This window comes from Aquarana catesbeiana, linkage group LG08, assembly GCF_042186555.1.
Source record: "Aquarana catesbeiana isolate 2022-GZ linkage group LG08, ASM4218655v1, whole genome shotgun sequence".
Taxonomy (NCBI): domain Eukaryota; kingdom Metazoa; phylum Chordata; class Amphibia; order Anura; family Ranidae; genus Aquarana; species Aquarana catesbeiana.
In genome coordinates this window covers 3,529,801-3,582,056 of record NC_133331.1, presented here as the reverse complement: position 1 = coordinate 3,582,056, position 52,256 = coordinate 3,529,801, and the positions used below count along the sequence as shown (strand labels likewise).

Genomic DNA, 52,256 nt, shown 5'->3' with positions numbered 1-52,256 from the left:
TCCATCCATCCATCCATGTCCCCATCCATCCATCCATCCATGTCCATGTCTCAATCTATCCATCCATCCATCCATGTCTCCATCCATCCATCCATGTCCATGTCTCAATCTATCCATCCATGTCTCCATCCATCCATCCATCCATCCATGTCTCCATCCATCCATCCATCTATCCATGTCTCCATCCATCCTTCCATCTATCCATGTCTCCATCCATCCATGTCTCCATCCATGTCTCCATCCATCCATCCATCCATCCATCCATCCATCCATCCATCTATCCATGTCTCCATCCGTCCATGTGTCCATCCATCCATGTCTCCATCCATGTCTCCATCCATCCATGTCCATGTCTCAATCTATCCATCCATCCATGTCTCCATCCATCCATCCATGTCTCCATCCATCCATCCATCCATCCATGTCTCCATCCATCCATCCATCCATCCATGTCTCCATCCATCCATCCATCCATGTCTCCATCCATCCATCCATCCATCCATCCATGTCTCCATCCATCCATCCATCCATCCATGTCTCCATCTATCTATCCATCCATCCATGTCTCCATCCATCTATCCATGTCTCCATCCATCCTTCCATCTATCCATGTCTCCATCCATCCATCCATCCATCTATCCATGTCTCCATCCGTCCATGTGTCCATCCATCCATGTCTCCATCCATGTCTCCATCCATCCTTCCATCCATCCATTTCTCCACCAATCCATCCATGTCTCCATCCATCCATGTCCATGTCTCAATCTATCCATCCATCCATCCATCCATCCATGTCTCCATCCATCCATCCATGTCTCCATCCATCCATCCATGTCTCCACCAATTCATCCATGTCTCCATCCATTAATTTCTCCACCAATCCATCCATGTCTTCATCCATCCATCCATGGCTCCGTCCATGTCTCCATCCATCCATCCATCCATCCATGGCTCCGCCCATGTCTCCATCTATCCATTCATCCATCCATGTCTCCATCTATCCAACCATCTATCCAACCATCCATCCATCCATCCATGTCTCCATCTATCCAACCATCCATCCATGTCTCCATCCATCCATCCATCCATGTCTCCATCTATCCATCCATCCATCCATGTCTCCATCTATCCATCCATCCATCCATGTCTCCATCTATCCATCCATCCATCCATGTCTCCATCTATCCATCCATCCATCCATGTCTCCATCTATCCATCCATCCATCCATGTCTCCATCCATCCATCCATCTATCCATGTCTCCATCCATCCTTCTGTAATGGAAATTTGTACGTTCTGTATATAATTGTATTGTATTTTGTATGTATTGCACACTGCCCTCACTGTGCACGGCACTAATAATGTTTTCAGTAAATGTTTACATTCTTTCGAGTCCTGATTAGAATTAGCCTGCCTATGTAACGCCCCTTGTTACCATAAATGTACAATTGTAATATTAATGTGATACCTACGTAATCATGTGCATAAAAACCTTCAATTGCGTCATAATAAAGCAGAACAGTAATTCGGAAAGATGCTGAGCGTATCTTTTGTGTCTGTTCCCTACTGCAGTAGTTATTATTAATTTGGAACCACTAATCAATATGAGGATAGGAGTTGCCTATCATCAATTTAACCGAGTCATGCATGGCGAGCCAGCCAGGAGGGGATTCCAGGTGACCCTGAGTATCCGAAACGAGGAGCTTGAGACGATCCGGGAATTTCTGATAATCAGCCGGCTGAGGTAAGCCTTTTGCTTACATTTGAGTTATCAGACTTCCTTGATCGGTAAGGCATTTTCGGGACAAAGGGTACCTATTTTACTCCCCTTAATCGAACTGTATTGATTGGTGGTTATATGTTATGTTGTCACTGTCTACTGTCCATCGGAGTGTTATAAATAAGAAAGGGAAGAATAGTACTGTTCACAGGTATATGTAGTACATCTGCTAGATAAAGTAGTTTAGAGGCAAGAGGGTATAGGCACAAGTAGAGAAGAGAGAAGACTGGCCAGTCATTATGGGCATTGAATTAAGTAAGGGAATGAAGGGTAAGAGACCCTCAAAAATGCCCAGCGCAAGAGGAGCGCTATATATGAACCAAAGGTGCGGTTCCGCCTATACTGAGCCCCTAGATTAATGGTTAGAGTGGACATGGATCCACATTGGGTAACTGGGTTACCAAAGTCCACAGGGACTAAGAATCACACAGAGTAAACAGCTAGAGAAACAGCTATCTATGTGAGCAGGATGGATCAAGGGTGACATTAACACTAGACAGAAAGGGACATTTTCATGTTAAGTTGTGGGATGAATTTGGGGTCAGGCACTACTAGTAAAAGTCAGAAACAGAGAAATGAGAGGTAAAACAGAATACTTTATACGTTGTCAGAGAGAGAAGATGGGATGAGCACTGTGGCTCCCCATCTGATCATAGAATCATAGAAGCTAGATATAAAAGTTATTTAAACAAAATAAGGAAAGCAGAATTTAGGCAGGGAAATATTAATGAGAGTTAAAAGAAAGTGAGAGAGATATTGGTGTATGTGTGTGCGAATGCTGGGACCTTTAGTTCTATTGCTTGTGTGTGTCATGTACGCAGATGTGACCCCCTCCTTTGTGCTCTCCTGAAAGAAATGTGGCTGGGATGAGAGGTCAGTGATAAGCTGGAAGGACATCATGCCAATTCCAGTTTTTTAGACAAAACATTTATAACAAAATGTGCCGGGTTAACGAATCTAATGGTAAACAATGTGATCACAATTATTTTGAATCTGTTTTCCAAACATGGTAAAATGAAGGTTACATTTAACCGTGTATTACACAAATTGAATATCCTTTGATAATGGAAACAGTGCATTTAAAAAAGGGAAATTAAGTAAAATTAAGTAATAATGAGTATTAATTTCTAATATGAGTTTAACAATTATATAGATATATTGAAACTGGTTTAGACAACCTTTGGTTGGAAATGAAATCCAGGTTATTGGGGAAATTTGTAAAAATGGGATTAGTTTAGATTAAGATAACAATTTTGTAATTTTACATTTATTCAATAAGCCCTTATTGAGAGAAAAAAAAGATTAAGATGAGGTTGTTATTTGGAATAAAGCTGCCATAATATTTAACAAAGCCAAGATGGATGGGATACATAAGAAGTTCTTCTACAAAAATGATATTGTAAGGTTTTTGATAATAACTTGATGTGCGGTCCATGATGTAAGAGTAATAATAAATAAAATTTAAATATAACAGTCCCATCACATCAAGTCCACACACCCTGTTAGGATAGATGCCACCTGCAGCCAGTTGTGTTATAGTTTTTGATGCTTTCTGGTCCATCATACAGATTATTGATCCTTTTGTTTTTATTTATTTTTATTTTTGAAATCCAAAGCAGAATGTGTGGATTATGAAATGATGTGCCCCTTTTTCTTGTAAAGTACAGTGGTATAAGCAGAAGAATATTTTGGATTTATGGGCATCTCTCCATGACCGCAGGGTATTGTTATCATTTATTATAATATTGCCAGGAAGAAGTTGTCTTTTGAAACATGAAACTGGAAGTTCTTACACAAATAGCATGATAGAAAACAAGCCATTGTAATATATTTATGCAAGCTGGACCCAGTAATGAAGGGTTCATCCTGATATATCAGAGCTGTAGCTTTTATGCAAAGGTGCTATTAGACAAAGTTAGATATTGTTTTGGTCAATGGTCCGACATTCTGCGCAGCAAATATACAGATAACTAAATGTTTGTCTAATGAAAGGTTTAAAATATGAGTTTATTTATGTACAAATCTAACAATGAAAAATGTGGACATTTATTCAAAAGAAAGGAAAAACCACATGTGTTAAATTGATGGTGTAGGAATCATCTGCTGTGAGCCCAGTGCGGGACACACTCCCTGAAGACCCAGATATTAAATTTTTTTGTAGATTTGAGTATGCAGTTTATCACCCAGAAAGATACTCTGTATTCAAAGTCATTGGATCCTTTTTGCCCAGCTCAAGAAGCAGAGCTCCATGTTTTAGCAAAGCCTGTGAGCTATAAAAAGAGTGTATATTTATATAGATAGTCGAGATATAGAGAGCTTTTGGTTCCATTTGAAGGGCCAGAAGTTTGTTTTTACTTCGGCAGGTAAACCAACCAAGCATGCCAAGTTAATTTGATTGGCTGTTTTCAGCCTTCCAGCTTCTTGCTGAGGTAGCCATATTAACTTTCACACATGGAAGCAGACCAGGTGACTCTAAGGATGCTGCATTTACAGCCCCGGACACTTGCCTGGTCTGTGCAACTCACAGATTCCACCCTAGTTCTGGCCCAGTATAGCTGGGATTAATAATTCAACTTTAAGGACCCCAGAACGAGAAGAACAAGTGGTCCACAGGGGGCAACTTCTTATGAAACAGGACTTTGGAAAAAGTGATCATTTATGTCTGCCAACCACTCTTTTCCCTTCAGCTTGACACATGGACCGTGTCATCAGTCACAAGCAGTTATGGCTGCCTTAGTAAATGAGCGTGGGATAGAGCCAGGGTTCTCCACAGTTGTTTTTATAACATACCACTTCTTGTTTTACCTGTTACCAAAGGTGTTACCAAAAGCTGAACATCCCTCCCAGAGATTACAAAAAAGATATATCCAGATGCCCAAGTCAGGATCTTACAAATATGCATTTTGTCTGTATGGACATGTTTTTTGGATGTCCAGTGGCAAATGCTACTGCAAAGGCCACAGTAAAAAGTGTTATCAGAAGTAGTTTGTAAGTACAGAGTGCCAGAAAGTACAGAGAGTAACAGAGGAAATCATTTTTTATAGGAGAGTCCTTACTAGAAGTTTTGCGGTTTTATTTTTACACCCCCTACTGTCTACAATGTAGCGGACAAAGTAGAGTAAGAAACTAGAAAACTTTTGCCTGAATGTTTTCTTATATTTTATGAAGCCCCTAGGGGGGGTGGTGGACTCTCTCCCTATGGGATTTGGTTTGGGAGTGTGTTACTCACTTGCTAATATTTTGTCTCAGCAGCTGAAGTCCTCCATTCGGATCTCACAGAGAATGTTGCTGATCTTTTAAGGTTTTTTGACAAACTCATTTATGTGTTTTCTCCCCAATTCCAGATCCTAAAAGTTTGGAAGGATCTAAAACTAAAGCCAGGTGACTTGTGGATTGTTAAGAGACATTTATATATATAAGGAAAAGTTTGGAGACTCAATACAGCATCTATTTCATGTACAGTTTTTGCAAAACTTGAAGGAAAAGTCACCTGGATCCACACCAGACACTGCAAAAATGACTAAATTAAAGAAATCTCTGTGTTTGATTTGTTTCCCTCTTGTGATCACAGTCTAGGGTACTTTTTGATTCAATTACTTTAATTGTAAGGGATATATATATTTGAAAAGTAGTTGAAGTCATATTTAGCCATGTTGAAGTCATATTTGTCTTTTGTATGTCTTCCATTATATGTAGAATTGTCTGTGTTTACATATGCTGATAAGTCAGCATGTCCACAATTCAGCTAGAAGGCCATTCTGGCCACAGGAGTGTACAGCCAGTACTCTGTAAATATGTCTTATCAATCATTTGTTTTTCACAATGAAAAGTCATTTTGTAATGAAAAAGTTGCTCAGCTATTATTTTCTCCACAATGGAGTTTTTTTTTGCCTCTTTGGCCAGGACTACCTCCACCTAAGCGTGTGGAGGTTCCAGGTTAAAGGTGATAGCAGGTATGGTTAGTGATCAAAATATTGATCAAAAGAGGGGAGACTGTAATGGAAATTTGTACGTTCTGTATATAATTGTATTGTATTTTGTATGTATTGCACACTGCCCTCACTGTGCACGGCACTAATAATGTTTTCAGTAAATGTTTACATTCTTTCGAGTCCTGATTAGAATTAGCCTGCCTATGTAACGCCCCTTGTTACCATAAATGTACAATTGTAATATTAATGTGATACCTACGTAATCATGTGCATAAAAACCTTCAATTGCGTCATAATAAAGCAGAACAGTAATTCGGAAAGATGCTGAGCGTATCTTTTGTGTCTGTTCCCTACTGCAGTAGTTATTATTAATTTGGAACCACTAATCAATATGAGGATAGGAGTTGCCTATCATCAATTTAACCGAGTCACTTCCATCCATCCATTTCTCCACCAATCCATCCATGTCCATGTCTCAATCTATCCATCCATCCATCCATGTCTCCATCCATCCATCCATCCATGTCTCCATCCATCCATCCATCCATGTCTTCATCCATCCATCCATCCATCCATGTCTCAATCTATCCATCCATCCATCCATCCATGTCTCCATCCATCCATCCATCCATGTCTCCATTAATCCATCCATCCATCCATCTATCCATGTCTCCATCCGTCCATGTGTCCATCCATCTATCCATGTCTCCATCCGTCCATGTGTCCATCCATCTATCCATGTCTCCATCCATCCATCCATCCATCCATCCATCCATCCATCCATCCATCCATCTATCCATCCATCTATCCATGTCTCCATCTATCCATGTTTCCATCCATCCATGTCTCCATCCATCCATCCATGTCTCCATCTATCTATCTATCCATCCATCCATCCATCTATCTATGTCTCCATCCGTCCATGTGTCCATCCATCCATGTCTCCATCCATGTCTCCATCCATCCATCTATCCATGTCTCCATCTATCCATGTGTCCATCCATCCATCCATCCATCCATGTCTCCATCCATCCATGTCTCCATCTATCTATCCATCCATCCATCCATCCATGTCTCCATCCATCTATCCATGTCTCCATCCATCCTTCCATCTATCCATGTCTCCATCCATCCATCTATCCATGTCTCCATCCATCCTTCCATCCATCCATTTCTCCACCAATCCATCCATGTCCATGTCTCAATCTATCCATCCATCCATCCATGTCTCCATCCATCCATCCATCCATGTCTCCATCCATCCATCCATGTCTTCATCCATCCATCCATCCATGTCTCAATCTATCCATCCATCCATGTCTCCATCCATCCATCCATCCATCCATGTCTCCATTAATCCATCCATCCATCCATCCATCCATCTATCCATGTCTCCATCCGTCCATGTGTCCATCCATCTATCCATGTCTCCATCCGTCCATCCGTCCATGTGTCCATCCATCTATTCATGTCTCCATCCATCCATCCATCCATCCATCTATCCATGTCTCCATCTATCCATGTTTCCATCCATCCATGTCTCCATCTATCTATCTATCTATCTATCTATCCATCCATCCATCCATCTATCCATGTCTCCATCTATCCATGTTTCCATCCATCCATGTCTCCATCCATCCATCCATGTCTCCATCTATCTATCTATCTATCTATCTATCTATCTATCTATCTATCTATCTATCCATCCATCCATCCATCTATCCATGTCTCCATCCATCCATGTCTCCATCCATGTCTCCATCCATCCATCTATCCATGTCTCCATCCATCCATCCATCCATGTCTCCATCCATGTCTCCATCCATCCATCCATCCATCCATGTCTCCATCCATCCATGTCTCCATCTATCTATCCATCCATGTCTCCATCCATCTATCCATCCATGTCTCCATCTCCATCCATCCATGTCTCCATCCATCCTTCCATCTATCCATGTCTCCATCCATCCATCTATCCATGTCTCCATCCGTCCATGTGTCCATCCATCTATCCATGTCTCCATCCATCCATCCATCCATCCATCCATCCATCCATCTATCCATGTCTCCATCTATCCATGTGTCCATCCATCCATGTCTCCATCCATCCATCCATGTCTCCATCCATCCATCTATCCATCCATTTCTCCACCAATCCATCCATGTCTTCATCCATCCATGTCCATGTCTCAATCTATCCATCCATCCATCCATCCATGTCTCCATCCATCCATGTATCCATCCATCCATCCATCCATCCATGTCTCCATCCATCCATGTCTCCACCAATTCATCCATGTCTCCATCCATCCATCCATGTCTCCATCCATCCATGTCTCCACCAATTCATCCATGTCTCCATCCATCCATCCATGTCTCCACCAATTCATCCATGTCTCCATCCATCCATCCATCCATCCATGTCTCCATCCATTCATCCATGGCTCCGCCCATGTCTCCATCTATCCATCCATCCATCCATCCATGTCTCCATCTATCCATCCATCCATCCATGTCTCCATCCATCCATATCTCCATCCATCCACGTCTCCATGCTTTATTTTGCTGAGAAATCACTTAGAAATACACCCCCCTCGCATTTCTATCTGTGGCCATCTTGAGTAAGGGCAGATGATTCATGTAGCATTTACTCCCTGGAATCCATCTGCCCTTATCTCAGGCATGCAGGTAGGAGGGTGTGCTTAGCTGAGAAAGCCCCTCCTCCACATGTAAAAAAAAACAATGCCCATGAAGACCCCTGGGATGTATGACATCATTTTGGCCTAGGCCAGAAACCAGGAAGTAACTAAAGAAATATCTTAAAAAATAGTTTAAGTAAATCTAATCTCCCTTCCTCCCTATTTACTAAAGTGAGCAGCAGAAGAATGAAATGTTCGTTGGTGAGAGAGTTTAGTTCCACTTTAAGATTTCCCTTAAGAGGGTGAAGGCGTAATGTAAAGAAATGTCCACTAGATGTCACCAAAGGTATACGAAAAATTCTACTAGACATTGGAAATAGTTACATTGATTGTTTATCAAAAGTGTTTTTACATGCTGTATATATATATATAATATGTATCTAATCAGACTGTTACATTTATTAAGGGTTCGTCTCCATAAACACGTGTGTCTACAAAAGTGTGATTTTTGTTACAAAAACGCATGTACAGTACATTTTTAACGTGTTGCAGTTAAAATTGAATGCGGCCCAATACACGTTTATATGCGCTTTACATGCATTTCTCCTCCATTTTTTCCCCAATTTCCCCCCTTCAAACACACATGACGGGTGAAAAAGCATCGATTAAACCAGAACTTTAAGACGACCTGCGTGTGCCTGGCTCCGCCCCCTCCCTCTCCACCTACCGCAATTCCATATTCTTTTTTTATATTTTTTTTGCTTTTACATTTTTTTGTTTCGGAGGGCAGCATTTCCTTTTTATTCTCTAGACAAGAATGATGGTGTGCACACACGCACAGACGTGCTGAACGGCTCGGCCGGGCTTCAGGACCCAGCAGAGACCTTTGGAACAGCTGCGCATGCGCGGGGCACCCACGCACGCGCGCAACGAGGTCAGCGCAGTCGAGGAGCTCTATAAACCCGCGCCTGCGTACACGCCGCACGCAGCTTGGTGGCCTTGGTGGCGCATCGGCACATGTGCCGGACGATCAAAAATGTTGCGCATTTTTTTGGGGGGGGCCGAGCCGCAATCAAGGGGGATCGAAAGTTCCTCTTTAAAAAAGCGTATTATGTTTTTTAGTATGTTTTCTGCATTTACAATTCGTTACCACTCATTACAATGTATCATGGTTTTTTTTTTAATAGCTGCACTAAAGTCGCAGCAGCAGGATTTTTCTTTTTTTGGGGGGGGGCGGGGTTCTACCCTGGGTTCACAGCTATGGTTTCCTATGGTAGACATTCACATCTGTGCGTTTTTTTAATCCGGTGCATTTTTTGGAAAGGGTCAGGAAGTTTTTTTTCCTGCAGCAGATCGGGTTTTGCCTGTAATAGACTTCAATGGACCCGCAACAAAAACATGTTTTTTCTTGCTTTTTTGCATTTTTGTTTGTTTTTCAAAAACAAACTGTGAATAGCTGGTTGTTAAGGAGCGGGGTCGGGAAGCCGGCCGCCACGTCCTTAGCAACCGATGAGTCCTCAGCTGTCAGCGGGATGTCCCACTGACAGCTGACTGTAAGGATTTGCCGGCAATAAAAAAAACCTGGGAAAAAAACGGAGTGGGGTCCCCTCCCCCCCCTAATCCATACCAGGCCCTTCAGGTCTGGTTTTTGATTTTGAGGGGAACCCCACTCCAGAATTTAAAAAAATGGCGTGCCCCCCAAAATCCATACCAGATCCTTATCCGAGCATGCAGCCCAGCAGGTCAGGAAAGGGGGGGGATGAGCGAACGCTCCACCCCCTCCTGAACCTTACCAGGTCACATGTCCTCAAAATGGGGGGGTGCTTTGAGGTGGGGGTGGGGCTCAGCATCCCTTCCAAAGATCCTTGTTAATGGGGACATGGGCCTCTTCCCCACAACCCTGGGCTGTGGTTGTGGGGGTCTGGGGGTGAATGAGTGTGGGGTGCAAAGTACCACTACCCATTCACCAAAAAAAAAGATCTACTGTAAAAATGACAGTAGGCAGTTTTTGACAATTCCTTAGAAAAAAAATTTAAAATAATGCCCCCGCCCCCGGTTAAGATCGATCGTCAATCACGATGCCCGCCGCCAAATCGGAAAATAGAACCCCGCCGCCAGCTGATGGCTCATTGGTTGTTAGGCACGCAGGCGCCATTTTTAAAACCCCACCAAACCAACCGGCACGTTACTGCGGGATCATTCATTTTGGTGGCCGTAAACGCCCCCCCACGTTTCCTAGACCTAATGGCATCCGTGGGCGTCCGCAAAAAGGCAGAGCGCGTTTCTGTGCGGTCTGGGGAAAATTCGCACTTTCACAGTGCCTTCCCGTACCCCGAGCGGTGTGAGCGAGCGCCAGGACGTAGCCTCCACCGGCGCGCAGCCAATCAGCTTGAAGAAGTTTTTGGGCTGCATTCACATCTGAGTGGAGAAGGAAACGGGAGGCAGAAACGCGTAAAAAGGGGCGCGTCGCTCTTGCGGCGCCGATATTTCTTAATAGCGGCAGCGACTGAGCGTGAAAATGGAGCCTTCATTTTCTAGGCTAGAAGCTGATTGGTTGCTACGGGCAACGTCACCATTTGGGCAGAACGTGTCTGAGATGCCCCCCCCCTCCGTATGTCAGGGAAGGGGAATTCTGGGAGTACTATAATGGTAAACTATTGATGGAAATCCACTGCCCCATGTGTGGCATATTGATGAAATGGGTTATTGGTTATAGATCGGTTATTCCTATCGGATCAGAAAAGAAATTGATCATTTATTGATGGGTGTATGTGTACAGGGGGGATTGTACAGTGACGATGACGATAAAGATGACGATAATGATGAGGATGATGGGGGTGACAGGTTCTCTTTGTGGAAAAAGCTGTGACTGTGCTGCTATGGTAACCAGTAATAATGGCTGCTGCTGGGGAGGGCGAGGCCTGAGGGGGGCGGGGATTTTTTCCTGCCAGACTTGTCTGTTTACACTTCCAGCAGTTTCTACGGCAACCGGTGACACTTTCTGAGATTTCCTGCAGTGACAACGTCTGGAGAGAGCTGAAGAGAGAGAAAGAAGAGCGAGCGAGAGGTGACACAAGGGAGACTTTATCCCCTACACTGTCCTCCATACTGCCTGCTCTGTCATCTCTGTCCTCTATACTGCCCGCTCTGTCATCTCTGTCCTCCATACTGCCTGCTCTGTCATCTCTGTCCTCTATACTGCCTGCTCTGTCATCTCCATCCTCTATACTGCCTGCTCTGTCATCTCTGTCCTCTATACTGCCTACTCTGTCATCTCTGTCCTCCATACTGCCTGCTCTGTCATCTCTGTCCTCCATACTGCCTGCTCTGTCATCTCTGTCCTCTATACTGCCCGCTCTGTCATCTCTGTCCTCCATACTGCCTACTCTGTCATCTCTGTCCTCCATACTGCCTGCTCTGTCATCTCTGTCCTCTATACTGCCTGCTCTGTCATCTCCATCCTCTATACTGCCTGCTCTGTCATCTCTGTCCTCTATACTGCCTACTCTGTCATCTCTGTCCTCCATACTGCCTGCTCTGTCATCTCTGTCCTCCATACTGCCTACTCTGTCATCTCTGTCCTCTATACTGCCCGCTCTGTCATCTCTGTCCTCCATACTGCCTACTCTGTCATCTCTGTCCTTCATACTGCCTGCTCTGTCATCTCTGTCCTCTATACTGCCTGCTCTGTCATCTCTGTCCTCTATACTGCCTACTCTGTCATCTCTGTCCTCCATACTGCCTACTCTGTCATCTCTGTCCTTCATACTGCCTGCTCTGTCATCTCTGTCCTCTATACTGCCTACTCTTTCATCTCTGTCCTTCATACTGCCTGCTCTGTCATCTCTGTCCTCTATACTGCCCGCTCTGTCATCTCTGTCCTCCATACTGCCTACTCTGTCATCTCTGTCCTTCATACTGCCTGCTCTGTCATCTCTGTCCTCTATACTGCCTACTCTGCCATCTCTGTCCTTCATACTGCCTACTCTGTCATCTCTGTCCTCTATACTGCCTGCTCTGTCATCTCTGTCCTCTATACTGTCTGCTCTGTCATCTCTGTCCTCTATACTGCCTGCTCTGTCATCTCTGTCCTCCATACTGCCTGCTCTGCCATCTCCATCCTCTATACTGCCTGCTCTGTCATCTCCGTCCTCTATACTGCCTGCTCTGTCATCTCTGTCCTCCATACTGCCTACTCTGTCATCTCTGTCCTCCATACTGCCTACTCTGTCATCTCTGTCCTCTATACTGCCCGCTCTGTCATCTCTGTCCTCCATACTTGCCTGCTCTGTCATCTCTGTCCTCCATACTGGCCGCTCTGTCATCTCTGTCCTCCATACTGCCTGCTCTGTCATCTCTGTCCTCCATACTGCCTGCTCTGTCATCTCCGTCCTCTATACTGCCTGCTCTGTCATCTCTGTCCTCTATACTGCCTGCTCTGTCATCTCTGTCCTCCGTACTGCCTGCTCTGTCATCTCTGTCCTCCGTACTGCCTGCTCTGTTATCTCTGTCCTCCGTACTGCCTGCTCTGCCATCTCCATCCTCTATACTGCCTGCTCTGTCATCTCTATCCTCTATACTGCCTGCTCTGTCATCTCTGTCCTCTATACTGCCTGCTCTGTCATCTCCATCCTCCATACTGCCTGCTCTGTCATCTCTGTCCTCTGTACTGCCTGCTCTGTCATCTCTGTCCTCTATACTGTCTGCTCTGTCATCTCTGTCCTCTGTACTGCCTGCTCTGTCATCTCTGTCCTCCGTACTGCCTGCTCTGTCCTGCCTGCTCTGTCATCTCCATCCTCTATACTGCCTGCTCTGTCATCTCCGTCCTCCATACTGCCTGCTCTGTAGTCTCTGTCCTCCATACTGCCTGCTCTGTCATCTCTGTCCTCCATACTGCCCGCTCTGTCATCTCTTTCCTCTATACTGCCTGCTCTGTCATCTCTGTCCTCCATACTGCCTGCTCTGTCATCTCTGTCCTCTATACTGCCTGCTCTGTCATCTCTGTCCTCCATACTGCCTGCTCTGTCATCTCTGTCCTCTATACTGCCTGCTCTGTCATCTCTGTCCTCCATACTGCCTGCTCTGCCATCTCTGTCCTCCATACTGCCTGCTCTGTCATCTCTGTCCTCTATACTGCCTGCTCTGTCATCTTTGTCCTCTATACTGCCTGCTCTGTCATCTCTGTCCTTTATACTGCCTGCTCTGTCATCTCTTTCCTCCATACTGCCTGCTCTGTCATCTCCGTCCTCCATACTGCCTGCTCTGTCATCTCTGTCCTCTATACTGCCTGCTCTGTCATCTCTGTCCTCCATACTGCCTGCTCTGCCATCTCCATCCTCTATACTGCCTGCTCTGTCATCTCCATCCTCCATACTGCCTGCTCTGTCATCTCTGTCTTCTATACTGCCTGCTCTGTCATCTCTGTCCTCTATACTGCCTGCTCTGTCATCTCTGTCCTCTATTATGCTTGCTATGTTATCACTGTCCTCTATACTGCCTGCTCTGTCATCTCTGTCCTCTATACTGCCTACTCTGTCATCTCTGTCCTTCATACTGCCTGCTCTGTCATCTCTGTCCTCTATACTGCCTACTCTGTCATCTCTGTCCTCCGTACTGCCTGCTCTGTCATCTCTGTCCTCTATACTGCCTACTCTGTCATCTCTGTCCTTCATACTGCCTGCTCTGTCATCTCTGTCCTCTATACTGCCTACTCTGTCATCTCTGTCCTTCATACTGCCTGCTCTGTCATCTCTGTCCTCTATACTGCCTGCTCTGTCATCTCTGTCCTCTATACTGTCTGCTCTGTCATCTCTGTCCTCTATACTGCCTGCTCTGTCATCTCTGTCCTCTATACTGCCTGCTCTGTCATCTCTGTCCTCTATACTGCCTACTCTGTCATCTCTGTCCTTCATACTGCCTGCTCTGTCATCTCTGTCCTCTATACTGCCTACTCTGTCATCTCTGTCCTTCATACTGCCTGCTCTGTCATCTCTGTCCTCTATACTGCCTGCTCTGTCATCTCTGTCCTCTATACTGCCTGCTCTGTCATCTCTGTCCTCTATACTGCCTACTCTGTCATCTCTGTCCTTCATACTGCCTGCTCTGTCATCTCTGTCCTCTATACTGCCTACTCTGTCATCTCTGTCCTTCATACTGCCTGCTCTGTCATCCCTGTCCTCTATACTGCCTATTCTGTCATCTCTGTCCTTCATACTGCCTGCTCTGTCATCTCTGTCCTCTATACTGCCTGCTCTGTCATCTCTGTCCTCTATACTGTCTGCTCTGTCATCTCTGTCCTCTATACTGCCTGCTCTGTCATCTCTGTCCTCTATACTGCCTGCTCTGTCATCTCTGTCCTCTATACTGTCTGCTCTGTCATCTCTGTCCTCCATACTGCCTACTCTGTCATCTCTGTCCTCTATACTGCCTGCTCTGTCATCTCTGTCCTCTATATTGCCACCCACCTATCCATCTTTATTACCCCATCCATCTACAATTATATTTCCTTTCCTATCTCCCCTTCCCCCATCCATATCCTTTCATAACCCCCCAGCTATCTCCCTGCCCCAATCAGCCTTCATTCATAATCTCCTACCTGTCTCACTTTATTACCCCCATCCATTCATGAGGAGGCAATCCTAAAATCTCAGTGCATTCTCCAGGTGGGATCTGAACCCAGAGCTGTACGAAAGAAGAGCTGACTACTTACCTTCCATACTGCCCCAACATCAACACTCACCTCACCATGATCTCCATACTGCCCCAACATCAACACTCACCTCACCATGATCTCCATACTGCCCCAACATCAACACCCACCCACCTCACCATGATCTCCATACTGCCCCAACATCAACACCCACCTCACCAGGATCTCCATATTGCCCCAACATCAACACCCACCCACCTCACCATGATCTCCATACTGCCCCAACATCAACACCCACCCAGCTCACCATGATCTCCATACTGCCCCGACATCAACACCCACCCACCTCACCATGATCTCCATACTGCCCCAACATCAACACCCACCTCACCATGATCTCCATACTGCCCCAGCATCAACACCCACCTCACCATGATCTCCATACTGCCCCAACATCAACACCCACCCACCTCACCATGATCTCCATACTGCCCCATCAACACCCACCTCACCATGATTTCCATACTGCCCCAACATCAACACCCACCTCACCATGATCTCTATACTGCCCCAACATCAACACCCACCTCACCATGATCTCCATACTGCCCCAACATCAACACCCACCCACCTCACCATGATCTCCATACTGCCCCAACATCAACACCCACCTCACCATGATCTCCATACTGCCCCAACATCAACACCCACCCACCTCACCATGATCTCCATACTGCCCCAACATCAACACCCACCTCACCATGATCTCCATACTGCCCCAGCATCAACACCCACCTCACCATGATCTCCATACTGCCCCAACATCAACACCCACCCACCTCACCATGATCTCCATACTGCCCCATCAACACCCACCTCACCATGATCTCTATACTGCCCCAACATCAACACCCACCTTACCATGATCTCTATACTGCCCCAACATCAACACCCACCCAACTCACCATGATCTACATACTGCCCCAACATCAACACCCACCCACCTCACCATGATCTCCATACTGCCTCAACATTAACACCCACCCACCTCACCATGATCTCCATACTGCCCCAACATTAACACCCACCCACCTCACCATGTTCTCCATACTGCCCCAACATCAACACCCACCTCACCATGATCTCCATACTACCCCAACATCAACACTCACCTCACCATGATCTCCATACTGCCCCAACAACACACACCAACCTCACCATGATCTCCATACTGCCCCAACAACACCCACCTCACCATGATCTCCATACTGCCCAAACAATAACACCCACCTACCTCACCATGATCTCCATACTGCCCCAACATCAATATCCACCCACCTCACCGTGATCCCCATACTGCCCCAACATCAACACCCACCTCACCATGATCTCCATACTGCTCCAACATCAACACACACCTCACCATGATCTCTATTCTGCCCCAACATCAACACCCACCTCACCATGATCTCCATACTGCCTCAACATCAACACCCACCCACCTACCTCACCATGATCTCCATACTGCCCCAACATCAGCACCCACCCACCTCACCATGATCTCCATACTGCCCCAACATCAACACCCAACTCACCATGATCTCCATACTGCCCCAACATCAACACCCACCCACCTCCCATGATCTCCATACTGCCCCAACATCAACACCCACCCACCTCACCATGATCTCCATACTGCCCCAACATCAACACCCACCCAACTCACCATGATCTCTATACTGCCCCAACATCAACACCCACCCACCTCACCATGATCTCCATACTGCCCCAACATCAAGACCCACCCACCTCACCATGATCTCCATACTGCCCCAACATCAACACCCACCCACCTCACCATGATCTCCATACTGCCCCAACATCAACACCCACCCACCTCACCATGATCTCCATACTGCCCCAACATTAACACCCACCCACCTCACCATGATCTCCATACTGCCCCAACATCAACACCCACCTCACCATGATCTCCATACTACCCCAACATCAACACTCACCTCACCATGATCTCCATACTGCCCCAACAAAACACACCCACCTCACCATGATCTCCATACTACCCCAACAACACCCACCCACCTCACCATGATCTCCATACTGCCCCAACAATAACACCCACCCACCTCACCATGATCTCCATACTGCCCCAACATCAACACCCACCTCACCATGATCTCCATACTGCCCCAGCATCAACACCCACCTCACCATGATCTCCATACTGCCCCAACATCAACACCCACCCACCTCACCATGATCTCCATACTGCCCCATCAACACCCACCTCACCATGATCTCTATACTGCCCCAACATCAACACCCACCTTACCATGATCTCTATACTGCCCCAACATCAACACCCACCCAACTCACCATGATCTACATACTGCCCCAACATCAACACCCACCCACCTCACCATGATCTCCATACTGCCTCAACATTAACACCCACCCACCTCACCATGATCTCCATACTGCCCCAACATTAACACCCACCCACCTCACCATGTTCTCCATACTGCCCCAACATCAACACCCACCTCACCATGATCTCCATACTACCCCAACATCAACACTCACCTCACCATGATCTCCATACTGCCCCAACAACACACACCAACCTCACCATGATCTCCATACTGCCCCAACAACACCCACCTCACCATGATCTCCATACTGCCCAAACAATAACACCCACCTACCTCACCATGATCTCCATACTGCCCCAACATCAATATCCACCCACCTCACCGTGATCCCCATACTGCCCCAACATCAACACCCACCTCACCATGATCTCCATACTGCTCCAACATCAACACACACCTCACCATGATCTCTATTCTGCCCCAACATCAACACCCACCTCACCATGATCTCCATACTGCCTCAACATCAACACCCACCCACCTACCTCACCATGATCTCCATACTGCCCCAACATCAGCACCCACCCACCTCACCATGATCTCCATACTGCCCCAACATCAACACCCAACTCACCATGATCTCCATACTGCCCCAACATCAACACCCACCCACCTCCCATGATCTCCATACTGCCCCAACATCAACACCCACCCACCTCACCATGATCTCCATACTGCCCCAACATCAACACCCACCCAACTCACCATGATCTCTATACTGCCCCAACATCAACACCCACCCACCTCACCATGATCTCCATACTGCCCCAACATCAAGACCCACCCACCTCACCATGATCTCCATACTGCCCCAACATCAACACCCACCCACCTCACCATGATCTCCATACTGCCCCAACATCAACACCCACCCACCTCACCATGATCTCCATACTGCCCCAACATTAACACCCACCCACCTCACCATGATCTCCATACTGCCCCAACATCAACACCCACCTCACCATGATCTCCATACTACCCCAACATCAACACTCACCTCACCATGATCTCCATACTGCCCCAACAAAACACACCCACCTCACCATGATCTCCATACTACCCCAACAACACCCACCCACCTCACCATGATCTCCATACTGCCCCAACAATAACACCCACCCACCTCACCATGATCTCCATACTGCCCCAACATCAACATCCACCCACCTCACTGTGATCTCCATACTGCCCCAACATCAACACCCACCCACCTCACCGTGATCTCCATACTGCCCCAACATCAACACCCACCCACCTCACCATGATCTCCATACTGCCCCAACATCAACACACACCTCACCATTATCTCTATTCTGCCCCAACATCAACACCCACCTCACCATGATCTCCATACTGCCCCAACATCAACACCCACCCACCTCACCATGATCTCCATACTGCCCCAACATCAACACCCACCCACCTCACCATGATCTCCATACTGCCCCAACATCAACACCCACCCACCTCACCGTGATCTCCATACTGCCCCAACATCAACACCCACCCACCTCACCATGATCTCCATACTGCCCCAACATCAACACCCACCCACTTCACCATGATCTCCAGCCCCCTGACTCTTCTCCATCTTCCTGCTCTTTACTGCAACCCTGGTGGACCTTCTCCTCCTGAACCCCCAAACCCCTTTATCTGTTACCCTTGACTTCTTTCCCTTCGGTATTCCCCCCTTGTCACACTCTATATCTCTCTCTCTTGTGGTGAACCCTTTGTCCCCGAATCCTGATCTATACATGGAGTTCTCAGGGGGTTCTATACATGGAGTTCTCAGGGGGCTTCTATACATGGAGTTCTCGGGGGGTTCTATACAGGGAGTTCTATATATGGAGTTCTTGGGGGGTTCTATATATAGAGTTCTCGGGGGCTTCTATACATGGAGTTCTCGGGGGGTTCTATATATGGAAATCTCGGGGGTCTCTATATATGGAGTTCTCTGGGGGTTCTATACATGGAGTTCTCGGAGGGTTCTATACATGGAGTTCTTGGGGGGGTTCTATATATGGAGTTCTCGTGGAGTTCTATACATGGAGTTCTCTGGGGGTTCTATATATGGAGTTCTCGGGGGGTTCTATACATGGAGTTCTCGAGGGGTTCTATACATGGAGTTCTCGGGGGTTCTATACATGGAGTTCTCGGGGGGTTCTATATATAGAGTTCTCGGGGGCTTCTATATATGGAGTTCTCGGGGGGTTCTATACATGGAGTTCTCGGGGGGTTCTATACATGGAGTTCTCGGGGGGTTCTATACATGGAGTTCTCGGGGGATTTTATACATGGAGTTCTCGGGGGGTTCTATACATGGAGTTCTCGGAGGGTTCTATACATGGAGTTCTTGGGGGATCTATACATGGAGTTCTCGCGGGGTTTTATACATGGAGTTCTCGGGGGATTCTATACATGGAGTTCTCTGGGGATTTTATACATGGAGTTCTCGGGGGTTCTATACGTGGAGTTCTATACATGGAGTTCTCGGGGGGTTCAATATATGGAGTTCTCGGGGGATTCTATACATGGAGTTCTCTGGGGATTCTATACATGGAGTTCTCTGGGGGTTCTATACATGGAGTTCTCTGGGGGTTCTATACATGGAGTTCTCGGAGGGTTCTATACATGGAGTTCTCAGGGGGTTCTATAAATGGAGTTCTCGGAGGGTTCTATACATGGAGTTCTCGGGGGATTCTATACATGGAGTTCTCTGGGGGTTCTATACATGGAGTTCTCGGAGGGTTCTATACATGGAGTTCTCGGGGGGTTCTATACATGGAGTTCTCGGAGGGTTCTATACATGGAGTTCTCGGGGGGTTCTATACATGGAGTTCTCTGGGGGTTCTATACATGGAGTTCTCGGGGGGTTCTATACATGGAGTTCTCGGAGGGTTCTATACATGGAGTTCTCGGGGGGTTCTATACATGGAGTTCTCAGGGGGTTCTATACATGGAGTTCTCGGAGGGTTCTATACATGGAGTTCTCGGGGGGTTCTATACATGGAGTTCTCGGAGGGTTCTATACATGGAGTTCTAGGGGGGTTCTATACATGGAGTTCTCGGGGGGTTCTATACATGGAGTTCTCGGGGAGTTCTATACATGGAGTTCTCGGGGGGTTCTATACATGGAGTTCTCGGAGGGTTCTATACATGGAGTTCTCGGGGGGTTCTATACATGGAGTTCTCGGGGGGTTCTATACATGGAGTTCTCGGGGGGTTCTATACATGGAGTTCTCAGAGGGTTCTATACATGGAGTTCTCAGGGGGTTCTAAACATGGAGTTCTCAGGGGGTTCTATACATGGAGTTCTCGGGGGGTTCTATACATGGAGTTCTCGGGGAGTTCTATACATGGAGTTCTCTGGGGGTTCTATACATGGAGTTCTCGGGGGGTTCTATACATGGAGTTCTCGGGGGTTCTATACATGGAGTTCTATACATGGAGTTCTCGGGGGGTTCTATACATGAAGTTCTCGGGGAGTTCTATACATGGAGTTCTCGGGGGGTTCTATACATGAAGTTCTCGGGGGGTTCTATACATGGAGTTCTCTGGGGGTTCTATACATGGAGTTCTCGGGGGGTTCTATACATGGAGTTCTCGGGGGTTCTATACATGGAGTTCTATACATGGAGTTCTCTGGGGGTTCTATACATGGAGTTCTATACATGGAGTTCTCTGGGGGTTCTATACATGGAGTTCTTGGGGGGTTCTATACATGGAGTTCTCGGGGGGTTCTATACATGGAGTTCTATACATGGAGTTCTCGGGGGTTCTATACATGGAGTTCTATACATGGAGTTCTCTGGGGGTTCTATACATGGAGTTCTTGGGGGGTTCTATACATGGAGTTCTCGGGGGGTTCTATACATGGAGTTCTCGGGGGTTCTATACATGGAGTTCTATACATGGAGTTCTCTGGGGGTTCTATACATGGAGTTCTTGGGGGGTTCTATACATGGAGGTCTCGGGGGTGATTGATTGTTCCATTGGTGCTCTTCTAGGACCTCTAATGATGTTTGATAAGAGGACCTTCCCCAACAGATGGAGGAAGCCCTTGTAATCTCATCTATGGGTACCCCTAGTTTACCATCCAATCCCGGGGTATCAAACTCCTCCAGCGTGGGCCGTATCAGGATTATGGTCGTCCTCAAAGGGCCATTTATATCTGTAAGACTAGATTTACAGCGCCCCCCCCCACATCAGACTTCAAGGGTCCCCCACCCTCCCTTACATCACAGTGCACCCCTTTACCTTGTGCTGCTGCTGGGAAAAAGCTGGGAAGCAGATTGTGCAGAGTCTGGAGGAGGACCAGAGGAAGATCTGTAGGAGGAGTTCAATCCTCCTATTTTTCTGCCAACTGCTGAGATGGGGGGTGGGGGGAGCAAAGACGAGCCTGTCTGTGGCTGCACAGAGAAACTCAGGATCTGTAGGAGAAGTTCTGTCTTCCTTTTTTCTGCCAACTGCTGAGATGGGGGGTGGGGATGGGGGGTGGGGGGGCGGTAAAGACAAGCCTGTCTGTGGCTGCACAGAGAAACTCAGGATCTGTAGGAGGAGTTCTGTCCTCCTTTTGTTCTGCCAACTGCTGAGATGGGCGTGGGGTGAGCAAAGACGAGCCTGTCTGTGGCTGCACAGAGAAACCCAGGATCTGTAGGAGGATTTCTGTCCTCCTTTTTTCTGCTAACTGCTGAGATGGGGGTGGCAAAGACGAGCCTGTCTGTGGCTGCACAGAGAAACTCAGGATCTGTAGGAAGAGTTCTGTCCTCCTTTCTGCTGCTGAGATGAGGAGGGTGTAGAGACAAGGGGGCACTGCAGCTACAGGAGAGGTGCGAGGGCCACATGAAATGGCCTGGTGGGCCGGATCCGGCCCCTGGTCCTTGTGTTTGACACATGTGATCTACTCAGAAAGTTTTATATATGAGTATTGTTATCATCCCCAGGAAATGTCCGACACCGAGGAAGATGTGTTGGAGGAGGAAGAGCAGGATGCTCAGGATCCTGTAGAGGAGGCCGATGAGGATGCCGAGGCTGGAGAAGAGGAGGAAAAGGAAGAGGAGCAGGAAGAAAAAGAGAAGGAAGAAGGAGAGGAGGAGGAGCCAGAGGAGGAGGAGCCAGTGGAGGTGAGGCATAAAATAAATCGGGGGTGGGATGGTAAGAGGGAGGGATCCAATGCTACATCTACCTTATTGATTTTTTTTCCCTTTTACCAAGTTTTAACCTAAACGGGTCTATTAATAAAAAATTTCCAAGCATTCACAAAGCTTATCACACATAATCACCATAACTTGCTGAATATGTTCATTTTTTTATGATTGCAGCTCCATCTAGTGGCCATAATGCAGTATTTTCCTTAAATACCTCAATCAGGAATATGCCACATTATGTCCACTAGATGGCGCTGACAATCACGGGTAATAAGAATAATAGGCAATTAGGAGGATTATTCCTGACTGCAGCAAATTTTTTATATACAGTACAGACCCCAAAGTGTAACACAAGGTCAACCTTTTCTTTTTCGAAAAGGGTTAAAGCCTCTCTCAGCTATTTAAAGAAACCCCTCCTGACTGACGCATTCCACCCAACGGTGCTGCTGTTTCCTTAATATCATTACAGGGGGTCCCCGGGTTACAAACAAGACAGGGACTGTAGGTTTGTTCTTAAGTTGAATCTGTTTGTAAGTCGGAACAGGTACATTTTTTAAGTGTAGCTCCAGCCAAAAAAACTATTTTTAAGCTATTTGGATAGCATAGGGAAGGGTTATCACCCCTGTGACATTTGTTCTGCTGTCTGTGCTCCTCTTCAGAAGATTTCACCTCACTTTCTGTCCCAATGACAATTGGATTTTGAAAATTGTGGGTTGTTGTGGAAACAAGCCTCGGTGATAAAGCATCAGTGGAGGTACCTTTTCCCCATAATAGCTCTTACAGGAGAGAATTTCCCTTCCTAGGGGTAGATTTCCTCTCACTTCCTGTTGTCTCCTTCCGTTTGTAAGTAGGAGTCGTTTGTAAGTTGGATGTTTGTAACTAGGGGACCCCCTGTATGTGATGCACTGTGACTGCAGATTTGTGTCTTTACAATGACCTTCATATGAGAAATTTGAGGATGTTCAGGCGTAGTCATTCACCTCTATAATTAGGGATGCGCCAATACCATTTTTTTTAATAGCGAATACTATACTTTTTTTTTTTGGTACTCGCCGATACTAATTACCGATACCGATACTAATTACCGATACCGATACTAATTACTGATACCTACCGCAACTGTTTTGCTTACACTTCAGCTTTCACCAATGGTACAAAGCATTAAAAAGTTCTTTACAAATGGAATACATTTTTTTTTTTAATTTATTTTTATTTTTTATTTTAATATTTTTAATTTTTTTATATATTTTTTACGCTTTTTTCAATGTGAAACGTAAATATATGTTAAAGGTGTAAGAATGTTACCGAACAAAGCAAACAAAAAATATGTTTTAATTAATAATAGTTTATAAAATAGAAGTAAAAAAAAAAAAGAAATCAGCAGAAAAATAATAATTAAATAGAGAAGGAGTATAAGGAGTTAATAAGGCTGATTGGAGTAAATTAAGGTAAGGGGTTCAACAGAGGAACATTTAACAAAAAACATTTTTTTTTACTTGACAGGTTGCTTTAAACTGACCTCATCTACAGATGGAAGTTTATCTGTAGATTAAGAAACAGAAAGATACAATAAGAAACAATGTTTCTTTTTATCTTTCTATTTCAGCGGCTGAGCGATGTTGTCGATAAACATTGCCCGGTGCTTTTTTTTTTTTTGACAGCTCCAGTTGCCAGGACTTTGTTTACAATTCAGGGGAACCCCGCTGACAACTGGGTGAGTCATCGGTTGTTAAGGACGCAGCTGCCCCGCTCCTTAAAGCAGAGTTCCGCCAAAAGAAAAAAAATTAAAAGTCAGTCAGCTACAAAAAGTGTAGCTGCTGACTTTTAATAATTGGACACTCAGCTGTCCCACAGTCTAGCGATGCGGGCGTAAGAAGCCTCGCTCCTCTCCGCGGCGCCGACATTCTAACAGCTGGGCACGAACCGCGCATGAGCGAGCCGCACTGTGAATGGCCGGGCAGTCTTCTGGAACCTGTGACGTGCCCCAGAAGATTGCAGGGATGGAGGAGAGGTGAACTTCCTTCCAGGGCCGCGGAGTCCTGGGACGATGTGGGAGCTGGGTGCCTCTAAAAAGAGGGTATCCGCCCCCCCCCCCCCCCGCCGCCAAAAGAATGATATGCCAAGTGTGGCATATTAGGGGGTCACCATCACTTAAAGAGGAACTGCAGTCTGCTCACATCATTTCTAATAAAGACATCTTTGCCATTCTAAAGCTTCCCTCCAACCACTGGGATTCTGTACTTGCCGAAATCTCCCTCCACTGAGTCTGGCTGCAGCCATTTTAACTGTGGGCAGCTGAAGCTGCTGCCTGTTCACTTCCTGGATTTACACAGAGGCACACCTCCCAGCTCGGCAGCTCTCATTGACCCTCTTAGGACTGATCCCCCCTCCCTTCCTGGAAAACTCTCAGGAGAGTAAGAGAGAGAGCTGTGTATGATGTCATAAGCCTAGGCTAATGACCAGACAGGAAACAGGAAGTGGGCTGTATAAGGGATTTACTGGCAGAAAAAAAATGTTTTACTATCCAAAGATAAAACAACAACAAGGGCAGAAGATTTAATAGATGGAAAGATGAGAAAATGACTGAAGTTCCGCTTTAACAACCAATAATTTACAGCTTTTTTTTTTTTTACATTTCAGCTGTCAGTGAGGGAATCCCTCTGACAGCTGAAATATCTGAGCCTGAAAATATCGGTTTCCGGTATTGGAGCATTAGTACCGGTACTAGTGCAACTGCGTAGTATCAGGACCGGTACCGGCATCGGTGTAACCCTATCTATAATTATCTTCACGTGAGATCTGTAGAAATGTCTCCCCTTCCTGCCCCTCCTTATCTCTGTGCATAAGCCCAATGTTGGGTGAAACGCGTCAGTGGGGGCTTCCTTGACGTTTGTTCTGGAACAATAAAGTTTTTACAAGGGTTGGATGTTTCAATATGCTGCTGGCTGTTATTTTTATTTTATTTTTTTTTATTATTAACTGGCTGACAGTTCAGGGAGAGGATGGGCTCCTGCTTGGCATCTTTACCCCCATGAAGGTGTGCTCCAGTATTCAGGAATTAGGAGTAATGGGAATATTTTACTCTCCAGTTTTTTGTTTTGTTTGCTGTCTGTGTACCCACTTTAGGGATTTCTTCTCACTTCCTGTGCTGGTGACAACATGTCCACTGAGACAGGAAGTAGGGGAGGGGCTCTCAAACAGGGACACAGCATTTAAATGAGACAAGGGTTCTCCCCTTCACCCATATAGTGATGTGATATAGTAATGTGTGTCACCCTCATGGCTGCTTCTAAATGAATAAACATTTTTTTTTGGGGGGGGGTCTTTTCCAGCCTCCGCCCCATGTGCCGCTAACTGAGGAAATGCTGAAGGAAGGACTGACCCTGCTGTGCAAGACAGGAAACGGTCTAGCTCACGCGTTTGTCAAGCTGGAAGTTAAAGATAAGTAAGTTCATGTAGAAATATGACGATCTTTATAAGTTCACAATCCGGAGGGGGGGGGGAGATCTGGGGTCTTACAGATCCCACATGTCTCCATAACGAGGACTTGTCTCTGCCCGTGTTGTTCACCCCTTATGATAGCAATAAAGTTAATTGAAAAAATAAGAATGTAAAAAATAACATAAAAGAAATGTAAATAAAAGAAATAATACAATAATAATTAAAGAAAATTTTACGCCCCCCCCCCCCCCGCCACAGGCACAAAGGTGAATGTGCACTTAGGTCCCGCCCGCTTTTGTAAATAGCGATCGCACCGCGCATGTGAGGTATCACCGCGATCATCAGAGCGAGAGCCAGAATTCTAGTGCCAGACCTCCTGTGTAACTCTGAACTGGTACCCGTTCGTCACTGATCTCTTCTGGGTACAGTGCGAGCGCACACACACGCCCCCGCCCGCCGACTCCCGCTGTGATTGTACAGCCGGAGTTAGTCAGCAGATTATTGGGCGGCTGCGTCCAATCACACCCCAGAGCTCTGTGTTGACAATCAGCACAGAGCTTTGTACAGAGGTTACGATCTTTCTGTTTCTTACCAAAAAGATAAAAAGGGATCAAAGTGAAACGCGTTGGCTGTGTTTGATGCACTTAAACAATAAACATTTCTAGAAGACCTCTGAATGATATGAAGTTTTGTATGAGACGCTCCTCAATGCCCATCCCAGTTTCTTCATTTTCAATGGAGCCCCCGGAACACCCTCATTGCAGGACGGACAGGTCCAAACGGGTCCTGAATCATCGAGTACCATTGTAGACACTTCTCCATTGTAAACTTCAGCTTCTCTCTACAAAACTATGGAAGATGGACACAGCTATGTGAACTATATAGACCTTTTCTGTATCCACCGCAGACCACCAAACAAATGAACTCTTCCTTTCTCCCAGCTGTCACTTCCCATATCAAGTCTGAATCTGATTGGTGGAAATAGGACAATACAGAGTTGTTATGTCAAATAATTTAAAAGAATGGAGTTGCTGACCCAGAATGTGACTTCCCTTTACCTTTCCCTCTTACAGAGAGATCACAGACATCTCCATCCTGCAATCATTTATACATTTGCGCTATGTGGACCTCTCCCAGAATACTCTTCAGGATCTCTCGTCTCTGAGCGCTCTCACCCATCTCCTCAGCCTACGTGTAGACCAAAACCAACTGGTTAGTGCCAACGGTCTGGGAGAACTACCCTACCTACAAAAAGCCAGCCTGGCCTCCAACAACCTACAGAACCTCCATGGGCTTTCCCACCCGCGGCTGGAGTCCCTCAACCTCATAGGTGAGTGATGGTCACATCATAGGAGCCTTTCTGCTGGAACCCCCCTATACATCAGCACTAACAATGAGAGAGGGTGGGGCAGGTCTGGGAGCCAATAGGAGGAACGAGCTAGTTAGTGCCAACGACCTGGGAGAATTACCCTACCTACAAATAGCCAGCTTGGCCTCCAACACCCTACAGAACCTCGATGGGCTTTCCCACCCGTGGCTGGAGTCCCTCAACCTCATAGGTGAGTGATGGTCACATCATAGGAGGCGCTCTGCTGGAACCCCCCTATACATCAGCACTAACAATGAGAGAGGGTGGGGCAGGTCTGGGAGCCAATAGGAGGAACCAGCTAGTTAGTGCCAATGACCTGGGAGAACTAGTGTATCAAAGTGTATTGTATTTGTACTGTCTACCCTCAAGTTGTAAAGCGCTACATAAACTGTTGGCGCTATATAAATCCTGTATAATAATAATAACTACCCTACCTACAAATAGCCAGCTTGGCCTCCAACACCCTACAGAACCTCCACGGGCTTTCCCACCCGCGGCTGGAGTCCCTTTAACCTCATAGGTGAGTGATGGTCACAACAATGAGAGAGGGAGGGGCAGGACTAAGGAGCCAATAGGAGGAACAAGCAAAGTGAGCAAAAGGATGACCTCTTGAGTCTTCTGCTGCTCCTTTACTATATAGTCAGATAGCTGGGCTGGAGAGAGGGCACAGACATTCTAAGGAGATGGTCAGAGACTGCAGACATGATACAGGAGATGATCAGAGACTGCAGAGATGGTACAGGAGATGATCAGAGACTGCAGACATAGTACAGGAGATGATCAGAGACTGCAGACATAGTACAGGAGATGGTCAGAGACTGCAGACATAGTACAGGAGATGGTCAGAGACTGCAGACATAGCACAGGAGATGATCAGAGACTGCAGACATAATACAGGAGATGGTCAGAGACTGCAGACATAGTACAGGAGATGATCAGAGACTGCGGACATGATACAGGAGATGGTCAGAGACTGCAGACATGATACAAGAGATAGTCAGAGACTGCGGACATAGTATAGGAGATGGCCAGAGGTTGCAGACATAATACATGAGATGATCAGAGACTGCGGACATGATACATGAGATGATCAGAGACTGCAGACATGATACAGGAGATGATCAGAGACTGCAGACATGATACAGGAGATGATCAGAGACTGCAGACATAGTACAGGAGATGATCAGAGACTGCAGACATGATACAGGAGATGATCAGAGACTGCAGACATAGTACAGGAGATGATCAGAGACTGCAGACATATTACAGGAGATGATCAGAGACTGCAGACATAGTACAGGAGATGATCAGAGACTGCAGACATAGTACAGGAGATGATCAGAGACTGCAGACATATTACAGGAGATGATCAGAGACTGCAGACATAGTACAGGAGATGATCAGAGACTGCAGACATAGTACAGGAGATGATCAGAGACTGCAGACATAATACAGGAGATGATCAGAGACTGCAGACATGGTACAGGAGATGATCAGAGACTGCAGACATAATACAGGAGATGATCAGAGACTGCAGACATAGTACAGGAGATGATCAGAGACTGCAGACATGATACAGGAGATGATCAGAGACTGCAGACATAGTACAGGAGATGATCAGAGACTGCAGACATAGTACAGGAGATGATCAGAGACTGCAGACATAGTACAGGAGATGATCAGAGACTGCAGAGATGGTACAGGAGATGATCAGAGACTGCAGACATAATACAGGAGATGATCAGAGACTGCAGACATAATACAGGAGATGATCAGAGACTGCAGACATAATACAAGAGATGGTTAGAGACTGCGGACATACTATAGGAGACGGTCAGAGACTGCAGACATAGTACAGGAGATGATCAGAGACTGGAGACATAGTACAGGAGATGATCTGAGACTGCAGACATAGTACAGGAGATGATCAGAGACTGCAGACATGGTACAGGAGATGATCAGAGACTGCAGACATATTACAGGAGATGATCAGAGACTGCAGACATAGTACAGGAGATGATCAGAGACTGCAGACATAATACAGGAGATGATCAGAGACTGCAGACATGGTACAGGAGATGATCAGAGACTGCAGACATGGTACAGGAGATGATCAGAGACTGCAGACATAATACAGGAGATGATCAGAGACTGCAGACATAGTACAGGAGATGATCAGAGACTGCAGACATGATACAGGAGATGGTCAGAGACTGCAGACATAATACAAGAGATGGTCAGAGACTGCGGACATAGTACAGGAGATGATCAGAGACTGCAGACATAGTACAGGAGATGATCAGAGACTGCAGACATAATACAGGAGATGATCAGAGACTGCAGACATAGTACAGGAGATGATCAGAGACTGCAGACATAGTACAGGAGATGATAAGAGACTGCAGACATGGTACAGGAGATGATAAGAGACTGCAGACATGGTACATGAGATGATCAGAGACTGCAGACATAATACAGGAGACGATCAGAGACTGCAGACATAATACAGGAGATGATCAGAGACTGCAGACATAGTACAGGAGATGATCAGAGACTGCAGACATAGTACAGGAGATGATAAGAGACTGCAGACATGGTACAGGAGATGATCAGAGACTGCAGACATGGTACATGAGATGATCAGAGACTGCAGACATAATACAGGAGACGATCAGAGACTGCAGACATAATACAGGAGATGATCAGAGACTGCAGACATAATACAGGAGACGATCAGAGACTGCAGACATAGTACAGGAGATGATCAGAGACTGCAGACATAATACAGGAGATGATCAGAGACTGCAGACATGATACAGGAGATGATCAGAGACTGCAGACATAATACAGGAGATGATCAGAGACTGCAGACATAGTACAGGAGACGATCAGAGACTGCAGACATAGTACAGGAGATGATCAGAGACTGCAGACATAATACAGGAGATGATCAGAGACTGCAGACATGGTACAGGAGATGATCAGAGACTGCAGACATGGTACATGAGATGATCAGAGACTGCAGACATAATACAGGAGATGATCAGAGACTGCAGACATGGTACATGAGATGATCAGAGACTGCAGACATAATACAGGAGATGATCAAAGACTGCAGACATAGTACAGGAGATGATCAGAGACTGCAGACATAGTACAGGAGATGATCAGAGACTGCAGACATGGTACATGAGATGATCAGAGACTGCAGACATAATACAGGAGATGATCAGAGACTGCAGACATGGTACATGAGATGATCAGAGACTGCAGACATAATACAGGAGATGATCAAAGACTGCAGACATAGTACAGGAGATGATCAGAGACTGCAGACATTCTACAAGAGATAGTCAGAGACTTGCGGTATGCTTCCAGGGATAGTAAGAGACTGCAGACATACTATAGGAGTTGTTGGGAGACTAGGGACATAATTCAGGAGCTCTAGATTGGAGACACAAAGTAATGGCTGCAGGGCCCCGAGGGTTGCACTAGAAGCCCCCAAAGGGCCTCATGTTGGGCGCCGGGGCTGTGAACTGATTGGGAAGGGGTGTCTAGACAAATCAGCAGCCCAATATAATTATTATTGTATCAGCTAATATATTTACCTGGAGTTCAGCTTTAAGTACCTGTTTCAGTTTTGGGTGGAGACAAATGTTAAACACCTGAAGTGACTCCGAGTCGAGTCTTGGATAGCTCTGGATCACACCTGAGCAACTTGCAGTGTTTTTCTTGAAGAGCTCCAACGCTCGACACGAGGGTCCCCATTGTATCCTATGGTGGCCATTCACACATGAGCGCCATGGCTGGAACAGGTCCATAAGCTTCTTCGGGGCAGAGCTGCGTGTTTTTGGTCCCTACAGACTTTAACGGGAGTGCCCGAAAAACGCTGCTTCTCCTTCTAGTAACTCGCTTTCCGTTGGCTAAAACAAAAACGCTCAAGCCTGAAAACGCCTACTAACACATAAAAAAACACTAGAAAACCACTTGGGGGTCTACGTATAAAGACATTCAAAGTGCAGATGTCTTAACCAGCTGGATGGGCACCGTGTTGTTTGTAATATAACTATTCCCTATGATCATCAGCTCCATCTAGTGGTCATAATGCAGTATTTCTTCTGATTGATGTATTGCAGACAAAATGCCGCATTATGGCCACTAGATGGAGCCGACGATCATAATTCATAATTATATTATAAACAATATGGCAATAATTTGCGGTGCCCGCTCTCAGGCCTGAACCTTAAATACAGGAACTGACATCTCTTATATTCTTGCCTACTTACCCCCTTGACTTAACTATGTCTCCTCAGGGAATAAACTGCGTACATTGGAGAGTCTCAACTGCATTAAACTATACAGTCTGCACACTCTGGAACTACGAAACAATCAGCTGCAGAGCACAGCCGGACTTTACCTGCCAAACCTGCGTAAGCTATACCTGGTGAGTTAAGGAACAGAAATGTGAATGCCCCCCCCCCAACGAAAAAAACCTAAATCGGAATGTACCAATGAACGCAGAGCACACTGATAAGCACCAGTCAGGTTCCAGAATGAATCAGGAATATAGGTGACATCCCGGCGGTGTGCAGCCTGGACAGTCATCCCCTAATAACCACTATAGGAGGACGGGTTAGGAGGAGATTGGACAAAAAAGAAAGCCAGGCTAGATTCTCCAACTTGAACTAGCTAGACTTCTCTACCCCCCCCCCCCCCCCGGGAGAGCCAACCTGAGCTGTGACAACGCTACTGGTGTGTTTCAGGGGTCTGCCTTTTCTTTAGGAAAGACGGAGCTCTAAAACGCATTGATGGCAACTTCTGTTACTGATTGTACATTGCAGGTTTTGTATTCCTCTGCCATATACACTATTTGACCCAAGAGCTGGGGACTCTGGACCATCACACCTACCTATAGCACAAGGCCAAATGTTTGAAGGACACTCATACTTATTGAGTCACTGGTTTGGGAACACTGGACCATCACATTTACCTATTGGAGACACTGGGCCATCACACTTACCTATTGGGGAAACTGGGCCATCAGACTTACCTATTGGGGAAACTGGGCCATCAGACTTACCTATTGGGGACACTAGACCATCACGCCTACCTGTTACATAAGGCCAAATGTTTGAAGGACACCTAACCTTATTGAGTCACTGGTTTGGGGATTCTGGACCATCCCACTTACCTATTGGGGATGCTAGAACATCATACCTACCTACTGGGGACACTGGACCATCACTCCTACCTATTGGGGATACTGGACCATCAAACCTACCTGTTACACAAGGCCAAATGTTTGAAGGACACTCATCCTTATTGAGTCACTGATTTGGGGATGCTGGACCATCACACTTACCAATTGGGGACACTGGACCATCACACCTACCTATTGGGGACACTAGACCATCACACCTACCTATTACACAAGGCCAAATGTTTGAAGGACGCCCCTTCTTATTGCGTTACTGGTTTGGGGACACTGGACCATCACACCTACCTACTGGGGACACTGGACCATCACACCTACCTATTGGGGACACTGGACCATCACACATACTTATTGGGGATGCTAGACCATCACATCTACCTATTGGGGACACTGGACCTTCACACCTACCTACTGCAGATACTAGACCGTCACACCTACTTATTGGGGGCACTGGACCATCCATCAAACCTACCTACTGAGGATGCTGGACCATCACAAATTTCTAATAGGAACACTGGACCTTCACACCTACCTATTGGGGACACTGGACCATCACATCTACCTATTACAAAAGGCCAAATGTTTAAAGGACACTCATCCTTATTGAGTAACTGTTTTGGGGATGCTGGACCATCACACTTACCTATTGGGGACACTGGAGCATCACACTTACATATTGGGGACACAGGACCATCACACCTACCTACAGGGGACCCTGGACCATCACACTTACCTACTGGGGACACTGGATCATCACACATACTATTGGGAATGCTGGACCATGACACCTACCTACTGGGGACACTGGACCTTCATACCTACCTACTGCAGATTCTGGATCATCACACCTACTTATTGGGGACACTGGACCATCCATCAAACCTATCTACTGGGGATTCTGGACCATCACACCTTTCTAATGGGGACACTGGACCTTTACACCTACCTATTGGGGACACTGGGCCATAACACCTACCTATTGCACAAGGAAAAATGTTTGAAGGACACCCCTCCTTACTGAGTTCAGGTGTCTCCAATGAAGGGTCCTGTAATGCTGCAGCGTACAAAGACATTTTGGACCTTGGTAACAGCTCAGTGAAGGTCCTTTTCTGTTCCAGCATACCTGTGTATGAAGCCAACTCTATAAAGACATGGTTTGACCAGTTTGGTGTGGAGGAACTCAAGTGACCTTCACAGAGCCCTGGCCTCAGTTCTACTGAACACCTTTGGGAATTGTAATGCCGATTGTGAGCCAGGTCTTCTGATCCAACATCAGTACCTGACCTCACCAATGGGCACAAATTCCCACAGGCCTCCAAAATTTTGTGGAAGTCTTCCCAAAGAAGTGGAGGATGTTATAACTGGCAAAGGGTGGTAACTCCATATTAATGACCATGGTTTCGAATTGAGATGTCCCACAAGCCCAGGGCTTTGACCTCCTGACCTCAACCCTACTGAACATTTTTGTGATGAATTGAACTGTCAATTGTGAGCCAGGTTTTCTCGTCCAACATCAGTACCTGACCCCGCAAATGCTTTTGGCTCAGTGGGCACAAGTTTCCGCAGACACACTCCAAGATCTTGTAGAAAGCTTTCCCAGAGGAGTGGAGGCTATTGTGGGCACAAATGGAGGCCAACATCATATTAATGGCCCTGGTTTTGAAATGGAATGTTGAATAGGCCAATACAGTATGTAGGTGTGATGGTCAGGGGTCACCACACTTTTGACCATCACTCCTTTGTATATCTATTGAACATCCCATTACATCACACTATTTGGCCACTGGACTATCACACCAACCTAATATTCAAGGCCAAATGTTTGAAGGACACCCCTCCTTATTGAGTTCAGGTGTCTCCAATGAAGGGTACTGTTAATGGCGCGGAGTACAAAGCCATTTTGGACCTTGTGGTGACAGTTCGGTGAAGGTCCTTGGCATTGAGGAACTCAAGTGTCCTTTACGGAGCCCTGACCTCAACCCTACTGGGAATTCCCTTTGGGAATTGTAATGCCGATTGTGAGCCAGGTCTTCTCATCCAACATCAGTACCTGACCTCACAAATGCTCTTTTGGCTCAGTGGACACAAGTTTCCCGAGACACACCCCAAGATCTTTCCCAGAAGAGTGGAGGCTATTGTGGGCACAAATGGCGGCCACCTCCATAATAATGGCCATTGTTGTGAAATGGGATGTTAAATAGCCATAAATAGGTGTGTTGGTCAGGTTTCCTCACTCTTTTGGCCATAAAGGGTATTTTTAGAACTTGTAAGCTCAAAAAGGAACATCTACTCCTCCAGACTGACACCCACCCATGATGGCATTTTGATATTTGCATACCCCCCCCCCCCCCCCCAAGAGCCAGCCCATTGCTTGCATCAGAACTGAGGGCTCCTGAGAGGCGTACTGAGGCAGGGTGCTGTGATGTCTTCAGGAAGCTATGTACCCTGTCGGCCCCTCCCACGAGCCATGACCTGCCTGCATTGCATAGAGAAGCACAGAGACCCAGTGTGATAGGACTAGAAGAAAGCACATAATGAAAATGAATAAAGGTGAGGAAGCTGTAGAACCAGGAAGGGAAGGAAGTAATGTCAATGAACATATGATTGGATCTGTATAAGTCATTATCTGCCTGCAAGTCCAACATCTTCCGGGTTCATGGAGGTCTTCACCATTTGGTTCTCCTCAGGCACAGAATAACATCAAGTCATTGGAAGGATTGGAGCATCTCGTCAGTCTCACCAGCCTTCATCTAAGAGACAACCAACTGGAGACCCTGGACGGCTTCTCGGAGAAGATGCGAGCTCTTCAGTACCTGAACCTCCGGTATGAAGATCCATTTCCACCACTAGGGCACCATTCCCACGGCCGTCCACGGCATGTACAGAAGGCTTCCCGCCTAATTAATAATGATGAATGTAGACAAGGGAGTGCAGAGCTCTGACAGAGGAAGCCTCCTGGATGTAAAGTGAAGTCCACCACCAGGGGGTGCTCTGCACACTTAGACAATAGTAGAAGAGAGACAGGCCGGCAACTCCATCTCCACATCAAATGTAAAGACTTTTATTGGCACAAAAAGTACAAAAGCAGACGCGTTTCGTCACATCGCCTCAATCACTGCACACAACTAAAATGAGAAAAATACTATATATAGGATACAAAGAGGGGGGTAAAGAAACCCCGCCCACCGGATGGGCAATAATCCAATTAAAGTGAAGAGTCCACTGAATTGTCCAAACAGTGAGGAGGGGAAAGAGAAGTATGTACTACAATTCAGAACATCAATAAGAAACAAAACAGCAAAAAAATAAAATTGAAATAGCTGCTAATAGTCTGCAGGAGATCTGCTGAAAAAAAAAGAAAAGGAAATAACTGTTAATAGTCTGCGGGATCTCCTGCAGACTATTAGCACCTATTTTTAACTTTTTCTTTTTTTTTAAATTCTTGTTTTCTGCAGGTCTCCTGCAGACTATTAGCAGCTATTTCATTACAATGTTTTTTGTTTTTTTTTCTTGCTGTTTCGTTTCTTATTGATGTTCTGAATTGCGGTACATATTTCTCTTCCTCCCACCGTTTGGACAATTCAATGGACTTTAGCTATATTTTTCTTTTTTTTTTTTTTCTTTTTTTTCTGCAGATCTCCTGCAGACTATTAGCAGCGATTTAGTTTTATTTTTTTTTTATTTGCAGATCTCCTGCAGACTATTAGCAGCTATTTTATTTTATTTTTATTTTTTGCAGATCTTCTGCAGACTATTAACAGCTATTTCTTTCTTTCTTTTTTTTTTCTCCTTTTTTTTTTGCAGATCTCTTGCAGACTATTATATTAACAGCTATTTAATTTTTTTATTTTTTTTGCAGACTATTAGCAGCTATTTCATTCATTTTTTTTTTGCTGTTTCGTTTCTTATTGATATTCTGAATTGTGGTACATATTTCCCCCCCCCCCCCCCACCATTTGGACAATTCAATGGACTTTTCACTTTCATACCTCCCCTCTTTCTAATCTATATATAGTAAGTTTCTCATTTTAGTTGTGTGCAGTGATCGAGGCGATGTGATGAAACGCGTCTGATTTTGTACTTTTTGTAACACGTGCCAATAAAAGTCTTTACATTTGATATGAAGTTGCCGGCTCCCCTCTCTTCTATAATTTATAATGTCCCCTCCCCCCTCCTGCTACCTATCTTGCCTATGTAAAAAAGAACTGTGTACTTACCTTTTTGGAGTCCGCTCTGGTCCAGTCACATGATCCCGCAGCTCCAGCTTCCCTGTGTCAGAGAGCAGCAGCTGCAGGGGAGAGGAGGGAGCACTCGACCATGGCTGGAAATTCTGGGAGCAGTGACATCACCTATCGGGCTCCCGAGTCCCAGCCATTGTGGAGTGCTCTCTCCTCTCCCCTGCAGCTGCTGCTCTCTGATACAGGGAAGCAGCTGCTGCTCTCTGATACAGGGAAGCTGGAGCTGCAGGATCACGAGGCTGGACCAGAGCAGACTGAAAAAATGTACAGTAAGTATACAGATTTTTTTATATATAGGGTAGGCAGGATAAGTAGCAGGTGGGGGATGGGGACATTTTTAAGAATAGTTAGTGTTAGGAATTTCACTTTAAGGGCAACCGGGGGGGGGGCAGTAAAACCAGGTGGCTTCACATTTCCCAATTTGCCCCACTAACATTACAGCCAGCCAGGGCTGTTCACATGCCACGGCCCACTGCAATTTTAACTCTGCAGAATTTGACCCCCTACCAGGTTATTTATTTATTTTTTGCTGTGTGCGTCCTGCTGGGGAGATCTCTCTTTACTTCCTGTCTTGGAGACACAACAGGAAGTGAGAAGGGAATTCTCTTGGGATTTCAGTGTTGCAGCGGATGAGTTTTCAGCTCAAACAGGAAGTTCACTGGACTTCGTCAGGTGTTGAGTTTATTTCCATATGGAAAATGTTCAGCTTAAACTGAAGTTTCATATTCGTATATTAGCCCGACATATTTCGCCTACTAGCTTCATCAGGGGATATATACGAATCAGTCAGAAAATGCATAAGACTGTACAAAAATACAAAAAGAAATGAAATAAGTACAGGATATGAAAGACATATACGTATCATTAGACATACAAGTATCACTTCCCAATACTTTCTGTATCTATCCCAAAGCTGTTAGTTTTATGTTAACCACTTAAGGACCGGCCTAATTTTTCAAACTTGTTGTTTACAAGTTAAAATCATTTTTTTTTTTCTAGAAAATTACTTAGAAACCCCAAAACATTATATATATTTTTTTCAGACCCTAGAGAATAAAATGGCGGTCGTTGCAATACTTTGGAAAAAAATATTTTTTTTAAAAATTAGAAAATAAGATAATAACAGTAAAGTTAGGCCAATTTTTGTTAATATTGTGAAAGATAATGTTACGCCGGGTAAATTGATACCCAACATGTCACGCTTCAAAATTACGCCCGCTCGTGGAATGGCGACAAACTTTGACCCATAAAAATCTCCATAGGCGACGTTTAAAACATTTCTACAGGTTACCAGTTTTGAGTTACGGAGGAGGTCTTTCACGAGAATTATTACTCTCGCTCTAATGATCGCGGTGATACCTCGCATGTGTGGTTTGAACACCGTTTCCATATGCGGGTGCGACTTACGTATGCGTTCGCCTTTTATTTTATTCATTTTTTTTTAATTTAATGTACTTTTTTTTTTTTTTTTTTTACACTGTCCTTTTAAAAAAAATTAAAATTGGGTCACAATGTAAAAATCCCTTGTAATAGAAAAAAATCATGACAGGACCTCTATAATATAAGATCTGGGGGTCAAAAAGACGTCACATCTCATATTTACACTTAAAAGCAATAAAAAAAATTAAATAAATGTTTTTCTCTGCTTTAAGACCATGGGGCAGAAGTGACATTTGACGTGTCGCTTCCGTCATCCAATGATATGGAGCCGGGCGGGGGCCATCTTCCCCTCACTCGGTTTCATGCTACTGAGGGGAAAGGATCGGATCGTCTCCAGTAAGCGGTGGAGACGAACGGAGTGCGGTGGACGGGGACACCTCTCCCACCGCTGATAAAGGTGATCTCACGGCGAATCCACCGCGGAGACCACTTTTATCTGAAAGAGGACTGCCCGCCGTTTCAGAAAATACTATCTGCTGCCATAACCCCGGGATTCTACATCAAAGTACTGACGTATGACGACAGCGGCTGGTCCGTAATTGGTTAAAGTCACTCTCTGGAGAAAGGGCTCCCTTGTAGTGGGGCAAGGGTTAAATGCTCATTTACGTCTAGGGGATCCTCAAAAAGTTCTGATTGTCTGCTTCCTCCGGCATCCTGCTCCATTAGTGGACTCTTCCTTGGTCTCCGCCCATCCAGGACTGGACTATAGGCTCTGCGTTGGACTTGATGTGGTCAGAGAACCTGCAATTTCCGGGATGTAGGGAAGAAGGACTGCAGGGACCAGCCCGCGGGAACAGAGGATCGGGTAAGTAAAACTGCTTTTTTTGGGCCCCCTAAGACCTAAATGAGCATTTAACTCTTGTGTTTCCAGGGCAATTCCTCTACAAAGCAGCATTTTTTCCTTTCCCCGGAGTTCAGCTTTAATATTCTGTTTCAAGGACCGCTTTATGCATTGAGGTACGTCCTTTAGACCTCAGTCTATCCCCCCCAGTATGGTCACCTGATGAATAGGCACCTTCCACAGACAGCGCAACTCTTCAATAAGACACAGCAGTTTATTACATCCTAGTTTTCCTGGTTAAGATGTAATACATGGGGTGTTCACCGGTCATATCAAAATGTAAAGAGTCAATAAGCCATGTTCCCACTATGAAGGCTGGTGACTTACTGAGAGAACCTGACGAAGGGAGGGATCTATCTAAGGACTAAAACCAACTAACCCCAACATACAGGTAAACTAGAATTTTACCATTTTACAGACAGTAAAATAATACATGTCGTAGTTACACTGAATTGCCACGAGATGTCACCATATGTAATAAAAAAAACAACGCAACAGTGATGGGTAAACTATAAGTGTCCCAGAACATTTGAACTTTGAGTATAAGTCCATAAATATTGAGCCTCATCATAGCTGAGTTTCCTTCAACTTTCCCCTTTGCAGAGGTAATCTGGTGCCCAGGTTACAAGAGGTGGAGAAGCTCAAAGTTCTCCCCATGCTCCGAGCGTTGGTTCTGAGGGAGAACCCAGTCGAAGAGGAGGATGGTTACCGCCTGGAAACGCTCATCGCTCTGCCCAACCTGGAGAGACTTGATAAAGATTTCTTCGAGGAGGAAGAAAGGACAGAAGCTGCAGAAACCAGGAAGACCCGACTAGAGGAAGGACTAAATATATGACAGGGGGACAGCGGATGGGATTGGGAGGGTAGACAAGGGATGAGGCCTCTAGTTTTTGTATGTTTGTGAGTGAATGATACATTATTGCTGAACCATCTGAGGAATTTGAATGTAAGAGATACGTCCTAAAAGTTCAATAACGTTTTTAGGACGTATCTCTTACGTCCACCTCCTCTCCCCCCCTGCCAAGATAAACCCAGCTGGAGGACAGATCAATATATAATAGGGGATAGCGGAAAGGACTGGGGTGGGATATAAGAGATGAGACCTCTAGTCTTTGTATGTGTGCAGATGAATGATACAATATTGTTTAAACAGCTGAGGAATTTGAACGTAAAAAATATATTCTAAAAGTTCAATAACATTTCTAGGACGTATCGCTAACGCCAATCCCCTCTCCCCCTGCCAAGACCAGGCTCCAGGACAGATTCCATATATAACAAAGGGACAGAGGATAGGATTGGGGATGAGACCTCTAGTTGTATGTGTGCGGGTGAATTATACATTGTCTCTTAACCAGGAATTTGAACGTCCTAAAAGTTCAATAAAGTTTGAACATTACTGCTTAACCCTCTGAGGATTTTGAACGTAAGAGATACGTCCTAAAAGTTAAATAAGGTTTCTAGGATGTATCACTTATGTCCAGTTCCTCTCCCCCTGCCAAGACCAGGAAGACCCGACTAGAGGACAGACTATATATATATATAACAGGGGGATAGCCAATAAAATTGGGGTGGGAGATAAAGGAGGAGACCTCTAGTCTTTGTGTGCGGGAGAATAATACATTATTGCTTAACCCTCTAAGGAATTTGAACGTAAGAGATACGTCCTACAAATTCAATAAAGTTTCTAGGATGTATCTCTTACGTCCATCCCCTCTCCGCCTGCCAAGACTGGGAAGACCCGGCTAAAGGGCAACAAAATCAATAATTAATAGGGGGATAGTGCGTAAGATTAGGGTAGGAGATAAGGAATGAGATCTCTAGTTGTATGTGTTGGGGGGGAATGATACATTATCACTGAACTCTCTGAGGAATTTGAATGTAAGAGATACGTCCTAAAAGTTCAATAAGGTTTCTAGGATGTTTCTCTTATGTCCATCCCCTCTCCGCCTGCCAAGACCAGAAAGACCCGATTGAAGGACAGACTAAATATATAACAGGGAGATAGCCGATAAAATTTGGGTGGGAGATAAGGGATGAAACCTCTAGTCTTTGTATGTGTGCGGGAGAATAATACATTATTGCTTAACCCTCTGAGGAATTTGAACGTAAGAGATACGTCCTACAAATGCAATAACGTTTCTAGGATGTATCTCTTACGTCGAGCTCCTCTCCGCCTGCCAAGACCGGGAAGACCTGGCTAAAGGACAACAAATCAATATATATTAGGGGGATAGTGCGTAAGATTAGGGATCAGACCTCTAGTCTTTGTATGTGTCGGGGTGAATGATACATTATCACTGAACCCTCTGAGGAATTTGAATGTAAGAGATACGTCCTAGAAACCTTATTGAACTTTTAGGACGTATCTCTTACATCCATCCCCTCTCCGCCTGCCAAGACCAGGAACACCCGACTGAAGGACAGACTAGATATATAACAGGGGGGTAGTGGATAAAATTTGGGTGGGAGATGAAGGATGAGACCTCTAGTCTTTGTATGTGTGCGGGAGAATAATACATTATTGCTTAATCCTCTAAGGAATTTGAACGTAAGAGATACGTCCTACAAGTCCAATAGGGTTTCAAGGATGTATCTCTTACGTCCAGCTCCCCTCCCCCTGCCACTAATACCGACAATTACCGGCTGTCAAAATGACAATAGTTTGCTGGTGTGGTGGAATAGGCAGTAATGTATCATTCACCCACAGACATTAGAAGGTCTCATTCCTTATCTCTACAATGTATCAATGTATCGTTTCCTTGTATCCACTATAACACTCCGATGGAGACCAAAGCTGTGACCTCTGCATGGGACATTGTATTGTTTTTATTGGTTTTGTTTATTACGAATGTCAGTGTTACATAAACAAGAAAAGGCACAAGAAATGTCTTGTGTAAATTCTTTTATTTTATTTCTCTGTCAATAAATTCCATAGAGAATAAAATATTTTTTGAAAAACAGAATTACCAAAAGAAAGTCAATTTTCTTTTCTTTAAAAAAAAACGTACGTATTTGTTTTTTTTAAGCACTGATAAAGTTATGGCCAAATAAACAATGTAAAAAAAATGTGTGGTCCATGGGGGGTGTACCGGTATGAGGGCTGAAGTGGTAAAACGCAATTGCAATTTTTTAAATAAAATACTTTTCTTTGTCTTTTTTTTTTTTTTGATCTCAGCGCTGATTACCTGCAGCCTCTTTCAGCCACTTCCCGTCTTACATTCCTTCACAGGACCCGATATCTACTAGTGACGACAGTGCAAGACGCGTGTCAACTTCAATCAGGGGCACATGTGACACAGTGACAACATAAATTCACAATTAGGAGAGAGTTGTCACCCCATAACAGGAAGTTCTTGAGCGACAACCTTCATGGAAGTGACAACTCACTCAGCAATTGGGGGACGGGGACAGAGTGTTACCACATTACAGCCACTAGATGGTGCTGACGATCCAAGGTAATAAATGTATTAAAGTGAATATAAAGTCCAAAAAAAAAATAATAGGTGACCTCACACCCCCAACCTGCAGTATGAAAAGGGAACAAGGACCTTCATGGCAGTGTGACAACTCGCTCAGCAATCGGAAGGACATATTATCACATTGCGGCCACTAGATGGTGCTGATGATCCCAGGTAATAAATGTATTAAACCTGTTGTAAAGTAAAAAAAATAAATAAAACAATTGTCATCTTTGTCATCCAATAGTAATTTATATCACAAGGCATTTACAAGGCACTTAAAGAGACCGTGTCACCAACTTCAAACAAATGCAGGTAAAAGCACAGAAAAAGGGCACTAATGTAAAGGGGGACAGTGATTGGGGGGGGGGCGTGATGTGTAGGGGGGGTTGTGATGGGTGAGGTGATGTGTAGGGGGGACTGTGATGTGAAGGGGGTAGGTGATGGGGGGGACTGTGATGTGAAGGGGGTAGGTGATGGGGGGGCGGTGATGTGAAGGGGGTAAGTGATGGGGGGTGGTGATGTGAAGGGGGTAGGTGATGGGGGGGGACTGTGATGTGAAGGGGGTAGGTGATGGGGAGGACTGTGATGTGAAGGGGGTAGGTGATGGGGGGGACTGTGATGTGAAGGGGGTAGGTGATGGGGAGGACTGTGATGTGAAGGGGGTAGGTGATGGGGGGGATTGTGATGTGAAGGGGGTAGGTGATGGGGGGGACTGTGATGTGAAGGGGGTAGGTGATGGGGGGGACTGTGATGTGAAGGGGTAGGTGATGGGGGGGGTTGTGATGTGAAGGGGGTAGGTGATGGGGGGGACTGTGATGTGAAGGGGGTAGGTGATGGGGGAGACTGTGATGTGAAGGGGTAGGTGATGGGGGGGGGGACTGTGATGTGAAGGGGGTAGGTGATGGCGGGGACTGTGATGTGAAGGGGGTAGGTGATGGGGGGGGGATTGTGATGTGAAGGGGGTAGGTGATGGGGGGGGACGGATGTGAAGGGGGTAGGTGATGGGGGGGGCTGTGATGTGAAGGGGGTAGGTGATGGGGGGATTGTGATGTGAAGGGGGTAGGTGATGGGGGGGCTGTGATGTGAAGGGGGTAGGTGATGGGGAGGACTGTGATGTGAAGGGGGTAGGTGATGGGGGGGACTGTGATGTGAAGGGGTAGGTGATGGGGGGGGGTTGTGATGTGAAGGGGGTAGGTGATGGGGGGGACTGTGATGTGAAGGGGGTAGGTGATGGGGGAGACTGTGATGTGAAGGGGTAGGTGATGGGGGGGGACTGTGATGTGAAGGGGGTAGGTGATGGCGGGGACTGTGATGTGAAGGGGGTAGGTGATGGGGGGGGGATTGTGATGTGAAGGGGGTAGGTGATGGGGGGGGACGGATGTGAAGGGGGTAGGTGATGGGGGGGGCTGTGATGTGAAGGGGGTAGGTGATGGGGGGATTGTGATGTGAAGGGGGTAGGTGATGGGGGGGGCTGTGATGTGAAGGGGGTAGGTGATGGGGGGGGACTGTGATGTGAAGGGGGTAGGTGATGGGGGGGGACTGTGATGTGAAGGGGGTAGGTGATGGGGGATTGTGATGTGAAGGGGGTAGGTGATGGGGGGGACTGTGATGTGAAGGAGGTAGGTGATGGGGGGGCTGTGATGTGAAGGGGGTAGGTGATGGGGGGGGGATTGTGATGTGAAGGGGGTAGGTGATGGGGGGGACTGTGATGTGAAGGGGGTAGGTGATGGGGGGACTGTGATGTGAAGGGGGTAGGTGATGGGGGGACTGTGATGTGAAGGGGGTAGGTGATGGGGGGGACTGTGATGTGAAGGGGGTAGGTGATGGGGGGGACTGTGATGTGAAGGGGGTAGGTGATGGGGGGGGACTGTGATGTGAAGGGGGTAGGTGATGGGGGGACTGTGATGTGAAGGGGGTAGGTGATGGGGGGGACTGTGATGTGAAGGGGGTAGGTGATGGGGGGGACTGTGATGTGAAGGGGATAGGTGATGGGGGGGCGGTGATGTGAAGGGGGTATGTGATGGGGGGGACTGTGATGTGAAGGGGGTAGGTGATGTGTAGGGGGACTGTGATGTGAAGGGGGTAGGTGATGGGGGGACTGTGTTGTGAAGGGGGTAGGTGATGGGGGGGGGGTGATGTGAAGGGGGTAAGTGATGGGGGGGTATGTGATGTGAAGGGGGTAGGTGATGGGGGGGCGGTGATGTGAAGGGGGTAAGTGATGGGGGGCGGTGATGTGAAGGGGGTAGGTGATGGGGGGGGACTGTGATGTGAAGGGGGTAGGTGATGGGGAGGACTGTGATGTGAAGGGGTAGGCGATGGGGGGGACTGTGATGTGAAGGGGGTAGGTGATGGGGAGGACTGTGATGTGAAGGGGGTAGGTGATGGGGGGGATTGTGATGTGAAGGGGGTAGGTGATGGGGGGGACTGTGATGTGAAGGGGGTAGGTGATGGGGGGGACTGTGATGTGAAGGGGTAGGTGATGGGGGGGATTGTGATGTGAAGGGGGTAGGTGATGGGGGGGACTGTGATGTGAAGGGGGTAGGTGATGGGGGGGACTGTGATGTGAAGGGGTAGGTGATGGGGGGGGACTGTGATGTGAAGGGGGTAGGTGATGGGGGGGACTGTGATGTGAAGGGGTAGGTGATGGGGGGGACTGTGATGTGAAGGGGTAGGTGATGGGGGGGACTGTGATGTGAAGGGGGTAGGTGATGGGGGGGACTGTGATGTGAAGGGGGTAGGTGATGGGGGGGACTGTGATGTGAAGGGGTAGGTGATGGGGGGGGACTGTGATGTGAAGGGGGTAGGTGATGGCGGGGACTGTGTTGTGAAGGGGGTAGGCGATGGGGGGGGGATTGTGATGTGAAGGGGGTAGGTGATGGGGGGGGGACGGATGTGAAGGGGGTAGGTGATGGGGGGGGCTGTGATGTGAAGGGGGTAGGTGATGGGGGGATTGTGATGTGAAGGGGGTAGGTGATGGGGGGGCTGTGATGTGAAGGGGGTAGGTGATGGGGGGGACTGTGATGTGAAGGGGTAGGTGATGGGGGGGACTGTGATGTGAAGGGGGTAGGTGATGGGGGGATTGTGATGTGAAGGGGGTAGGTGATGGGGGGGACTGTGATGTGAAGGAGGTAGGTGATGGGGGGGACTGTGATGTGAAGGAGGTAGGTGATGGGGGGGCTGTGATGTGAAGGGGGTAGGTGATGGGGGGGGGGATTGTGATGTGAAGGGGGTAGGTGATGGGGGGGACTGTGATGTGAAGGAGGTAGGTGATGGGGGGGCTGTGATGTGAAGGGGGTAGGTGATGGGGAGGACTGTGATGTGAAGGAGGTAGGTGATGGGGGGGCTGTGATGTGAAGGGGGTAGGTGATGGGGAGGACTGTGATGTGAAGGGGGTAGGTGATGGGGGGGACTGTGATGTGAAGGGGGTAGGTGATGGGGAGGACTGTGATGTGAAGGGGGTAGGTGATGGGGGGGATTGTGATGTGAAGGGGGTAGGTGATGGGGGGGGACTGTGATGTGAAGGGGTAGGTGATGGGGGGGATTGTGATGTGAAGGGGGTAGGTGATGGGGGGGATTGTGATGTGAAGGGGGTAGGTGATGGGGGAGATTGTGATGTGAAGGGGGTAGGTGATGGGGGAGATTGTGATGTGAAGGGGGTAGGTGATGGGGGGGACTGTGATTTGAAGGGGTAGGTGATGGGGGGGACTGTGATGTGAAGGGGGTAGGTGATGGGGGACTGTGATGTGAAGGGGGTAGGTGATGGGGGGACTGTGATTTGAAGGGGTAGGTGATGGGGGGCAGTGATGTGAAGGGGGTAGGTGATGCACTAAGGTAACACAAGTGCGATACCTTAGTGTGGGGGTCTCCAGGCTACGGTCCGCGGGTCCTCTACAAGTATTTGTTCGGCCCTCAGTTGGGGTATTTGGCATCTCCTTAATGTGCACAGAATGAGGATTGAGGTCTGCAGAGGCTGCCCATGGTCTACACTTCACCCCCCCATCTGCACTCAGACCATGTAAGGGTGAGGACTCTGATGGGAACCTGATATAAGGTAAGACTTTGATGGGGACTCTGGTGTAGGGGGGACTCTGATGTAAGGGGGGACTCTGATGGGGACTCTGATGTAGAGGGGACTCTGATGTAGGGGGGGCTCTGATGTAAGGGGGGACTCTGATGTAAGGGGGGACACTGATGGGGACTCTGATGTAAGGGGGGACTCTGATGAGGACTCTGATGTAGGGGGGACTCTGATGTAGGGGGGACTCTGATGGGGACTCTGATGTAGGGGGGCTCTGATGGAGACTCTGATGTAGGGGGGACTCTGATGGAGACTCTGATGTAGGGGGGGACGCTGATGTAGGGGGGACGCTGATGTGGGGGGGGCTCTGATGGAGACTCTGATGTAGGGGGGACGCTGATGTAGGGGGGGACTCTGATGTAGGGGGGACTCTGATGTAGGGGGGGACTCTGATGGGGACTCTGATGTAGGGGGGACTCTGATGTAGGGGGGACTCTGATGGGGACTCTGATGTAGGGGGGGGACTCTGATGTAGGGGGGGACTCTTATGTAGGGGGGGACTCTGATGGGGACTCTGATGTAGGGGGGACTCTGATGTAGGGGGGACTCTGATGGAGACTCTGATGTAGGGGGGGGACGCTGATGTAGGGGGGACGCTGATGTAGGGGGGGGCTCTGATGGAGACTCTGATGTAGGGGGGGACTCTGATGTAGGGGGGGACTCTGATGTAGGGGGGGACTCTGATGGGGACTCTGATGTAGGGGGGACTCTGATGTAGGGGGGACTCTGATGTAGGGGGGACTCTGATGGGGACTCTGATGTAGGGGGGCTCTGATGGAGACTCTGATGTAGGGAGGGACTTTGATGTAGGGGGGACTCTGATGTAAGGGGGACTCTGATGGGGACTCTGATGTAAGGGGGGACTCTGATGAGGACTCTGATGTAGGGGGGACTCTGATGTAAGGGGGACTCTGATGGGGACTCTGATGTAAGGGGGGACTCTGATGGGGACTCTGATGTAAGGGGGGACTCTGATGAGGACTCTGATGTAGGGGGGACTCTGATGTAGGGGGGACTCTGATGGGGACTCTGATGTAGGGGGGGACGCTGATGTAGGGGGAGGACGCTGATGTAGGGGGGGACTCTGATGTAGGGGGGGCGCTGATGTAGGGGGGGCTCTGATGGAGACTCTGATGTAGGGGGGACTCTGATGGAGACTCTGATGTAGGGGGGGACGCTGATGTAGGGGGAGGACGCTGATGTAGGGGGGGACTCTGATGTAGGGGGGGGCGCTGATGTAGGGGGGGGCTCTGATGGAGACTCTGATGTAGGGGGGGATGCTGATGTAGGGGGAGGACGCTGATGTAGGGGGGGACTCTGATGTAGGGGGGGACTCTGATGTAGGGCGGACTCTGATGTAGGGGGGACTCTGATGGGGACTCTGATGTAGGGGGGACTCTGATGTAGGGGGGGACTCTGATGTAGGGGGGGACTCTGATGGAGACTCTGATGTAGGGGGGGCTCTGATGGAGACTCTGATGTGGGGGGGACGCTGATGTAGGGGGGCTCTGATGGAGACTCTGATGTAGGGGGGGCTCTGATGTAAGGGGGGACTCTGATGTAAGGGGGGACTCTGATGGGGACTCTGATGTAAGGGGGGACTGATGGGGACTCTGATGTAAGGGGGGACTCTGATGAGGACTCTGATGTAGGGGGGACTCTGATGTAGGGGGGACTCTGATAGGGACTCTGATGCAGGGGGGACTCTGATGGAGACTCTGATGTAGGAGGGGCTCTGATGGAGACTCTGATGGGGACTCTGATGTAGGGGGGACTCTGATGGGGACTCTGATGTAGGGGGGGCTCTGATGGAGACTCTAATGGGGACTCTGATGTAGGGGGGCTCTGATGGAGACTCTGATGTAGGGGGGGACGCTGATGTAGGGGGGGACTCTGATGTAGGGGGGACTCTGATGTGGGGGGGGACTCTGATGTAGGGGGGGACTCTGATGGGGACTCTGATGTAGGGGGGACTCTGGTGGGGACTCTGATGTAAGGGGGGACTGATGGGGACTCTGATGTAAGGGGGGACTCTGATGAGGACTCTGATGTAGGGGGGACTCTGATGGGGACTCTGATGTAGGGGGGGGGGACGCTGATGTAGGGGGGACTCTGATGTAGGGGGGACTCTGATGTAGGGGGGACTCTGATGGGGACTCTGATGTAGGGGGGACTCTGATGTAGGGGGGGACTCTAATGTAGGGGGGGACTCTGATGTAGGGGGGGACTCTGATGGAGACTCTGATGTAGGGGGGGCTCTGATGGAGACTCTGATGTAGGGGGGACGCTGATGTAGGGGGGGCTCTGATGGAGACTCTGATGTAGGGGGGACTCTGATGTAAGGGGGGACTCTTATGTAAGGGGGGACTCTGATGGGGACTCTGATGTAAGGGGGGACTGATGGGGACTCTGATGTAAGGGGGGACTCTGATGAGGACTCTGATGTAGGGGGGACTCTGATGTAGGGGGGACTCTGATGGGGACTCTGATGTAGGGGGGACTCTGATGGAGACTCTGATGTAGGGGGGGCTCTGATGAAGACTCTGATGGGGACTCTGATATAGGGGGGGCTCTGATGGAGACTCTAATGGGGACTCTGATGTAGGGGGGCTCTGATGGAGACTCTGATGTAGGGGGGGACGCTGATGTAGGGGGGGACGCTGATGTAGGGGGGGACTCTGATGTAGGGGGACTCTGATGTGGGGGGGACTCTGATGGGGACTCTGATGTAGGGGGGGGACTCTGATGGGGACTCTGATGTAGGGGGGACTCTGATGGGGACTCTGATGTAAGGGGGGACTGATGGGGACTCTGATGTAGGGGGGACTCTGATGTAAGGGGGACTCTGATGGGGACTCTGATGTAGGGGGGGCTCTGATGGAGACTCTGATGGGGACTCTGATGTACGGGGGACTCTGATGTAGGGGGGACTCTGATGGGGACTCTGATGTAAGGGGGGACTCTGATGAGGACTCTGATGTAGGGGGGACTCTGATGTAGGGGGGACTCTGATGGGGACTCTGATGTAGGGGGGACTCTGATGGAGACTCTGATGTAGGGGGGACTCTGATGGGGACTCTGATGTAGGGGGGGCTCTGATGGAGACTCTGATGTAGGGGGGACTCTGATGTAAGGGGGGACTCTGATGTAAGGGGGGACTCTGATGGGGACTCTGATGTAAGGGGGGACTGATGGGGACTCTGATGTAAGGGGGGACTCTGATGAGGACTCTGATGTAGGGGGGACTCTGATGTAGGGGGGATTCTGATGGGGACTCTGATGTAGGGGGGACTCTGATGGAGACTCTGATGTAGGGGGGCTCTGATGGAGACTCTGATGTAGGGGGGACTCTGATGGGGACTCTGATGTAGGGGGGACTCTGATGGGGACTCTGATGTAGGGGGGACTCTGATGGAGACTCTGATGTAGGGGGGGCTCTGATGGAGACTCTGATGGGGACTCTGATGTAGGGGGGCTCTGATGGAGACTCTGATGTAGGGGGGGACGCTGATGTAGGGGGGGACTCTGATGTGGGGGGGGAATCTGATGGGGACTCTGATGTAGGGGGGACTCTGATGGGGACTCTGATGTAAGGGGGGACTGATGGGGACTCTGATGTAAGGGGGGACTGATGGGGACTCTGATGTAAGGGGGACTCTGATGTAGGGGGGACTCTGATGGGGACTCTGATGTAGGGGGGACTCTGATGGAGACTCTGATGTAGGGGGGACTCTGATGGGGACTCTGATGTAGGGGGGGCTCTGATGGAGACTCTGATGGGGACTCTGATGTAGGGGGGCTCTGATGGAGACTCTGATGTAGGGGGGGACGCTGATGTAGGGGGGGGCTCTGATGGAGACTCTGATGTAGGGGGGACTCTGATGTAGGGGGGGACTCTGATGTAGGGGGGGACTCTGATGTAGGGGGGACTCTGATGGAGACTCTGATGTAGGGGGGGACGCTGATGTAGGGGGGGCTCTGATGGAGACTCTGATGTAGGGGGGACTCTGATGTAAGGGGGGACTCTGATGGGGACTCTGATGTAAGGGGGGACTGATGGGGACTCTGATGTAAGGGGGGACTCTGATGACTCTGATGTAGGGGGGACTCTGATGTAGGGGGGACTCTGATGTAAGGGGGGACTCTGATGAGGACTCTGATGTAAGGGGGGACTCTGATGAGGACTCTGATGTAGGGGGGACTCTGATGTAGGGGGGACTCTGATGTAGGGGGGACTCTGATGGGGACTCTGATGTAAGGGGGCTCTGATGGAGACTCTGATGTAGGGGGGACTCTGATGGAGACTCTGATGTAGGGGGGGACGCTGATGTAGGGGGAGGACGCTGATGTAGGGGGGGACTCTGATGTAGGGGGGGGCGCTGATGTAGGGGGGGGCTCTGATGGAGACTCTGATGTAGGGGGGGACGCTGATGTAGGGGGAGGACGCTGATGTAGGGGGGGACTCTGATGTAGGGGGGACTCTGATGTAGGGCGGACTCTGATGTAGGGGGGACTCTGATGGGGACTCTGATGTAGGGGGGACTCTGATGTAGGGGGGGACTCTGATGTAGGGGGGGACTCTGATGTAGGGGGGGACTCTGATGGAGACTCTGATGTAGGGGGGGCTCTGATGGAGACTCTGATGTAGGGGGGGACGCTGATGTAGGGGGGGACTCTGATGTAAGGGGGGACTCTGATGTAAGGGGGGACTCTGATGGGGACTCTGATGTAAGGGGGGACTGATGGGGACTCTGATGTAAGGGGGGACTCTGATGAGGACTCTGATGTAGGGGGGACTCTGATGGGGACTCTGATGTAGGTGGGACTCTGATGGAGACTCTGATGTAGGAGGGGCTCTGATGGAGACTCTGATGGGGACTCTGATGTAGGGGGGACTCTGATGGGGACTCTGATGTAGGGGGGGCTCTGATGGAGACTCTAATGGGGACTCTGATGTAGGGGGGCTCTGATGGAGACTCTGATGTAGGGGGGGACGCTGATGTAGGGGGGACTCTGATGTGGGGGGGGACTCTGATGGGGACTCTGATGTAGGGGGGGACTCTGATAGGGACTCTGATGTAGGGGGGACTCTGATGGGGACCCTGATGTAAGGGGGGACTGATGGGGACTCTGATGTAAGGGGGGACTCTGATGAGGACTCTGATGTAGGGGGGACTCTGATGGGGACTCTGATGTAGGGGGGGTGACGCTGATGTAGGGGGGACTCTGATGTAGGGGGGACTCTGATGTAGGGGGGACTCTGATGGGGACTCTGATGTAGGGGGGACTCTGATGTAGGGGGGACTCTGATGTAGGGGGAGGTCTCTGATGTATGGGGGGGACTCTGATGTAGGGGGGGACTCTGATGTAGGGGCGGACTCTGATGGAGACTCTGATGTAGGGGGGGCTCTGATGGAGACTCTGATGTAGGGGGGGACGCTGATGTAGGGGGGGCTCTGATGGAGACTCTGATGTAGGGGGGACTCTGATGTAAGGGGGGACTCTGATGGGGACTCTGATGTAAGGGGGGACTGATGGGGACTCTGATGTAAGGGGGGACTCTGATGAGGA

General features: G+C 47.8%; 1 protein-coding gene across 1 annotated transcript; it reads left to right on the top strand.

The window, feature by feature from the left end:
- Positions 1-11,260: 11,260 nt before the first annotated feature.
- Positions 11,261-40,899, top strand: LRRC23 (leucine rich repeat containing 23). Its single transcript, XM_073595433.1, has 7 exons — positions 11,261-11,417; positions 22,399-22,578; positions 25,935-26,047; positions 27,117-27,373; positions 31,726-31,856; positions 35,315-35,451; positions 39,750-40,899. The coding sequence occupies exons 2-7, from the start codon at positions 22,402-22,404 to the stop codon at positions 39,979-39,981; spliced, it is 1,047 nt and encodes a 348-aa protein (XP_073451534.1). The 5' UTR covers positions 11,261-11,417; positions 22,399-22,401; the 3' UTR covers positions 39,982-40,899.
- The last annotated feature ends 11,357 nt before the right edge of the window (positions 40,900-52,256 follow it).

What these genes read in the sequence shown, in the direction of transcription:
- LRRC23 (XM_073595433.1), top strand. Translation starts at nt 22,402, where the DNA reads ATGTCCGACACCGAGGAAGATGTGTTGGAGGAGGAAGAGCAGGATGCT. An exon ending in ACCTGCGTAAGCTATACCTG is followed by an intron (nt 31,857 to 35,314) that starts GTGAGTTAAGGA and finishes GGTTCTCCTCAG; the next exon opens with GCACAGAATAACATCAAGTC. An exon ending in CTTCAGTACCTGAACCTCCG is followed by an intron (nt 35,452 to 39,749) that starts GTATGAAGATCC and finishes TCCCCTTTGCAG; the next exon opens with AGGTAATCTGGTGCCCAGGT.